This window comes from Triturus cristatus, chromosome 3_2, assembly GCF_964204655.1.
Source record: "Triturus cristatus chromosome 3_2, aTriCri1.1, whole genome shotgun sequence".
NCBI lineage: Eukaryota > Metazoa > Chordata > Amphibia > Caudata > Salamandridae > Triturus > Triturus cristatus.
The window spans coordinates 27862341-27934429 of NC_140584.1; positions in this window are offsets into that span (position 1 = coordinate 27862341).

Sequence of the window (72089 nt, forward strand, 5' to 3'; positions counted from 1 at the left end):
TCTCTGGGTCTAAACTAACAAAGTGTGTCTAGAATAACAAACTGTAAGGGAATATATTGACTATCAATGAAGGAGAGAAATTCCTTTAGGACGATTACCCTCACTCACCAAAGGTGACATGCTTCATCATTTGGGAATCTCCTCTCAGTGGAAAAACCTAGTTCCACCGAGGGCTACAACCCCCTCACTGTGAGGGAGGAGCTCAGGGATGGTTTTAGAGATGAAGCTTCTAGTTTAAGGGATCCTAAAGTCCCATAATAAGTGAGATAAAACAACAAAAATACGCAGCGCAAATGATAATGAAAGTGATTTAAAACTACCTAGTGAGCTAAAATAGAACTAGCTTTATTAGTTTGTTCCCACTGGCAGAAATAAAAAGCAGTGCAACAGCAGTATGGAAATTTGACTGCTGGTTGTACACAAACGGTCAACATGTTTCAGCCCTTCCGATCAAAAGAGTATCTGGGCTTTCGTCAGGACCATAAGGAAATACAAAGCTGCTGCTGGATTGAAAAAAGCATAAAAGTGCAATGTAACACACAATTATTGTGAGACTGAACCATCCTCACTTGTATCCATCAGTGATACTGGAAATACCTAAAAAACAAAAATTAGGCATTTTGTAAAATCAATATCCCATAGTAAGCAAACAAGACTCACAAAAGTAAATTACATTACAAGGGCATCATTACTAGTCCCTTACTTCAACCAAATCAAACAGGTGGAAATGAACTCACCCAATCTGTTGTATATTAAGAGCCTCACCTCAACCTGGCAACAGCTCAGGGAAAGAGGCCCGCTCTACAAAAAAGAAGTATAAAACTGTGTGTCATATAACCATTTCAACACACAGATTACTGCAACAAAACAAAGGAAAACACTAACTGCTCAAAAGTGCAAAATAAAACAATAATGTAAACCAGAAAATTAAAAATGCTAATATATACTAGTAATGCGTGTGACTTGTTAAAAGATAAATGCTTTACATCATGTATGAACATACAAAAAAAAAAAAATTCCAGTCTCGTCATATCCTTATACTACTAAAGTATCTTAGCATGTAATATTCATAGTCACCCATCCAATATTAGCCCCCATCAGATATTGGGTATTGACACACTTGAGATTGAGTGCTACTAGACAGAGTGTAGCCAGATTCAAAGAATATCTCTCTCAATCCTGCGTATAAGCCGTAAAAAATTAATTAACAGGCGCCGATAAACATACCGGAGACACATGATCTCAAATGCCCCCTCAAAATCGCTATCTCAGCATGTATATTAAAAACATCCAAAGCCCTTCAAAAACTAAGACTAAGAAGGCACACAAAGACGGGGGTAACATGTACTCACCTATCCGTCGGTACCCCGTCGCTGACCGAGGCTGTGACCAGAGGCACCGAACAGAAGGCGCCACTGAAATTTAAGACCCTCCGCTCATCGTCCACAGACCCGGCGAAAAGACCCATAGTGGACTAAGGCTCGCCTGATCAGCGGGGGAACGGAGTTAGCGCGCCTGCGCAGCTCCCTCCCACTGATCCGCGCGATACCAATGCTGGCAATGCTAATGTTAGAGGTCCAATTATGAATTCCTCAGTGAAAGAAGGACTGAGAATAAAAGGATAGGGAAACAAATGTTCGAAAATTTGAAATTAGAGCGAGGTATCACACAGTACACAAAGTGCAAACAGAAAGAGGAAATTTCTCTATAGTGAAAGTGTAGTGCAAACTATGGCGAACAGTATTTGTACCAACAGGTAACCTATCCTTATATCACCCATATCTGTTTAAACAGACCAAAGACAATATGAAATAGAGAAGTCACTTAATCAGCTAGGGGACATTTCAAAAAATTTATATTGATATATGACATGCAGTCAGATCGACATGAATGAAGATGTCACCTGTCCTCAGACTTATTAGATTCATGATGGTTACCCCTAAGTGATATGAAATACTGTATAACCAAGCCACAATGTTAATATACAGTTAAAGTATACTTGTACATGTAGACTAGTCTAGAAAAATTATTATTGAAGTGTCAGTGTGATACAGGCAAGCATGGACCTTTGTTTGTAGTGGCAAAACTGAATGAAAGGACCACATCGATAAACCACTGTTGACCCAGAGAAAGATTCTTTATTTATTTTTACATAAAAGTTACTGAGTCCTTGAAGAATGATAATTTTAAATCTTTGCATTAGTCCAATCACAGTGATAACCAGGGGATATCATCATTCAGTCCCCTGGTATCTGTGTGGAGCTTGAACACCCACCGTTGTTCACGATTAAGTAAAAACTTAGAGAAATCAGTAATGTGCGGTGGAATAAACGGTTGCTCTAAAACCACCCATTCCAAATCAGTTTCTCCATGATTCGAATCTATAAAATGATTGGTCATTTTAGTTGACCTTCTGTTACAGCGTATAGTGCTTTTATGCTCAAGAATCCTTATCTTCACTTTCCGCGTTGTCATACCCACGTAGCGCAAACCACATGGGCATGTGATCATATAAATCAGTTTCTCACTGTTACAATTAGTGTGTTTAGATAGTTTCCATGGTCGATCCGTACCAATATCTATCTCTGTGGTGTGTCTAGTTTGTGGGCAAACCGCGCAGGAACCACAAGGGAAATGTCCCTGTACAGGAGGTAATCCCCATAGAAGAGTTTGAAGACCTGTTTTCTTCAACTTGGGCCTTGTATGCACAACCTGGTCTTTAATGTTAGATCTTCTTTTGAAAGCAAAACGGGGCGATGGTATAGGAGAAGCTCCGACATTCCGAATATTCCAATGTTTAAGAATACTTTTCTTAATTTCATTGGAATATCCACTGAAGGTATTAACACATGTGAGTTTCTTTTCCTCTACTTTAGGAGCAGTAAGCTCAATCAATGCCTGCCTGTTGTTATTGGCTTTTTTCGAATTGCAAATCACTTTGGTTGGATAATTCCTTTCCTTCAACTGAAGAGCTAGTTATTTAGAGTGCTCCTCAAATTTCAAAAGAGACGTACAATTACGGCGAATGCGTAAAAATTTCCCAAAAGGCAAGTTTTTGCGTTGACGCCTTCATGCAGTTTTAGGGCTCCCAGCAGGGCAGGGGGCTACGGCAGGGAGCAGCTTTAGGGCTCAGTGCCTGGAAAAGGGGCAGTTTCAGGGCTCAGGGCCAGGACCCTGTGTGCACCGACTGAACGGCTGCAGTGTTCAGGGGATAGTGAAGGACTAGCAAGGGGCCAATCAATGAATCAATCAATCAGGGGAATTGTAAGCACGCTACTCACCCGTGAGGGTCTCAAGGCGCTGGGGCGGGGTAAAGCCAGGTCTTGAGCGTCTTCCTGAAGATGTTCAGGGAGGGGGTGGGTCTCATGTTGAGCGGGAGCTCGTTCCAGATCTTGGCTGCGATGTTGGAGAGGGTTCTTCCACCTGTTTTGGCTCTGCGGCTGCATGGGGTTTCGACGAGGGCAAGGTCGGCGGATCGGAGGTTTCTCTTGGGTACGTGGAGGAGATTCTCTCGTTGAGGTATTGAGGTCCGGTGTTGTGCAGGTGCTTGTAGGCATGGGTGAGTATCTTGAAAGTGACTCTCTTCTCAAGGATGAGCCAGTGGAGGTTCCATAGGTGTTGGGTGGTGTGTTCATGTCGAGGACGAGTCTGGCTGTGGTGTTCTGTATGGTCTGGAGCTTGCGGAGCAGAGACTTGTTGAACCCCGGCTTAGAGGGTGTTTAAGTAGTCCAGTCTGCTGGTTATGAGCGTGTGGATGATTGCCTTCCTTGATTCGGGGGATCCACTTGAAGGTCTTTCAGAGGATTCGGAGGGGGTTGAAACAGCTGGAGGCGACGGCATTCACCTGTTGGGTCATGGAGAGGGAGGAGTTGAGTACGATGCAGAGGTGTCGGGCGTTGTTCATGGGTGTGGGGGGCTGCTGAGGGCAGTAGGCCACCAGGTGTTGTCCCATGCCGAGGGGGAAGGTCTGAGGACGAGGACTTCTGTCTTCTCCGAGTTGAGCTTCAGGCAGTTTCTGCTCATTTAGGATACGACTTCCTTCATTCCTTCCTGGAAGTTGAGTCTGGTGGTGATTGGGTCCTTGGTGAGGGAGAGGATGAGCTGGGTGTCGTCGGCGTAGGATACTATGCTGAGTCCGTGCTGTCTGCCGATGGCGGCGAGAGTGGTCATATAGATGTTGAAGAGCATGGGGCTGAGCGATGATCCTTGGGGCCCTCCGCAGTTGATTTCCATGGGATTGGAGAGGAAAGGTGGTAGTCTGATTCTTTGGGTTCTGCCAGATCCAGTCGAGGGTGGTTCCTTGTATGCCGGTGTTGTGGAGTCTGACGGTGTCGAACGCTGCAGAGAGGTAGAGTAGGATCAGGGTCACGGTGTGTCCTTCGTCTAGGAAGGTGCGGATGTCATCTGTGGCAGCGAGTAGAGCGGTTTCAGTGCTGTGGTTGCTGCGGAATCCGGATTGGGAGGAGTCGAGGATAGAGTTTTCTTCGATGAATTTGGTTAGTTGTGCATTGACGGTCTTCTTGGTGACTTTGGCGGCAAAAGGGAGCAAGGAGATGGGTCGTTAGTTCTTGAATTCGGTGGGGTCTGCTGAGGGCTTCTTCAGCAGGGGTCTGACTTCTGCACATTTCCAGTTGTCGGAAAAGATGCCGGACTTGAAAGTGGTGTTGATGGTGTCTCGTAGTTCGGGAGCGATGGCGGTTGTGGCTCTGTGAAAATTATGCGGGAGTTGGGATCCGTGGGGGCCCCTGAGTGGATGCCTTTCATGGTTGAAGTGGTGTCTTCGGTGGTGACTGGGGTCCAGGAAGAGATGGTAGGCTGGATGGCTTTGCTGGAGCAGGAAATGGTTTCGGAGTTGTGTGTCTGGTCGTTGAAGTTGCAGTAGAGTGCCTTGATTTTTAGATGGAAGTAGGATCTGAGCTTGTTGCAGAGGTCCTGGGAAGGGGTGATGTCTGTGGTGTCGCTGGAGGGCTTAGTGAATTCCTAGATGACGCTAAAGAGTTGCTTGGAGTTGTCGGCATTGGCGAGGAACTTTTTTTGGATGAAGGTCCTTTTGGTGGAACTGATGAGTTGGTGGTATTCCATCATAGTGTTTTTGTAGGTGGTGTGATCTTCTGGCATTTTGCGGTTTCTCCAGTTCTTTTCAAGACGTCTGCAGGTGCATCTGGATTCTTGGAGATCGGCGGTGAACAAAGTGGCTTTCCAGGGGCGTTGTCTGTCTGGGTTGCATAGTGGTGCAAGTTTGTGTGCGCACCTGAAGATCCATCTGTGGAGTCGTTTGGCCTTGAGGTTGGCGTCGGTCGACGTGGTGGGGTTTGTTGCGGTTGACAGTGGAGTTAAGTTGTTTCTCAGTGACTTTGCTCCAGTTCCTTCGTGGGGGTGCGGTGCAGGTTTGGGCGGCGTGGGTTTGTTGATGTGGAAGTGTACGTAGTGGTGGTCTGTCCATGAGGGTTGCGTGGTGTGGCTGAATTGGATGTTGTTACCTCCTGTGAAAATGGGGTCGAGGGTGTGTCCTGCTTTATGGGTGGGCGTGGTGACAAGCTGTTTCAGTCCGATGTTGGTGAGGTTGTTCAGGAGGAGGGCAGAGTTGGGGTTTTCGAGGTGGAAGTTCAGGTCTCCGATGAGTATGTAATCCATGGAGGCGATGGCGTGGGGTGTAATGAGGTCCACAACGGTAGTGGTGAACAATGCGCGGGATCCACGGGTCTGTGGGCAAGGGTGCCACGGAGGGTGGTTCTGGGGCTGGTCTGGATCTGGAAGTGAAGGTGTTCGGTGGTGGGGAAGGAGTCCTTCGTGGTGGAGGTGGAGAGTCAGAGGGAGCTCTTGTGTACGGTGGGGAGTCCTCCTCCTGGTTGGTTGGGGTGGTTCTCCCTCTGGATCTTGTATCCGTCGGGGATGGCGGTGGCGATTTCAGGGGCAGAGAAGGCATTGGTCCAGGTTTCTGTAAAGAAGGTGACGTCTGGCGAGAGGGTGTCGAGGAGGTCCCAGATCTTTACGGCGTGTCAGTGCAGGGAGCGCACATTGAGGAGGATGCACTTCAGGGCTTCGGTGTTGTTGACGTTCGGTGCGGGGCAGTGGGGGTGGGGTCGGAGGGGAAGGATTGACGGCAGTGACGGCAGGAGAACTGGCCGAGGGTGGTGTTCGGTGTCGACCGCTGGCAGTTGTTGTTCCTTCCGGGGTTGAGTGTGAGAAGGGCAGCGAAGTTGTAGTGAGGGGAGGTCGCAGATCCAGGGTTCCTAGCGCTGGCCGCGGTCGGGTCACGGACAGGCACAGACTGGCACAGACAGGCACAGATGGGCTTGCCAGTGGCTGCCATTAAGTGGGGGGGAGGGAAGCGCAGCTGGGAGGTGGGAGTGGGAACCGGCAGGGGGATGGGCACAGAGAGCAACGGGCACAGAAGGCAGAAAGCTGCAAAATTAACACACAGGCACAGGTACAATAACAAGACAGGCACAAAAACAAGACAGTGAAGAGGCTAGAAGGAAGACAGAAAACGGGCACAGAAATACAGGAAAATGGCTCAAACACAGAGACAGACTGCAGCGGCCAGCGAAGACCAAGGCTCTCCCACTGGGCCACCAGGGATGAGGAGCAGGCAGAAGCCTGGGAGTGGAGGAGGGCCTTGAACACTACCTGCACTGGGGCAGCGGCAGCAGCACAACCGTGGAACTGCTGGGGGAGAGAACAGGTCTCTGACCAGGAGGTCAGAGGTCTAGCTCCTAGAGGTGGACATTAGTACCCTTCCCGAGGCCCAACTGGAAACACCATAGCGGCTTGCGACCGGCCTATGGAGAGTTCTGTCCCCCACTTTTAGATTGTGACCCAACGTAAAAGCTACGAAATGGACACCCCTACATTCCAACTGGGGCAGATGGGTAAATCCAGCTGGGGCCTATCACTTTCGATTGTGTGTGTTTGTTAACTGTTTACCATGCATATGTTTTTACCAACCATGCCTTTACAACAACATTTTCATAGTAAAGGCATGCATGGCATGCATGGTAAAGCCATATGCGTGGTAAAAATGTTAGCTGTACATGCATGTGCAGTAATTGTAGGAAAGTAGCATCTGCTTGTTATGGTTACCACCACTTTTTGCTTGATGTTACACTGTTTTTGACTAGTCTGACTGGGATCCTGCTAATCAGGACCCCAGTCTATCTGCTTTCTCATTAAAATGTTATGCCATATACATAGGTACATTCCAGATTGGAATCTGGGGTACCCTTGTCAGTCCCTAGTATATGGGACACATGTACCCACGGCATAGGTACCCCAGAGGCTTCCCATGGGCTGACGCATGTATTGTGCCACCCATGAGAGGCCATGCAAAATGGAACTACAGGCCTGCCATTGCAGCCTGCGTAAAATCGTGAATGCACCACTTACTTTACATATAGGTTTAATATATATATAGGTCACTGCACTTAATACCTATAAGTCACTCCTATAGCAGGCCTTGACAATCCTGAAGGCAGGGTGCTGGGTTTTATGTGAGAGGGTGCTCCTGCATGAGCAGAGCACCCCTGCAGCCTTTGGGGACCATTCTCCTGGGTTGTTGGTGATGCAGCCCGACATATAGGTAGAGGTGCATCATATGCTCACGTAAAATGCTACCGCTAAAACGGCTGCAATAAACCAAGTTGTGTATGGTATCAAAAACCTTGGAATCATACCTCCACACCAGTAACCGGTGTGGGAGGTATGATTCCAACCTTCTGAAGTGAGCTTTATGGGGTCTCTGCTCTTCCCGGTACCAGCCGTCTCAACCCGGACAGCACAAAATGGTTGCTGCCGACCAAAGACACCTTTCTGCCCTCCTGCTGCTGAGCGAAGGTCTAGGAGAGGAAGGCAGCACACTAGGCATCCTGTCACAGGGATGTGTGACCACATTCCAGACACGATTTAGTGTATTGGGGCTTGTGGGTGCACTTCCAAACTGCCTGAAAGTCTGCACAAGGGGCACACTTGGTGTCCCTGTGCATAGTCCAGTTCACACCAGTCCTGGGAGACGTTGGCTCCTGCTCTGGTGTGAAATTGTACAAAGGACAGGGGAGTATCCTCTTCACTGTCCTGACCCTCCCCTGGGAGGGTCCCCTGAATCTGTCTAACCCTCTCCCATGGGTACAAAAGGGCTTACCTGGCTGTAAGACCCTAGATTCGATGTGGACAAGATTCTGATCAAGAAACCACTGACCTTTGACCGTCTGGACACTCTGGACTTCGCTGGACTTCGACTGGGACTGACTTCAGCTCCCTCTCCAGCCAAAGCATCATCTGTGCCTGTGTACCATACAGGCTCTGTGGAGGACCTGTGGAGCATAAAGGAAAACTGAAGTATATCCCTTGGGGTGAAGGAGTCACTCCCCTGCATTTGCAGGCACCTTAACGCAACTGACCAGTCATCTGATCCTGACCTCCTGCTGACTCCAAATGCTCCAGCAACACAGGAGGTGGGTTCCTATGTTCTTTGAGGTTGAGCTGTCCTCTTACAAAGTTTGAGGCCAGTATCCCTCGTGGGGACTGCATAACTCAAACCCCTGTGCACTGCCTACATTTGCAAGTGCATATGCTTGTTGGTGTTCCCCAACTAAGTGCATTGGGCTATTGATAGCTCCAATCTCTGCACACATTTTGTACAAAGGACTTTGGCCTCCTCACACTCTTTGCCCTGCAAGCTGTGACTTTGTGAAACAGCTAGAGGTCCCCTTGCGACTCCTGTGCCTTTGGCCTGTGAGTCCACTTGAGGGACAATACTACTTTTCTTGGGCTCCCTTGGTTGCCCCAGACCTGCCCTGACTCCCCTTGCTATGGTGAGTCCCCTGGTCTTTGCTGGGACAGACCGTAACCTTCTTTGACTTTCTTTGTGGGTTGCTGCTGCCAAGGCTTATTGGTGCTCCCGCCGGACACCGACCCCTCAGCACTCGACATCCTTTGTGGGACAGCTCGTATCCAGCTCCTGGTCATCCTCAACATCTCCTGGTCCCTGCAGCTGTAGAGTCAAGGTCTCCTTCTTCTCTCATGAAGCAACCGACATCGGTTGGTGTGCATTCGTCTACCAATCCCCTGGTCACTCCTGAGTGACCCAGACTCTGTCCCCTCTGCTTTCACAATCCTTCCATCAAGAATCCACCTGTGGGTTCCACCTGACACTTTCCTTCTTTCCAGCTGTGGCATTTCTTTGAAGACTCCATTGAGAACAACAGCGGTTTTCGATGCCACTTCAGCCCTATGCACCAGGCTTCCCTGGGATTGATAACTCTGGTACTACGGCATCCATGGGTGGGGTGGCTCTCCAACCTTCTATATTCCGAAGGGTTTCCTCATAATCCACTGGGAAGGTTCCATAAACTGTAAAACTGCAACCGTGACTCTCCCATTGAATTGTACGTAGCACGCGGTTGTGTTCTCACACTTCACCCGTCCTCCCTGGGGTCTCTACTTACTCACTTTGGGTGGTTCTTTGGGGTCCCAGTGATTCTACATCCTCTAGACACAGTCTTGACTCAATTCGTTGTCCTTATACCACTATTTTAGTATATGGTTTGGTCTCCCCCTCGAGCCCCACTGTGTATTAGTGCTACTTACGATTGTTTCTGTGCTACAGTATTGTGTGTTTGTATTTATCTGCGTGTCACAATTTATCTGCGTGTCACAGATACTGTGAGGTATTTAAGGTGTGTTATAATAATAAATACATATTTTTATAACTACTGGGTGGTTCTCCTTTTTCCAATACAATAAGATTGCATTCTGGTAAAACAAGCTGCCTAACATTCCTTCAAGATTAAGCCTGAAGGCTGCTCTCCACATCTGCCACTTGGATAGCTTTCTAAGTTTATCTTTGACCTCTTAAATCACCATAAGGGTTGTTTGGACTGATGCAAGGTTCCCACTTTAATTAGTGGACATCATATACCAGGCCAACTTCTTACAGTAATGATGCATGCGTTTTACTGACGGTGAAGTAAAGGAATGCATGGCAGTTGCATGAGTTGTTCCACCATACAACCCCTATGTGTCAATCTTAGATCACCATAAGACCTTAACCTCCAAAAAGCATCATCAGTTGGTTGACCACAAAATGTATAATGATCCATGTCACATGTTGGAAATTCACTACACATACTAGGCAAATAGCCAATCTAAATTAAGTGAATTAATCAAAGGCGTCCTAATATCCTGTAGGCAAGCCACGTTATCAAAGATGTCAAAAGACCAAATGTACATAATGATGTAAAAAATGTTGGCACTGTCACAACCTACCTAGGGAGGAATATATTCCAGAGAATCTGATCATGTTTGTCACTTTACACATTTAGTAGGTGCAAATAACATAGAGTGATCAAAAACATTTAAAAATATCTATCATATTAATTTACTGCCTAAACATGAAAGTCAGCATGTAGAAGTGTCAAAAGAATCAGGACATGGTCAACATTTGCAATGACAAATCGAACTTGAAGATACATGTGTAAACCAATGGTTAATAGTATCTAACACATATTGATCAAAACTGTGCCTGAGATTATCAGCACACATAACACACATTGACAGTTATGTGTCTGTAACAATGTGCATAATCATTTACTGTTGTTTTTGTACTTTCAGGTGACCAAGGATATGGGTTAGAGTCATGGGCCATGACCCCATTCACTCATCCACAGATGGAGGCTGAAAAGCGGTATAACACAGAACACATCAAGACGAGGAATGTTGTGGAGAGGACTTTTGGAGTCCTAAAGTCCAGGTTCAAATAGCTGTATATATCAGGGGGAAGGCTGCTGTCTCCCCCCCTTCCCCCAAGGTCTGCAAAATAATCCTCATTTGTCCCATATTACACAACATCTGTGTGAAAACAAACCTCTCGTGGACTATGAGCCACTATATATGGAGGAAATGGAAGAGGATGAAGACAACGAAGGAGACATCTGGCGAATATTGGCTGGTGGGTCAGAGACATGACAAGATTGTGGCTAATTTCTTTCGCTAAACTATATCACCTGATGGTAAAACAGACAGAAATATGTCAACTTATCATAATAAAAATAAATAATTTTTTTAACTCATTCATTGTGTTGTCTCAGTGTGAAAGTCAATGTAAAAATCAAGTTACTCACATGGTCTCAACTAGATATGGGCCTCAAAAAGTAACAATTTATGTTGGCTGAGCGTTTGAGCACCATGGGGCCAAAACTCAATCAATAAATCAATCAAAACAGCAAGCCAATGTGATGCAGTGTACTGTATGAAAGGGACAGGACAGGATTGCCACATATCCACATCTTAGTTTTCCACTCCTATCCTCACACACTTAAGTAGTGCAATGCAGCACAACTAGCAGTCTTGCTTACTGTGTTCTACAGCAGTAAGGTGTGTTTAATATGCTATTTATTGATTGATAGAGCACAAATCTCCCAAAATGTCACTACCCTTGGCAAACCCCTTAGTGCCATGTGTCTCACCTATGGACAAGCATGGGAATGGCAGCACTTTGCAGGAGCAAATGTTGCAGATAATATCAAAGATCATGAGTGACACTAAACACTACACATGTCAAACCTTTCTGGGGCAGATTGATGTAAATATCAAGTTTGGCCGCAGTTGACCAATACACATTTTCCATGCTTTGCACAACAATACTATGAGGCTCAAAGGCCTGTATCAAAACACTAGAAACAGGTGAACTTGTAATGTGTGCATTAATCAGAGAAGTAAGACAGTAGAGATGTTTTGGAACCATAACATCACCTCAAGAATACAGAGATGGCAAAAGTGTGAAGCGTTCATGTCAAAAGTTAAACACAAATGTGTGTGTGCATACACATTTGCATTGAATATGAGGCAACAGAGATGTTGGGTATGAAATTACCCCTGCATGGTAAGAGTATCGTACCACTTCCCTGAGTGTACAAGTGCATAGTTGTGTGGTTCACCAACTCTGGTATATACCCAAAAGAGAACAGGGAGTATGCATGAGTGCCATGACGTATGCCTGTGTCAAGGATTGCAGTCTGCTTGGACCAGGAGTGCCACACAAACACCTGCCCCCATAATAATGTACACTACAACCTTTGCCAGGATTGAGACAGAGCTAAAGAGGGAGTGGGAGCATGTTGTGTAGTGAACAGTAGTAGTGTAAATTACCTCTATCCTCTATCGGGGGAGCTATTCCGATTGGCAAGCAAATTGTTAGTATTCTCTGTTTTTCCTGCAGACCCGGATGGTGAAATACTGCTTCAAGCTGAGCTATTTTCTGTGATATCCAGAAGGGCATTTTCTCACGTTCAGTGGGCATTCTTCCCATAATTACCACAGTCTTCAAAAACCTTACTATCCATATCAACCCAGACTAGAATTGGTTTGAAGATGTTGTAGACACTCTGGGGAAATATGGGGTCTAAGAAATGACCTTCTTTGGCCTTCCTTTTACTTTTGTTAATTGCATGTCGACCTGCCCAGTCTACCAAACAACAGCTTTTTTACAGAAGCCCTCACAGGAGTAAAGAGCACACATTGACGGGACACCATGTCAATGAAAAATAAAACTATTTTGATGCAATCATGAAAGAACTGACAAACATCAGCCATAATAAAACTAGACACCAGGGTTTCAGAACTTTGCATTGAAATAAGGTCAATCTGATCAGTCCTGTCTACCTCAATGCCGGGATTGATACAGTGGAAAAATGAATATCTGAGATGGAAGAGCCAGTCGACACTACAGACAACTGGGGCCATGAAGTCTGGTTTCTAGGAGGAAAGTCACTATTCAGGAGGATAGAGTGAAAAGAAATAATATCAGATTCTATAGTATTCCAGAGAAACTAAAGAAAAATGATGGCATAGAATTTATGATAACTCTCATTCCACATCTTACCAGACTGACCCTCCATGAACCATTACAAATTCAGGGGCCCACCAATTCCAGAGACAGGAATAGAGAGAAAATATTAAGCCAAATTCAATTATTGTCTGTCTCCATCATAAACATGTCAGGAATATTTTGGAGGCTGCTAATCAGAAATCGGAGCCTTCGACATGAGTGGTCACACGATACATCTCAGTCGACTATTCAAAGGAGACCGATGTGAAAAGACATGAATTCTTGTGTTATTCCATTGCCCCAGAAAAATTGATATTCTTTGGATTATTGGCACCTGTGTCAGTGAGGATCACTGCACTGGACAAAACATCAGAATACACAGAACCTTAGTACTTGGAATCCGTCTTAGAGTATTTGGAATCAGAAGACATAGAGACAACTCCCAACACCTCCTGTCACTAGGTAGTATGGTAAAGAAAACACACCACAAGGCCATCATAAGGCAGATAAATTAACGTGTCACAAAACATCTGGACATCTGCACAGCCAATCATATTGGAAAAGCTTGAATAAATACATGTAGAAATTATGTGGAGAGTGCGACAAATCGAGATCCCCCCTGAAAGATAACAACAATGGGAAACAGACCAGAACTCTTAACTATGGTCACATCACAAATTGGCCCTGGTGCATGCTGAGCGAAGGAACCATGTATGTGTTGCCTTTTACCGCACTGTTAATTGTGAGAAAGTCATATAAAAGGTCTTAATTTATGATATTCCATGCAACTTGTTTTCCTAATTTCCACTGAGCAATTGCTCACCCATGGTACATAGGAACCAGACTTTTCTCCACCCATTGTACCAAACCTACAATAAGTTAATTCATCCAGCAAACAACATTCAGAGTTTCCGCAACACTTATTTATCTACTTTTCTACCTAGCGGACAAAACCAACATTGCTAGACATTGACATGCTCTCTTCTACATAAAGGCTGTGGACACCTCTCAGGTTGTATGTTGTGCTGTGTCATGAGTAAAGTCATCACCCCTGCCCTGCCATAGGGATGAGAGACTGGTCCTCTACGTCCTCCCGTAGTACCGGAGAGGCCACAGAAGGCGGTGTCCTAAGCAAACCTCCCACACCTGTATCCCATGAGAAGACCCCGGATGATGTGCATAATTCTGTGATATACCGCACAGGAAAAACCCCGGGGCATTGGAGAGTAGCTCCTAGACTTCAGTTTTAGTTAAGTGGACAAGCTCATTACATTGAAAAAGGAACATATATCTTGTTCTGAGCCATTTCTAAGCATTGTTACTTTTCACCTCTCCTCTTCTTCCCTTTTGATTGTTGTAGGAAACCCTCACGACCTCTCGTATTATTGTTTCTGTGTAGTTTTAGGAGTCATGACCTGACATATCTGTTTTCGAGGCTGTCTACACTGACTAGCTTAAACCCTTAGAATAAACCAGCCATAACTCTAGACATGTGTTATATCCTAGACTATTATATGGGCAGCCCAACCCCACCTTACCAACTACACTAATTAAGCAAACATACGATTAGCAAGACCACACTTTAGGATTAAGCACATCTGCACTTATCTGCTCCACTTAAACTTCTATCTGTGAATGTAAATGGCTCTCGCATTTCAGTTAAAAAGGAAAAAATATTGCACTGCTTATGGTCTAAAAGGGTGGAGATTACATTGATACAGCAAACACCCCTGTTGACCACTGAGTCTTCTAATCCGAAGCGTGATTGGGCGGGATCGATAATTAGTAGCAGTCAGCAAATATACTCCCTAGGGGCTCATGTGAATACATCTGCATGCTCCCAGAAATGGGGTATTGTAATTCTCATCAAACGAATGCTGCCTCAAGAGGTATTCGAACTCTGGGCCGGTGATGAAGGCAAAGACACGTAAATGATGTAAATGTATTGATGAAGTTAAACACATCAAAGAAAATAGTCGTTGTGGGATCGATCTATTCACCCAATCATTACAGGAAATAACTTACAGTGCAGATATCGAAGCTTGTACGCGAATATGGGTGCGCTGGAATAATACTGGGCGGAGAATGGAATCTGGGGCAAGATCCCCTACTTGGTAAAACAGGCCCACTGGATAAAACAGATGAAGATAACTGAGCAGTGCACCACGACATTATGTCAGATGACAATCTGATTGATGTATGGCACATAACACACATATCTGATAACCGAACGGATAAGCGTCTTTCTACCAAACGTCTATAACACACCCTCCAGAATGGCCTATTTCTTGGTAGAGAGTTCAGTGTTAGTTGACATTGATGGAGCAAGGACTCGTAGAAAAGAGACTTGCTCTGAAGCAATACCCTCATATAACTTATAACCCTGTATTAACTGTGTATTATGTATACTAATAGTACGCACCACACTCGATATAATAGAAAGAAGAATCTTGCCTATGTGTCTTACTAACAAGTAACTCGAGTGAGATCTAAAATGGCTGCTAACACGGGAAACTTTTTTGCGCATGCGTCAACTGCATCTACGCAGTATGACGAGCTGTAGCTTGGAGGTAATTCCTTGCACCTGCGCAGACGCTCTTAAAATGGCCGCTTAAAAACTCACATGCAAGGCATCTGCTTTGCTGTAACTAAAACCAGCTGATTTACTAATGCTAACGTGGGGAGAGCATTTATAATTAAATGAGATTAGAGTCGAGATAGGTGGTATACAGTGAAACTATTTTATTTTGAAATTAATATATGTTCTTTGGACTTTCTTATTAGTACGCATTTGGGCCTTTCGTAAGATTCCGGAGTCCATAACCCACGTGGCCTCTGCACATGTGTGATATGAGCGAGCCGGAAGAAATGATGTGACTCTTGAACACAGTCCAAGGACAAAAACGATACATACCCTGGGAACCAGCCCCGAAGTCCTGAGAAATGGATGGGAACCCATAAAGTTTATACTATTGTTTCTAATAAGATGTGAACACGGATGAGAATAAAGAACTATTAATAAAAATCAAGGGGTGGGATCATTGAACAATAAAGTGAAAGACAAGTTTGGGAAATAAGCATGGTGTGATGACCATCCCCCCTTGCTTGTCCAAGCAGAGTTAGAAATTACATGATATTGAAACATTAATGGGTGGTACATGAGCATAGAAAGGTATAATTGAGGTAGCCTTAGTTAGTTAGTTGGTGCTAGAGATGCTGAATGCTGCAGAGCTTGGGATGCTGTCGGAGTAACGAGCGATTGCTGATGAAGAATCGATTTGCAGAACTATCAACTTAAACGTAATTAAATTAGAAGAAGATCGCGGAAGAATCTCGAGGAGGAATAGAGTGTCATAGAGGGGTGCGACGCCAGGGTCGGTATTAGAGAGGTCATCTATCCTGTCCTGAATCCTGTCCTGAAGCCTTTGTCGCCTGATCTTTCCTAGGGGATCCTTCCCAGCTCCTTGGCCTGGGGATTGGTTTTCACACCATCCTAGGTAATTATATTTTCGTGAATGTGCAAATGTACTTTTCTCTCTCTCCTCTCCTCTCTATGCAACGTCATTGCAAAGTATGATAAATTTGATTGTTTTAATTGACTAATCGAATCTTCCTTCCTTTGAGTAACGGAGACTGTACTGTACTTTGAAATGTTTCACATGCATTTAATTTAGATAAAGTCTTAAAACTTTCCAGAGTCTGTGGTTATTTCTTTTTTTTTTTTTATTGAGTTTACAGATGTTATACAAAGAAAATCCACAAAACAGTAAGACTTATTTGTCCCTCGCATGCCTTAAAGGACTTTTTACAAACGAGATACAAAAAAAATAATAATAATAATTCAATATATAACTGCTAAAGATCTCTCCAGCTGGTTACTGGAGCCCAAATGGCTCTCCCCTTATCCCTTACTGTGATATTTTTTAATTCAAATAAACATGATTCTATATTGTGTATCCCGAGCAACCGCGCCAACCACATTTGAAATGTGGGAGGAGATGGCTCCTTCCAGCCCGCAGATATGATAATACGAAGCACAGCTGTACAAATAAAAACCAAAGCTTCCGCAGTGCTACTTAATTTCATGCTCCTATCAACTCCCATTAACATCAATGTAGAAGAAATATCAATTCTGCATTTTAACAGCCCCTCCAAAAAGACTGAAATTTCTTTCAAAATAATAGACAGCTTTTCACACTGATAAAACATGTGTATTAGATCCGCTGGGCTTTTATCGCATCTAGGGCAGTTATCCTTCGGCACCAGACCCCAAGCCGCAAGCTTTGCCGGGGTAAAATATAAATTAAAAAGTGTTTTATAATGCTGGGCCCTCAGATTAGATGAGCGGAGTAATTTCTTATTTAGCATTAAAGCAAGATCTAGGTCCACATCAGGATCACCTGTTTTGACTGCTAGTGAAGACTCTACTTTCTCCAAATCGTCCTGTATTCCCTCCAACAGATGACTATATATAATTTTTATTTTATTACCCCCATTCTATATATAGTCCATCACAGGAAGCCTTGTGGAAATCAGAATTCTTGGTCTAAATGCCTTCAATGTCTTTACTACCTGTCCATACAAAAACCAATGATTAGTAGAGATCCTGAATTTAGACTGAAATGCTCCAAAACTTAAAAATTCCTCCCCCTCGAGAAGATCGCCTACAGATCTAATACCATTGTCACTCCAGAGAGGATTAATCATATTCTTGCCTAGAAACGGGAATAGGTTAGAATTTCAAAGAAGAAGGTACGAGTTATACTTGGGAATTTCCAATAGCTTTTGGACTGCTTTCCAAGTCCCCCATATCCCATTCACTATCTTCAATCTAGGCTTCTTGTAAAATCTCCGATCAACCTCCCTCAGGAGCAGCCCTGTAGCGTTTTTCCCAAAAAAGAGCTAAAAAATGGAAGGGGGGGCCTGCCTACTTCCCTGGGTCGCTACCAAGCTGGAATCACGATGGAAGAGGATTGACATATGTGCTAATAAACAAGAGAGATGATATAACCGAAGGTTTGGAAGAGCCATACCACCCCTGTCAAACGGGAGTGACATAAGGTTCAACGAGCGTCTGGTTTTCCCGTATTGCCAAATGAACCTGTTAAAAAGGCCTTCCAGATTTTTTAGAATTTTTTCCTCCAGTAATAAAGGGATGGCTCGAAACAAATAAAGAATCTTAGGAAAAAATGTCATCTTAAGTACGTTTATCCTTCCGACCAGGGAAAGGTGTAATACATCCAGCCTTTTTAACTCTGCTTCCATCGCAGCCATAAGAGGACTGTAATTTTCGGTAATGATCTTATCAACATCCAAGTTAACTCTGACCCCTAGATAAACTGCTGAATCCAAATATCTGCTGTCTAACCTAATAATATTCTTAGTGCAGATGATCTGGGTCTTCTCTTCATTGAGCAGATACCCCGAGCTACTACCAAATTCCTTGGCCAGATCCACTAATACGGGCATTGCCTGATGTGGATTGCTGGTAAAAATCGCCAGATCATCTGCATAAGCTAGTAGTTTAGTTGAGTACCCATTAAAGATAACGGGGCTAATCCTATGGCAGCCCATTATTCTAAGGATCAGGGGGTCGATATAGAGTGAGAACAATATCGGGGAGCAGGGACAACCCTGCCGTGTTCCTCTTTTAATCAATATCTTCTCCGACTTCTCCCCCATTACCGACACCCTGGCCACGGGGTCTGAGTACATAGCTCGCAGAGCTTTGATGATCTTAGGGCCAAAGCCCTTTACAGCTAGAATACGCCATAAAAAGTTCCAAACTACGCGGTCAAAAGCTTTCTCCGCATCGAGAAGGATCATGGCCATCTCCCTCCCCCCAGCAGCATGGGCATCAAAAAGAGCTATAGCCCGGCGAGTATGGTCCGTGGTGCCCCGTCCGGGCACAAACCCATGCTGCCAAGGGGAGACAAGGCTACCGATGACCCTCCCCAGCCTTTTAGCCCAAATTTTTGAGTATACCTTTGTGTCTGCATTAATAAGTGAGATTGGCCGATAAGATCCTGGCTTCTCTTTGGGCTTGCCCTTTTTATGAAATATGATAATGTTGGTCTCCTTCCAGGAATCTGGTATAGTGCCTGAGCATAAAATGCCATTAAAAAGATCTAGCAAAATAGGGAGTAACTCGTTTTCCAGACTTTTATATACCTCCAAAGGAATTCCGTCGGGACCCACAGCTTTCCCATCAGCCAATTCTCGCAAAGCATCTTTAATCTCGGTGATCGTTACATCCCTTTCCAGCTCCTCTTTTACGGCTACATCAAGTAAGGGGCCTATATTGCCAATCTCTAAATTATACACCTCTTGCTGTTGACTCTGATGACTCTCATCATCATACAAATTTTGATAAAACTTTTCAAAGACTTTTAGTATATCCTTAATCTCAGAGTATGTCTTCCCCTCATCCTGTATACTCGTAATAACATTCCTTGTTCTTTCCTGTCTAATGCGTAAAGCCAAAATCCTACCCGCCTGTTCCCCGGTCTCATACCGCTTCGCCTTTGATGCCTGATACTCCCCCACCGCCTTCTGCGTGACCAGTTTTTGCAAATTAGCTTTAATAACCGCCATACTTCTAAAACTCTCCAACCCATCCAAACTCCTCCCTATTTCTTCACTATGCACCTTCTCCGCTGTTGCTAGATCCTCCATAAGCTTATCCACCTTCGCCATGTCCTCCTTCCTTAATCTAGCCGAACAGCTTATAGTTTCCCCCCTAAAGGCTGATTTAAAGGCTTCCCAAACCCCATTCCTAGAGGCACTGTATCTATTTGCATCAAAGAACTCCCCAGACCAATTTTTAATATGTTCAAGAAACCTCCAGTCTGATAATAATTTTCTTTCAAAAGTCCAATTAGTATTTTTTTTCTCTGAACAATTGACCCTATACGATAAAATAAGAGGATTGTGGTCAGAGATTAATCTGGGGAGTTTCTTAATAGTAGCCTTAGTAAGTTCGGATTGTGAAATAAAAAAGTAATCTAATCTGGAAAATTTTTGATACGGATTCGAGAAATATGTGAACCCCGGGTCCTGTGGTTCCTTTTCACCCCAGACATCTTTAAGTCCATGCGATCTTATAAGGGAGGACAGAGCACAGTACACTCTGGGTTTCCTTCCTAGATATTTAGACATATTCTGCCAACCTGCAGATATATTTAGATCCCCGCAGACTATCAACGGAGTTGGCCATCCTGCCAACTCTGCTTCCAAATAGTCAAAAATATCTGGATCATCGCAATTTGACTCATAAATGGAGCAGATTGTAGCTCCTAACCTTAATTCTGCAATGACCCAGCGACCTAACCTGTCACTTTCAACCCTCTTCGCTCCCCCTAAAGAAGTTCTGGCCAACAATGCAACTCCCCTATTCATAGATGTCTGTGAAGAACATACGATCAGCTCATAACCTCTTATATTCAGCAAATTACGTTTGGCCCAGGGAAGATGGGTCTCTTGTAGGCAAATTAGATCCAGCCTATTATGTCTAACTAGGAAGTCCAACCTTTTGCGCTTCTTCCAGTCATTTAATCCTGAAACATTAATAGTGCCTATTTTAATACTCACACTGATATGGTTTTTCTGAACAGCCCTGCCATACCAATGCCCAGCAGAAAGCAAAATTGCCAGAGCATGCTATTAGTGTGTCAGCAGTAGAACACAGTTCAAAACTATAAGTCCTTCTACAACATCTGATCAACTCCTTTTTATTTTTACACCCCCAAACCTGTGCCACCCCCCATAAACCCCCCCCACCCCATTCCTCCAAACCACCCACCACCATCCCCTTCCCCCTTAAATGAGGCGCCCAGACCTAGTCTGTGCATATGATGAGAGCAGTGGTCGCGATAAAGGAATAAAGACATAGAATACCACCTAAGGATCATAGAGATCTTTGAAAGCCATGTGGATTGATCCTAAAGAAAGAGAACCTAGAACCATGCCGACAAATAATTCCCCTAACTTTCCAGAGAATCTAGAAACTCCTTCGCCTTTATCTCCGAGGCGAAATAGAAAGCTTTCCCTTCCCTAATAACTTTTAATTGAGCAGGGTTTATCAGAAACACTTGTAGTTTCTTCTCCTGGAAGGGTTTAATAAGCTGTCGAAGTCTCCATCTCCTCTCCACAGTGGTATGGCAAAAGTCCGGGCGGACAAAGAAAGATATTCCTTCAACAGTCCTCTTTGCATCAGGTCTCGCCTTCTCCGCAACTAGCTGTCTTAATGTGAAGTTGCCAAAAAAGATCAGAATTGCCCTCGGTTTGTCCCCCTCTCTCGCATTTGTACGAACTCTAAAAGGAGTACGGTGAACCCTCTGAATCTCGGACTGCCAGTTCCAGGTGGAGAGCTCCGGGAACGCTTGAGCGAACAATTTAAGGATAAAGGCTTTAATATCTGACCCTTCAGCCCCTTCCGGGACCCCTGGGACCCTTAAATTATTCCGTCTTTGCCTATTTTCTAAATCCTCCAATTTCCATTGGATATCAGACACCTGCGAACACTGAGCGTCAACCTTGTTTACTGCCTCAGCAGCCTGAGACTCTGATGACACAATCCTCTCCTCCAAATTTGATACTCTGTCACCCAATGAGGCACTCGCTTTTGACAGCCTCCACACAGCCCCCTGCATTTTCCTCATTGCAGCTTGCGTCTTCTTACTGTCTTGGCGTGTCTCCTCTCGGTGGGAAATGATTTCCTGGTGTATAGATTCCAGTAAAGCCAGCTGAGAAGGGCTCCCTTGCGATGACGTGGCCAATGGATGAGCCCAGTTGCTTTCAAAATCAGCCTGACTCTTTGAAGTTACCACTGACCTAACCGCAGTGACAGGAGGCTCCTGCTCTATATCGCTATCCGTGCCATGAGTACTGCCATCCGTGGAAGAGCGATGTTCATCATCATCATCTGACCACTCCGAAATCGAAAAAAAGCACTCACTAGGAACTTTTTCCGTCACACTCGGCTGTGAATCCCCTGAGGCAGTTCCAACAGTCTCGATAGTTACAGAGGGGGGGTTGCCAATCTCTCGAGAGATATCCTTCTGAAGCTGTACCCCCCCCTTGCCTCCTCTACTAAGCTGTTGACCCGTCTTGGAACTAACGTCTTCAAGAAACCTCCCAGTCGGGGTAGCAATGGTCACCGTTGAGCTAGCAGCCAGTACATTCCCTCCGTCAGAAGCAGAAGTGATTGAATCCTCCCCCATCAGATCAGAGCCTTCGCTATGATCTTTAGTAGAAAGATGTTCCAGTTCCTCACCAGATTCCAAAGGGAGATTTCTCTTAGCTCCTTTCTCCTTCCCAGATTTCAGAAACATGCTGGCAATAGAGGGGATTGTGGTAGGGGCAGGAGAAGGGGCGGTGGCATTCTGGCGATTCTTACCGGCTAGCTGCTGTTTCTTGTCGGCAAGGGATCGAGGCTCAGCCAATGTATTTGCCGATGTATTTGCCTGCTCCATTACGCCTTCCGCTACTCCTTTCTTTTTGAGCACAGCCACTTTAACGTTACTTGCTTTTGGGGGCATGGCAGCTGTATTCAACAATCGAGCACCTCGTCTCGTCATAGCGGGAATCCGACTGCAAGAGCTTTCCTCCCGAGCACAGCTCCTTGCACCGAACTCCCACAACACCTCTCGACAGCAGCCTGCTCCGCTCCGCTGCCTCCGCAGCCACCCCTGCCTCCGCCCACAGCCTGCCGAGACTCTCCGGTGATGGAAGAAACAATCAACGGCAGCAACCAGTGCACGAAGCGTGTCGCCCCCAAGGCCACCGGAACAGCGAAGCCAGAGTATCATCACAGGGGGCAATACTCCTTCAATCCACAGGTAGGACAGCCAGTTTTCTCCACAATAATCTCGCAATTCCTACTTCATCCTCCTCGCGACCTGCTGCTTGCGACCGCAACTACACGGCCGCCATCTTGCCTCCACCCGAGTCTGTGGTTATTTCATTGCAAAGAGAATTACATTTATGTCATTTCACCATCAACTAGTTCAACTAATGTTCCATTGACCAGAGGAAAGAACTTTTTGATCAGTGAGAGCTTAGTTAGGAATGGCAGGTAACTAATCTTGCAATAAGAAACAACATAAACTTTGACTCCAGCGGTTTAACTGGTCAGTGTGTGTGTAATTTGTGAGTTTATGGGCACAGGTGAGTATATGGTATTGGAATATCTGTGGCTGGTTCACCGCTGGATCAGTTTTCTGATATCAGAGCTATGGTTATTATTGACAAGTTTGGTGGTGAGTATTGATTATTGAGTGTAGGAGAGTGGCATCGACTGCATAGTTGCCCCCAACTTTTTGCTGATGTTATGACTGTTTTATGACTCTAGCCAGGCTGTGGCCCTGCTATCCAGGACCCCAGCCTATCTGCTTCCTCTCTTAAACGATGTGAGTACCTTAGGTACAACTCAATTGGATACTGAGGATACCCTGGCAGTCCCTTGTAGATGGTACCCTAGGTACCCAGGGCATGGGTCCCTCAGTAGGCCTACCAGGGCTGCAGCACTTATTGTGCCACCCTGGGACAGCCATACAAACTGACACCACCAGACCACTACTGTAGTCTGGGTAAGGTGGTGCTAGCACCCCTTACAGGGATATAGGAACCCTATATCCCACCCCATTACAACACATATACTCTCATAGGCCACCCCTATAGCAGGCCTTGCTAATCCTACAAGGCAGGGTGCTGAGGTACGTGTGAGGGGGGACCCCTACCTGAGTAGGGACTCTCTGCAACCTTCGTAAAATCATTGCTGGGTTGTTTGTAGTGTAGCCATACCATATACTCTTAACCGCATAATAAGTCTATCGCGATAGCGTGATAACTTGAGAATGGCTACACAGAACCATATCGTGTTTGGTGTCAAACATGTAGGAATCCTACCCCCAGTCCAGCCATGGGCATGAGGGCACGATTCCCCCCTGCTAGAGGGGCGATATGGGAAAAGCGGCAGAATTTGGACACCAATTTAAAAGTGCACAAGTAGTACAAAATGGCTACTATCAGCCACCCACACGACTATGGCTGGCTGTTGCTGGGGAAAATGCCAGCCTCGCCAGCTGGACAATAGGGCTCCTGTGGCAGGGAGGTGCTAGCACCTCCCCAGACAGGGTATGTGGATTGGAACAGGGTGGGTGCACCATATGTTGCCTTTCAGAGTTGCACGTAGGCTGCTACAGCGCCTACATTCTGCATACACCGCCTGGAACCGGTTCAGGGGCATCCTGCCCATCGCCCAGGTGGGAAACACACAAAGGGGAGTGGGTGTAGCCACCCTTTCCCGCCTCAACTCTCATTGGTAGGCTCTGATCTGGACCCCCCCCTAATCTTGGGGATAAAGGTGAATACTGTGTCCCCAGAGACTCAGATTAATCTTGGACTTCACAGACTTGACCTTCAATGAGCTGCTGCCCAGCTGACTGAAGAAATCTCCCTTGGGGTAAAGGAGTTACCCCCCTGCTTGGCAGGCACCTGAAACACTGCAAGTGACCCGGTTGGAACTTCGCTGCTCCTACAGACTTCGTCGACTCCCAGCAACCTTGAGGTGGGTTTCCTAAGCATCCCAGAGGCCAGTGAGTGTGCACAGCAAGTCTGAGCACCATGGACCACGTGGGTGCCGAGATTCTCAATACCCCAGGACACTGGCCTCCTCTTGCATAGCACATGACCCTGACCAGTGGGGAAGTTGTGCTTTGGCCCATTTTTGAGCCAACCACCAAGCAACAATTGTGCCAAAGATCAGCACCCTAGCCCCCTCCGGTGGCCCGTGGACTCCCTTTTACGCACTCCATTTTGCTGCCTTCCGCGGTCCCTTGTCTCTCGACTTGTGGGCCCTAGCAGAGAACAATCTCAACTTCCAAGAGTTCCCCTGGTTGCTCCAGGCCTGCTCTACAGTCTCTCCAAAGGAGACCTCTCACAGACTTCGTGGGTTTGCACCAGTAGCTGATTTCTTCATCTTGAGTGGGTTGCAGTTGCCAAGGCTTAGTGGATTCAATCCGGACACTAACACAGCAGCGACCCTCATCCAACATAAGACAGTCACCCTCCAGAAGCTGGCCTTCCTTGAAGCCTCCCGGAGCCCGTGGCTGCAGATCCAAGCTACACCTCTTTCCACTTGAAGCACCCGACATTGAAGGACTCTTTCCTTTGAGCTCCCTGGTCACTGTGCCGTGACCCACACTCTGTCCCCTCTGCTTTCAGGTTCTTCTCTACAAGATCTACAACTTCAATCTTCACGGCATCATCAACGCTTTTGGCTAGCAGCAGTTTTGTATATTTTCCCATTGAAAATCAGCCCGCGACCCGACCTCGAAAACGACCTATGCACCCAGCTTCCCTGGGGCAGGTAACAGTGGTACCTCGGTACTCCCGTGGTAGTGGGCTCCTCCAAAGCTTAACTCTAAGTTTTTTACTTTGAACTCCTGCTAGAAGTGTCTTTAATCTGTTTAAATCAAACCGCGACATTCTCCATAGGCTTTAATAGGGATCCCGATAGTGAAGTACTGGGTATTTTAGTCCCAGCGGTGCATGGGCACACACCCTATGACTTCTGGGTTCACCCTGTTCCAGACCTACAGAAACACAGAGTCTTCTGGGTGAAGTCAAAGATCGTTTATTGGCTGGAGACCAATTACAGGTATCCTAGAAGTACAACAGCGTGTATGTTCTCAGGAGACTGCTGAAAATCATAGAAACGGACTTCATCTTAAATACACTTTTCCCTGCCTCAAGCATACATTCCTAGGTTTTATGATACGGCAATATACAAGTGTACATTACAAAGAAAAGGCAGAGTCATGATGACCATCCCACATTCCAGTTCGGCCAGCCCACAATGATTTACACAGTAAGGTTCAGATCCCACATCGGATATCAATAGACCCCCCAATAAACATGAGCATCTCCTGTTTTGGGAAACAAGTCATAAAGCAGGAACAGTCAGGTGTGAAAGAGATTAGCCGGAGGCTCGTGTAGAATGAAAGGGTTTTATGATGGGTCAAGCCCTGATGCTAATCACAGGTGGACGGAGGAAGGGGAGCTCGTGAGACCAGTTTGACCTGGGGCAGCAGAGCCAGCTGCCCAGGTCACAGAGAAGTCATGGGAAAGCACATGTACTGTAAGGCCCGTATCTGCTCCATTATAGCCTATCTGAGGGCAATGATAAGATGGCCACCACTCTCAAAATGGAACCCGCGTAGTGAAGCAGAATAACGTGCACACAGTGCATTCATAGCTAGAACGATATATAAAGCACTCGTACATACTGCATTAATCATTTGCGGTTCGCCAATACCAGGATAGACAGGGGTAGGGCCCTGTCCCCTACGCGGTCACAGAGATTAAAGTACGACAGACCCTCCTTTTGCCCTTACATAGGCAATCACTATACTCATCTTAATCCGAGTCCAGGTCAATGTTCACAAAGTCATGGAGATGTTGCTGTAGCATCATCCTATTACTTAGTTCATCCCTCGATACAGGTTTCCTTACACATAAGGTAGCACAGAGGCCACATATCGCAGGAGCACACTGTATGCACAGACAGAACAGAAAAAGAATGGCTAAGATCATTCCAATGACCATCAGAACTTTCCAACCCCAGGCAGATATCAATTCCCAGAACCACCCCACCAGTGACCAGTCTCCCTTATCCACGTGTATGGATTCAGATATTTTATGGAGTTTGGAGATGGCTTGATAGACTGTTGGAGCGTTATCTGGTATGAAAATGCAGCAACTAGATTGGATAACCTTACGTACCCCACCGCGGTCTGCAAGAATAACGTCTAGAACCATGCGGTTCTGCAAAGTCAGAAGGCGATCCGCTTGGAGCTCAGCGGTCAGATTACCAAGGGCACCAGCCGTTACATTTACAGTGGATTCAACCACACGTGTCAGTTGTCTCAGGTTCCTACTATTCACCATAGGTCCCCAAAACGGCAGGAAACCCAAAAAGAAGTCTCCCGCTTCTTGACCGGCAGTATCCTCCTTACTAATCACACCTCTCACAACTCTGGTCTTGTGATAATCAGAGGCAGCAGTAAATGTAGGCGGTAGCAAGTTCGCAATATAACATGTGCCTGAGAAATCAGGGGGCAACCATGTATATGCTCGGTCATTGCAGATGAAATATGTGCCCTTGGCAGCCAAAAATGCAGGGGAAAACTGTGACGGGAAGGTGTACGTTTCAGTACAGTCACTTCTTCCCAGTTGAGCTCTAGGATTCTGACCATTACCCTGTAAGCAGAACCGACCTATGTGGGGTACGACCCAGATTGGAGATGAGATTTTTCGCTGTCTTTCACCCAGACTAATACTATACCCCGTCGCGTTCCATCCTACATAAGGTCTCAATTCTTCTTTGGGAATGGATGAGTATGCATCAATATCTCTACTCATATCGGCAACTCCTTTCATCAAAGCCTTATTATTGGTGATAGGTCTGATGGAACGCGGTTGGCGAGGGGAGTACGTATCTAGAGCATAGAGAAACATGGCCTGGAATGCCCATGACGATCCATTGTAACTAAAGGGCAGCACCAAATAGGGAATACCCTTGTTAATGGTATGTGGCATTAACCCACACACCCAGCAATTGGTCGTGTTCATTACTAGTTGGTGCTGGTGCAGAAGCTGGATAAACGAGTTATTTACGAACTCGGATCGTCTGGTCTGTTCGTGCTCAGGCAGAGGGTGAAAAGAGTGAGAGGAGGCAGTAGAAAGAGGTATAGGCTGTACAGTGGGCGCAATGGTCTTTTGAGAAGAGAAAAACACAAATCCTACGATGAACATTATTATACTACACAGCGTAAATAGGCACAGAAATACAAAACATTTACTTTTTACAATTCTACACATCCTTGCTTTAGAGTTTATGTCCTCAACGGGTCTCTCCATCTTAAAAAACTCCATCCTCTAAACGGGCCGCTCGCGGCGGATGAGTTTCTTGTGCTAAGGAGTACGCCTGTCAGTCCAGGGAAACGCCCTGGACCAACCAGAACCGTTGACCTAACGTCTTCGGCCTGTACCCCAAAGTCTTGGCACCGCGACCCTGCGGCTGAACCCGGATGGTGGTTCGAAAAACAAAAATCAAGAAAGTCCTTCAGATGGGAGAGCCAAAAATGTCAAAAAGGGAATAGTAAAGAAATCTTTATTTGTCCATGAGCCTTGGTCTCAAATTATAGCGGAGACGGCCAGATGCTGTTTGGTCTTGGAACAAAAGTTCAGGTTCAGTGGTGTCCAGTCGATTTGATGGTGGCACAGTTTCTTGCAGAATATTGTCACTCTCTTGGTCTGAAACTGTGCCTCTTATGCGTGTGTTACTGAATGGTACAAAACGAGGTACAATGTCTGTCTCAGAGTCGGCAATACCCTCCTGGACCCACCGGTCATATGGTAAAGGCAAGGGGACTACTTTGCAGTGGGTGCCATGGATCCAGTGCTTCTTCCCTTTTACTCGCACCGCTGATCTCGTTGATAAAAGCACAAGGTGAGGGCCGATCCAGCGAGGCTCGTCGTTGCTCTTGCGCTGGAAGTTTCGGACCAGGACCCACGAGCCAGGGTTGATAGGGTGTCCAGGAGGTTCAGAAGCTTGGGGAAGAGTATCATGTACCTGTTGGTGCAAAACACGCAGTTTAACAGTCAAATCATACAGGTAATCGAGTAGTACTGGATGCTCAATCTCACTAAATTTCGTAGGCCTCGGTACACCCCATACGTTGGCCGGGCGGCCAAAAACCACTTCGTAAGGACTAAGTCCCACTCGTGAGTGTATGGTCATTCTGGTGGACAGGAGTGCTAAAGGCAGAGCGTCAGGCCATTTAAGACCGGTGCTCGCCTGAATTTTGGCCAGCTTGAGCTTTAAGGCTCCATTGTAGCGCTCTACTAGTCCAGCTGATTGGGGGTGATTTGCAGCGTGGAACTTTTGCTTTATGCCTAAACCTTCACATACATTCTTCATCACTTTACCCACGAACTCACTTCCATTATCACACCACACCATTCTTGGCATTCCAAACCTGGGGAAAAATTCTTTCACAAGGGCTTTAGCTGTGGATAGGGCAGTGTTATCTTTCAGAGGATAAGCCTCTATCCATTTTGAGAAAGCACAAACAACCACCAACACATATTTCAGGTTGTTGCACCTTTCCATGTGAATAAAGTCCAGCTGCAAAACTACGAATGGACATGATGGGGGTGCAAAGTGACCAGCTGGAGTTGGGGTTCCCCTACCAGGGTTGTATTTCAAGCATACCATGCAATTCTTGACCACATTCTCTGCACACTTGGGAATTCCAGCATTCTGCCATACTGGAGCCAACAACTTACAAATTCCTTTCGTACTGATATGTGCCATTCCATGTGCCATAGTAACCACTGGGAGCACATATGCGTCAGGTAACAACCATCGCCTATGTTCTGTCAGATCAATCCAACAACCATTCTCATCCAACTTACCCATACTTTCTCTCCACTTGCTTAGCTCTTTCTCTGTGGCCTCAGCTTGAAGCGACTTCACACTCTCTATTGGAGTGGTATAAGCTTTATTCGATATAAAAAATATCATAAAAGCAATACATTTCCAAGTATACACATTATTTACATAAATAAAATAGGTTAAAAGGTCATTAAATCATCCTCTGGAAAGCTTATATAATACAAATTCCACAATTAGTTAAAAATTCATGGTTCGATTGTTAAAAGAAAAAAGACTGAATCTAAAGTATGTAGACTAAAATCCAATATATGAGAGGGACAGGTGTTCGCCATCAGCGTCTACAGGCTTCCTGGCTAATAACTTGCTTCTAATTAGCCAGGCGGATCCCAAGAATTTAGCTACCCCACATATCAGGGTGAGGGAGGAGGTATCAGTGCAGAGGATGCGGAGAGCGTTACGATGGCACATTGGGCCCAATAGTTTGCAGACCGGTTTTAGCCACCTCATCCTGGGGAGCCTATACGCCGGACAGGCAAACAAGAGGTGAGCCGGCGTCTCGTTATGGTAGGCACAACCCGGACAGGGTAAAGATGGCATAGTTGGCCCTTTCCAACGCGAAACAAAGCTGTTGGTCGGCAAGGTCCCGAACCTTAGCTTCATATATAGTACCCTGTGGCTGGGGGTCTGAATAAAATCCAGATAAGTTTCTAGTGAGCGAGTGTGTTTGTGTTGGAAGAATCCCTCCGTCAGTTTCCCCAATCTGGGATTTTGGATAACCAGCTTCTGGACCCATTCCCAGTACAATTTTTTGATAACCTGTTTTGTGGGTGGTGATTGGGTGCGCCAGGCCTCCTTTAGACCAATAGAAATTAGAAGTTTTCGAAGGTCAGTTAGCCATATTATCTTGCTCCCAGAGTCCGCTGCAACTAGTTCGTCAAAAGCTGCAGCGTAATGGGAGAGTTCTGGAGTCCTTTTTATGCGGGCCCAGAACAAAAGAGGGCGCAAGCGTACTATATCCTGGAGTGAGTGTCTCCCTAGATCAAAAAATAGGGGCTTCAAGGGCGTCGAGGAAGGTAGGGAAAGCATGTCTCTCATAAACTTATTTTCCGTCAAGACAAGATCACTCACATTCTGAAAGCCCCAGAGCTCGGAGCCATACAAGGCTGAGGACAATGCTTTGCCGGCGTAGACCACAAGGACAGGGGCCACAGGCCTACACCCAGTAAGACGCTGCTCTCTCAAAATAACACCAGACGTCCTCTTGTGATTTAAGAGCATCTTAGCAAGGTGTGGGCCCCATTTCATGTCTTTTGCAAGAGAGATTCCCAAGTATTCAAAACCCTCCACGTTGTCCAACGTTACCCCATCTAGGGTGAAGTGGTTTTTAAAACGATTGGACGGGTTGATGCACATGGTCTTAGTTTTGGTGGTATTAACTATCAGACCATGTGAATCACAGAAAGAGGCAAAGTTGTTCAAAAGTTTCTGGAGCCCCCCCGGGGATTTTGAAATCAAGAGAGTATCGTCCGCGAACAGGAGAGTCGGGATCTTCTCCCCGGCCAGTGATGGAGCATCGGCCGGGTCCTGGCTTAAAAAGTCAACCACCCCGTTGATGTAAAGAGAAAACAGGGTGGGTGCCAGCACACATCCCTGTCGAACTCCCCTGTTCACGGCGATTCTCTCAGTCAATTGCCCCTGGGACCCCCATCTAACCTTGGCGTAATTGCCTTGGTGTAGACGCTGGATCATGTCTAGGACCAAAGGGGGAGCACCAAGTTGTTGTAGGGTAAGCCAAAGTTTCCCCCGGGGAACTAAATCGAAAGCGGTCTTCAGATCTATGAAGGCAAGGTACAAACTGCCCCTGCCCAGAAGTACTATCTTCCAATAAATCATGAAAAGTCTGAAGACTTGGTCGATTGTTCCCATCTTGGTCCTAAAACCTGCTTGAAAGTGGGAAAGAATGTTGTTGTCTTCCATCCAATTGCCTAACCTAGCTAGTAAGACCCTGCCAACAACTTTCTGAATAACGTCAATTAGACTGATTGGCCGGTAGTTGGCAGGGTCTTCCCTATTCCCCTTTTTAAAAATGGGGACCACCTCGGCGCCCTTCCAAGAATCAGGTACTGGTGCACCTCTGGCTATCAAATTCAGAATCAGAAGGATAAGGGCTGCCCAAGGCTCAGCGAAGTGTAAAAGCAAGTCTCCAGGGAGGCCATCAGGACCTGCCGCCTTGCCAGGGGCTATGCTTTTGATTGCTGTCGTTACCTCGCTTAAGGCAAAGAGATCCCGGTGGTGACTGGGGGCTCTGGTAGGGGATGAATGAGCCATATCGAGGGAAGGGGGAGCATTAACGTCCTCTGTGTATAGTTTAGAAAAATGGAGCAGCCATTGATTGGCGGTGATATGATTGGCCAGTGGGGGATTAATGGTGCTAGCCCTCTTGTTGATTAAATCCCAGAAGCCTTTCGAGTCTTTCTCAGATGAAGCATGTTTTAGTTTAGCCCAGTGATCCTCCTCCCAGCTTTTCTTTGCCTCCCTCTGTGCCTTGGCATACTCCTTCCTAGCTCTAATGACTGCGGCGGAGTCTTTTTTCTTAACTTCCAGAATGAGTGCCGCCCTTTTTTCCTTACAAGTAACAGAATACCAGGGGTTCGAAGCCTTGGCCTGTAGGCCTCCAGTGATGACCTTGCCTCTAGTTGTAAAGAAGGCGCTCAGATTCAAAATAAAATCTTGATAGATTTTATGGAAATTAGATAGGGACAAAGCGGAATTGGCATAAGATGTAAAATTGCTAATCTCTACTTCTAGATTGCCCTTTATGCTTGCCAATTTGTGTTCCTTAATCACAACTTTCTGCCATTTGAGGCGTCTACAACAATTACTAGGGACCACTTCTCTAGTAGGCAGGAACGCTCGGCTAGTTGCGTCGGCACCAGGTACTTGCCAGACATTATTTAATTTTAAGCATAAGGGGTTGTGATCACTATCTGTGGAGGGTTTAACTTCCATGTCTAGCAGATCACACCATAGCCTGACATCTAAGAGAATATAATCTATCCTAGATGGAGAACAAATCCTATTAAAGGTGAATGCCCCATGGAGGTCTGAAACGGATCTTCCATTTACGGCTCTAAGGTTGAACTCTTGGACGAGGGCGTTTAATTGGATAACCCTCTGGGACCACTTTATGATCGGAGGGAGATTGAGGGTCGGGATACTCCATTTAGCATCTAGTTCAGCGGTACCCAAAAAATCCTCCGCACCAAGCGGTTCGAAAGTGCAATTTAAATCACCCCCTATAAGAATGTACGAAGACGGGGAGATGCCGGAAAGAATGCTTTCCAGCGTTGATATAGTAGCGGATCCCAGGGTGCCCTTGGTTCCCCTAGCATAGATATTAAAAAGATCCAATGAGGGTTTATTGTGTGCTCCACCTACTGTTAAGTGCAAGATGTCATGAGAGATGCAATTGTGAGAGGAAATTGACCAATTCAGTGAAGCACTAACCCATATATGGAGGCCTCCAGAGGGACGTCCCTTTCTTGATCTGACTGCCGGGCAGAAATAGGTGGTATAACCTGACTTGTGTAGGGGTTTCAAGCTCCAAGTTTCCTGGAATAGGCAAATTTCGTATTTTTCAACCTGGGCATTCCATTCGGGGATGGCTAGTTTCTTTTCCAGGCCCGCTATATTCCAAGACATAATATGGAGTGTGGAAGTATTGGGAGCATGGGGTGTCGAATTAGAAAGAGTGTCCACAGTCTCAAATTCGTCTTGGGGAATGAGGATATTTGAGATTCTAGGACCGGGGCTGGGTAATGTTGGCAGTCAGTCCACCTTGTTCAAGCCAGATTCCCCCCCTATTTCCCCCGATGGCATATGGGGTATGACTCCTATTGGGGGCCATAATGGTGATCGTCTAATTTGAATGGACGAAAAATCGGGAGAAGAAGAGCGAAATTCAAGAGCCACTAAATTCTCCGCCAGATTTTCGTCCACAAGTTCCAACTCTAAGCAGTCAAACGGGGAATTATGGGTCGATAGCCTTTTTACCCTGATTATATCCTCCCTAATGATAGATCTGCAGCCCCGGACCTGGCGCAACCAGTGTATAGCCTTATTACAAAGTGATACACTCCCTTCCAGACCCCGATTGGGGGGAAGTTTGGGAACTTTGACCAAGAAAACTGACTTCTTATGATTTAGGCCCAAATGATATGCGCCAGGTGCCTTATGAGTAGATACCGGGGCGTCCTGCTTAGCGGCGGGGTGGGTTTCAAAGTCCCTGGGAGTGCCCCCTCTACAGGTTCCAATAGGACGAGTGGAACTAATTACACTAGCTTTCTTCGCATAGCTAGACGTAGAGATAGAGCTGGATGGCAAGGGGGAAGACGTGCTTGGAGGGTGGGGCAAAACACCAGGTCGTCTAGGCGGGACCAATTGGGAAGAAACGGTCTGCAAGCTAGCAGTGTATGCAACTACAGGGGGAATAGTTGGGGAGGGTTGGGCGATATCAAGAGGCAGGGAAAGATTTAACTTTACATTGAGAGCCTCAATGATCTTGCTGAGAGTGGTCACTGTACCCTGGAGTGAGTCAACTTTCTCCATAAGGCTCTCAAGAAGTTCTTTGCAGCTACATGGGGGCGACAGAAGAGCCTTTTGCTCGGTGTGTCCACATCTACTGGGAAGGAGGCAAGCTACAGTCTCAGCTATATCTAATGCAGGTTCTAGCACTGAGAAGCGGTTGGAGCAGGGGATAGATTGAAAGGAATCATCTAAAGCTTTCTTGGAATCGTGATCACCTTTAACTGGAGACTTAGGGTGGGAGACCGAGGTATCCAAAACTAAGGTAAGTCTAGTGTCCTCCATTAGTGAGCTGTGGGGAATTGGATTCAGGTGTGAAGCAGTTGTGTTAGGAGTTTTTTTCTTTTTTAAGAACATAGAAGGTATACCCTTTTGGGGAGTTTTATCCAACCTCTCCACATTATCCCCAACAGGCCCAGTAGAGTTCCCACTCAGAATGTCCTCACAATCCAAAACTATGTTCTCGATTCTGGCCATAACACAGTTGCTAGCAGCATGCTTTAAAACCTTAGATTTTTTCCCCTTCTTGCTTCCTGTGGGGCCCCCGCTCTCCATTGCCTTTCTCTTGCCCATTTCCCAGCAACTGCAGGAATCGCTGTGTTTTCTCTAGACACTGCAACAGTGATACAGCACTGTGACCAATCGGCTATAGCAACAGCGGAAGGTGTATTAAAGGTGTATTAAGGCAATAAAACAGTTACATAACCAAACCCTCAAAATAATCCAGTCTCAGGAGTTGGCTGATGCGCAAGACACAGTACCTTGTGGCTCGTGGCCTCTGAAGTTAGAGGGGATGCCCTGTCCTGTCTCTTCCTGGCTCCGACGGGCAAGGACGGGCCCGCCCTTGGCCCGGGCTTCGCCCGGGCGCAGCCCGCGCGCGTCCCGCGCTGCGGGAGGCGTCCCGGCCAGATGAGGTCCACCAGCTATGTCACGTGATGCGTGACGGCGACGGATGCACTAAGGCTGCTGGGGAGTGTAGTTGGAGCCTCACACTGCCGTTCCCCTCACGGCGCCTCTGTGCAGAGTCCCAGGCAGGCAGGGCGACCAGGGCGCGTTCAGCGTGACAGCCGCTTCCCTCACGGCGGATGCGAATCTCAAAAGATGTGTCCCGCGCTGCGGGAGGCGTCCCGGCCAGATGAGGCCCACCAGCTATGTCACGTGATGCGTGACGGCGACGGATGCACTAAGGCTGCTGGGGAGTGTAGTTGGAGCCTCACACTGCCGTTCCCCTCACGGCGCCTCTGTGCAGAGTCCCAGGCAGGCAGGGCGACCAGGGCACGTTCAGCGCGACAGCCGCTTCCCTCACGGCGGATGCGAATCTCAAAAGATGTGTCCCCTGTTACAGGAGTGACCTTCCCACAGAAAGAGCAAGTCCAGTTTCCTCTTCATATGAAGCTCAGCCTCCTCCGGGAACTGATAAGCGCAGATGGGCCCGACCTTGGCCCAGGCTTTGCCTGGGTATTTCCCATGCTTTTTAGCACGTCCTTGAAGTTCCCTCCCTCTGTAGGCTTTTGCTTGTGAAATGAAGCTTTCTGGGACCGTAATTCAGCAAGACAGCTGCAGAATCCAACATTGTGTTCTGACACATTCCAACATCATCAATCCATCTTGCGGGGCCTGCAACATACATTCTAGTCTTCACATTCTGTGCTGTCTCTTTCGCGGTCTCATCAGCAAACGCATTCCCACGTCCAACATCATCTGTGATTTTCCTGTGCGCACTGCATTTCATGATCGCAACTTGCAACGGTAGGGTCAGTGACTCAAGAAGATCATTCACCAACTTGCCATTCTGAATTTTAGCTCCATGCGACGTCAGAAACCCACGCTCTTTCCACAGTCGCCCAAAATTATGAGCCACGCTAAAGGCGTACTGGCTATCTGTGTAAATATTCACTCTCATTCCTTCAGACAATACGCATGCTCTTGTGAGGGCGATTAATTCTGCTGCTTGGGCCGAATTATGTGGCACTCGTGCAGTTTCCACGACCGTGTGTAAAGTTGTGATAGCATATGCAGCAGTCGTATCACCATTAGGGAGCTTGAAACACGAACCATCCACCCATAAAGTGCCATCACACTCAGTCAAGGGAGTATCTTTTAGATCTACTCTCCCTTTCGTCTCTTCTTCTGTTCTGAACAGACAGTCATGTTGCTCAATCTCATCTGAGTCTGCTGGAATTGGCAATAACGTAGCTGGATTCAGCGTACTGCATCTCTTTATGTGTATGTGATTTGCTAACAGTGTAAGCTCATAGCCTGATAATCGCGCACTAGTCAAGTGTTGTGTCTTGGTCCTATTTAATAATGTGTCTACAGCATGTGGAACCATAACGATCAATGTGTTGTCCATTACCAAACCAGCAGATTGTCGGATAGACATCGCTGCAGCAGCTTTCGCTCTCAGACAGCTTGGCAATGCCCTTGCTACAGGGTCCAAGGTGGATGAAAAATATGCGCATGGGCGCGGTCTGTCGCCAAAGGGCTGTGTTAACACTGACAACGCACATCCATCTTTCTCGTGAACATACAACGTAAAAGGTTTGCTGTAGTCAGGAGTACCCAACACAGGAGCTGAGCACAATGCATTGCGCAATTCCACAAAACTTTTCTGGCACTCTTCAGACCATGGGATAGGATCCGGTGTGTCTTTGCATGTTAAGGCTAACAAAGGTTTTGCCAACAAGGAAAAATTAGGAATCCAATGCCTACAGTATGAGGTAATGCCCAAGAAAGCACGTACTTCTCTCTGTGTTCTTGGCACACTCAACTGTGCAATGGCTTGAATTCTTTCTGGGGTCAGTTTCCTTCCCTCCTTCGACAAGAGATGACCTAAGTAGGTCACTTCTTGTCGACAATATTGCAGCTTAGAGAGAGAAACTTTGTGATGGAAAGCAGATAAATGGCGCAACAATGACAATGTGGCTTCTTTACAGATGTTTTCAGTATCCGCGGCGATTAGTAAATCGTCCACGTATTGAATCAGAATAGCGCAACTAGGTAAAACAAGTGCATCAAGCTGCGCTTTCAAAGCCTGACTGTATATGGATGGACTCTCACAGTAGCCCTGGGGAGCGCGTTTGAAGTGGAAGCTTCGGCCTCCCAGACTAAAACCAAAAATATCTCTGCTCTCCTTTGCAATTGGGATGCTAAAGAAAGCATTCTTTAAATCGATCACTGAAAACCATGCAGCAGAGGCTGGAATCATCGTTAACAAGGCAGTTATATCAGGGACAACCGGAAACTGTGGCACAACAATCTTATTAACCTCTCTAAGATCAATCACAAATCTGTAAACAGGTGGCTGTGAAGGGTCCGTTCGTTTTAAGACAGGTAAAATCGGACTATTGCAAACGTTGCCTCTTGTCTCTTCAATTACACCCTTATTAATCAAGTCGCTGACAATGTCTAACAATGCTTTCTGGCCTTCATTAGAGATCTTGTACTGGGGAATAAGTGGCAGTCTGACATTAGCCTTTAAAGTCACCACGTATGGCGGTATCTCCAAGAGGCCCACATCATTGGGACCAGTAGCCCAAAGGGCATCCGGAAGGGATGACAATTCAGGTGGCATTGTACTTTTAGACAAGTACATTGGGGAAATCACTTTCTTGCCTAATGTAAGTTGTACTCCTGAGGGAGAACAATACAGTGTAGCGTGCAATCTCTTCAACAAATCTAATCCTAGCAAATTCTCACCACAACCTGTCGTCAGAATCAGGGGTGCTTTCAGCTCGCAAGGCCCAATAGAAAGTGACATGGGACTAGAAATCGGGTTCCTAACAGGGGCGCCAGAAAAACCTACTGAAATATTTATATCGCCAGACAAAGGTGCGCCAGGGAGTTTTGAATGCATGATTGAACTCTTTGCAGCACCAGTGTCTAGCAGAAAGGGCTCCGTTACATTTGCTGTAGTTACCTTAACATACTGTCCACTCTGATCCACTGGCACTGAAACAACTCCCTCTCTCTGTCTACGACTATCCTAGTAGTCATTACTTTCTGCATCACCGTCCTCTGCATAATAATCATTATTATAATACTGAGCCGTATTACTAGTCGCGTTAGCTTGCTGGTCAAAACTATTGATGGTATTTTGAGGCGGCAGAGGACGCGCGTTCTGGGGAGCATTTCCACGCCCTCTGCCTCTAGGAGCTTGCTGACCACCCCTACCTCTTGCGCCATACGCATTACCGTTCCGCTGCATTAATTTAGGGCAACTATATTTAAAATGACCTTCCTCTTTGCAGTATGAACATTGGTTGGGACCTACAGGGACACGTGGTTGATAATACCCATTCATTTGCTGATTGTTCTGAAATTGTTGGGGTTGGTGATAGACACCTTGGGGTTGCCTATAATTATTCTGACCTCCACGTGGCGGATAGGCCTGCTGCAAAAGGACCTTCGTCTTTAGTTCCTTCGTTTTCTTTTCTGTTCTATCCTTTTCATCTTTATCTCTGTTCTCAGAATACTGTGCAGTAGCCAGTATTTGCGCTGAAGAGGAAACAGCCCAAGAACTTTCTGAATCTTTTAACTTTTTACACAGGTCAGGAAGTAGATTTTGCACAAACTTATCCACAAATAACCGTTGGCCACCCTCAGTACTCATATCTTGCCCACTGTGGTCAACAAACGTTTCTTCAAACCTAGTAAAGAAGTCTGACACTGTCTCATCTTTCTTCTGCTTGCATGCAGATAACTTGTCCCAATTTACGCGCATCGCGGGCATTATTGTCTTCATATACGTGATGATTCTACCAGGCAGTTCTGCTACTAAAGGCTCAGGTTTCGCACCACCAGTTTGTCTAGCATCAGCAGCGATGATGTTAGCCCATGTGTCTCCTAGTTCTGCAGCATGATCCGTATTACGTATGGATCCCCACAAGGGCTGTGGAACCACATTCCCAAACAGCATATCTACATCAGCCAGATTCATTACACAAGATTCTGCAGTCTGTGACAACTCCTTATAATAACCAGTAGGGTTTTTACGGGGATCAGGCAATGACTGCTTAAGTGCTAACACCTCAGATCTTTTCCATGGAACATGTACCCAAATACGCTGGAAATGTGCTACGACAGGTGGATTAGCATTTGCATCAGCGGGTCTCCAAACTGGGGGAACCTCACGCATCGGATATTGGCGTGCTTTTACCCTCTTTCCCACAGAAACATCAGGTTCAAACAACGACTGTTGACAATCATCATTCCTGAAGGACAATACAACCGCAACTGCTTTATCTACCTCGCGATCCACAATTATACCAGTTCCAAAGTCAAACCTCACTCTACACAACTCCTGCGGGCTCGGGTCTTTACCACTATCCTCCAATTCTTCACAGAGAATTTCGCACATTTTCTCAAACACATATCTCTGTTTTGGGGCATCCCACTGATGGAAAACGTTGACAACTGATTCCACATCATACAGTGAAGGGAAAACAATCCATCTACGCGCCATGCTATCTATTACCTTTTTCTCCTCAGGGTTAGGCAATTGACTACGCAGTTGCTTACGCTGTAAACCAGGAGTCGCACCAGATGACTCAAAAAGAGGCGACATTAATGTAGTAACCACATTAGCTAAGCGCTGTCGCGCTGAAGGAGAAGCTGAAGCGAGAACAGGGGGAAAAACAGAGGGGAGAAAAGAGGATGCAGAAACAGGTACTGGAGTGGTGGAAGGAAGAGTGTCAGGGGAGGCAGCTGCTGAATTAGGCAAAGTCGCAGGAAGCGCGGGGGCAGTCGGGAACACAACTGGCGGCCCTTGAGAGGGCTGCGCTATATGGACAAGAGCCGGCTGCGCAGCAGCTGGCGGTAGTGGCAAGGCTTGCTGTATATTAACTGGAGGTGGCATATTCACAAGCTGGGGAGGTGCCGTGGCATTTTGAGCATACGGGGGTGGTGAACTCAACAAATGCGACATCAGGGGATCTTTCTCCTTTTCTTCTAACTCATTCTGCTTAGAGTGTGGTAAGGCTGGGTAACATTTGTCGATCCCTAACTTACGCTGCCTGTGCAATTGCTCATTCATCTGCTCCTCCTCATTGTCTTTAAATTGTACAGCTGCTTGCATTACTGTCATACCTCTCTCCCTTTTATTCTTTTTCGCTAGCTTAATTTCCTTCTGTTTGGCTTCCTTTCGCCATAAGCGGAAAGAGTCAAACATCGCCGGCCGGGCTTTCTTTTTGAACAATTTAATTTCTAAATTATCTAAAATATCGGTATCGAAACTACCATTTTGGGGCCATTTTAAAACACCGTCTTTCCTGGTGTAGTGGATCCATACTTCGTTATATGCAATGGGGCCTACGCCATGTTTTACATAGAGCTCATAAGTTGGAGTTCCAACCGGAGGGACCGGGCATGATTCCTCCAGCTGGAAATCTTTTCCACAACCCAAACAAAATATTCTACCAAATATTCTAGAACCAGGCATCTTTGCTCACTAGTCTAGATCCAAACGTCAAAGGATTATCAATTACGATAGTCTCGTGAATACACAAGTCCTCTGGCTTTGGCGTTTGCAAACTCCAAATTACCAAATCAAACGATCCCGAGGGATACCAAAACAAATGGGAGACGCTCCACTTATACTTAACTGAATATTGCTGATCGATGGCGTCACCAGAAGACTCTCTCAATTGTTTCGCTCTCTCAAAACTCGTCAAGGGTCCAAAACAGGTCGATTAATCAGGGCAGCAGTCCTTCGTAGCCGTCGGGACGCGGAGAACCTCGCAGAAAAGACTTTCGGACCACGTCGACATGCAGGGGTCGATGAAGTGGCGGCCTTCCTCCGGAATTTCCACACGAAGCTCCTCACGAACTTCTGGCTTGGACTGGTACCGCTGAAATCGTCCCGAGTTGGGCGCCAAACTGAAGTACTGGGTATTTTAGTCCCAGCGGTGCAGGGGCACACACCCTATGACTTCTGGGTTCACCCTGTTCCAGACCTACAGAAACACAGAGTCTTCTGGGTGAAGTCAAAGATCGTTTATTGGCTGCAGACCAATTACAGGTATCCTAGAAGTACAACAGCGTGTATGTTCTCAGGAGACTGCTGAAAATCATAGAAACGGACTTCATCTTAAATACACTTTTCCCTGCCTCAAGCATACATTCCTAGGTTTTATGATACGGCAATATACAAGTGTACATTACAAAGAAAAGGCAGAGTCATGATGACCATCCCACATTCCAGTTCGGCCAGCCCACAATGATTTACACAGTAAGGTTCAGATCCCACATCGGATATCAATAGACCCCCCAATAAACATGAGCATCTCCTGTTTTGGGAAACAAGTCATAAAGCAGGAACAGTCAGGTGTGAAAGAGATTAGCCGGAGGCTCGTGTAGAATGAAAGGGTTTTATGATGGGTCAAGCCCTGATGCTAATCACAGGTGGACGGAGGAAGGGGAGCTCGTGAGACCAGTTTGACCTGGGGCAGCAGAGCCAGCTGCCCAGGTCACAGAGAAGTCACGGGAAAGCACATGTACTGTAAGGCCCGTATCTGCTCCATTATAGCCTATGTGAGGGCAATGATAAGATGGCCACCGCTCTCAAAATGGAACCCGCGTAGTGAAGCAGAATAACGTGCACACAGTGCATTCATAGCTAGAACGATATATAAAGCACTCGTACATACCGCATTAATCATTTGCGGTTCGCCAATACCAGGATAGACAGGGGTAGGGCCCTGTCCCCTACGCGGTCACAGAGATTAAAGTACGACAATAGCAGCTATTTCCACTGCACGCGCCTCCCGTGGGTCTCCTTCCTCATAACCTGGGGTGGATTCTTAAGGGGCCAGCGATCCTAAATGCCCTAGGCATTGTCTGTAGAATTGTCGTGGTTCTTAAACCACTTTTTTAATATATGGTTTGGTCCCCCCCTGGGGCCCTATGATTCCAGGGCTATTTATTGTATCTATCAATGCTTGTTTGAATTGCAACTTTGCCTCAGCCTCATAAAGAGACTTGTGGGATTCTGTCTAGAATAAATACATATATTTTATATATATACCTGTCTGGACTACTCTTTCATTTGGTCATTCAAGAGGTTATCTATGGTAAAACAATAAGCTTAACACTCCCTCAAGACTTAGCCTGAAGGCTGCTCTCCACAGCTATCACTAGGATAGCTTTCTTTAAAGGTTGTCTTAAACCTATCATCAATAAGAGTCGAATTGGACTGGTGCAAGGTGTCCCCTATAACTAGGAGACAGCATATGCCAGGCCAACTTCTCACATTGGTGTGCAGCGGTTGGATTCAAGCTTGCCATTGTTTTACCAGATAACAAATTGAATTTCTAAAGTGAAAGCCACTTGGTACCAAAGGTACATATAAATTCAAGCTTAGAATATAATAAGTTCTACTGAACTTAGGAGTTGTGTGTAGAGGGTTTAGCACAGCTTGACTACAACTCAAGAAAGGGTTCAGTAGGCCACACCTAGTGTAGGTAGATATACCAGTACCACTACACTAGAAAATGTCTTTAAATGGAGGTGCCCATAAGGCTTTGGAAGGATCCCCAAGGATCCCAGTCAACAAATATGATGATCTCTCCTTTGCTGAGCTTAGGGAGATGTGCACCACTAGGAAACTAAAGACAACCAAAGGTGCCAACACCCAACGCCTCAGGGAAATCCTGCTCATAGCAGACTTTAAGCAGACTCTAGTGTCTGATGGGGTAGGCAGGTCGGATGGGCATCCCTCAGAAGAGGACACTCCCAGAGTGGACTCTGATGAGGACCAGGAAGAGGAAAATGATCCTGACCTGGAAGAAACAGACCACTCACAACATGGAGGTGATGGCCCAAGAGGCCCTCTCTCCATCCCTAATGGGAGGGTGGTGGATCCAAATAGAAGGAACAGATCCCCATCAGAGGGGTCCAACCATTCTGGGAGATCCAAAAGGACCTCTGCCTCTCCTCAGAGGAGAGAATCCTCCCAAGAGAGGAAATGCAGATTGCTCCAGTTTGAGCAGGAAAAGCTTCAGCTCAGGAGAGAACAGTTAGCATTAGACAGGGAGTCCCTGGAGCTTCAGAAAGCTTCAAGAAAGTGGGGTCTAGAGACCCCTGGTGGCAGTAATGAAACCCCTAGAGTTAGAGAGAAAGTCCCTGACAATAGGAACCTCCACAAGATTGTGCCCCCCTATCATGCAGGGGATGATATCCACAAATGGATCTCTGCTCTTGAGAGGGCCTGTAAAGTACAAAGGGTCCCAGTAGAGCAGTGGGCAGCAATCCTGTGGCTCTCCTTTGCAGACAGAGGAAGAGACAAGCTCCTCTCTGTAAGAGAAGAGGAGGCAGATGATTACTATATCTTGAGAGATGCTTTAATAGATGGGTTTGGCTTAACCACTGATCAGTACAGACTTAAGTTCAGAGACACCCAGAAAGCACAGAATCAAGATTGGGTAGACTTTGTTGATTGTGCTACCAAGGCACTGGAAGGTAGGTTAACTGGCAGTAAAGTAAATGATTACCAAGGATTGTATAATCTCATAATGAGGGAGCAGATCCTTAATAATTGTCAGAATCAGCTCTTACATCAGCACCTGGTAGACTCAGATCTGACCTCTCCCCAATAATTGGGAAAGAAGGCAGACAAATGGGTCAGAACCAGGATTAAGCAGAAGGTCCAGCCCTTGGGGGGTGCAACTAAAAAGGAAGATGCCAAGAACTCTGAGAAGGGTGGGGAAAAGGGAAAAGACCAGCAGTCTTTAACAGGCCCCCAAAAAGCAGCATCTGAGAATACCCAGTCCAACAAGGCTAAGCAGCCAAGGAAGCCATGGTGTAAATTCTGGAAACAGAAAACCCATTGGACTTCAGATTGTAATAAGGCCAAAGACTCCATCAGTACCACACCTGCCCCTAAGGCACCTGTTCCCCCTAGTCCAGCTATAGGTGGTGGTACACAGAACAAGGGCATAGTAGGGTTGACCCTGGGATCTGGAGAGGACTCTGGCCTAGTCAGAACTCCTACTCAGGCTGTACTAGTTTGTGATGGGGACCTGTCCCTGTTTGTGAGCCCCAGTGGTCTGGACAAATACAAACAACAGCCTAAAATAAATGGAAGGGATTCATTAGCTTACAGGGACACAGGAGCCAGTGTCACAATGGTGACTAAGGACCTTGTGGACCCTAACCAGATCATACTTGGGGAAACTTACCAAGTGACCATTGCAAGCAACGTTAGTACTAACCATGCTCTAGCAGTTGTGAACTTCTCCTGGAGAGGGTTAACTGGCCTCAAGAAAGTTGTGGTGAGTGCAGACCTACCTGTTGAATGTTTACTAGGGAATGATTTGGAGACCTCAGCATGGGCTGAGGTGGAGCTAAGTACCCATGCAGCAATGTTGGGTATACCAGCAGAAGTGTTTGCCCTGACAAGGTCAAAAGCAAAGCTAACAGGAACTGAACAGGCCTTGGATCCTGGAAAATGGACCAAGGACCTTCCAAGAGGAGGAGTAGCAGGGGTAAGGCAGAGCCTTCCCCCCAGGATCAGTCTGTAGAGACTCTTTTAGCAGACGAGGATCTACCTCCTGAAGAAGGAACTGCCCCAGATGAACTGGAACCTGATCAGGTTGAGTTCCTGGGGGCAGGGGGACCTTCTAGGGCAGACTTGAGCCTGGAGCAGCAGAGCTGCCCCACTCTTGAACCCCTCAGACAGCAAGCTGCTGCTGAGGCTGCAGGGAATGCCAGTGGGACCCATAAGATATATTGGGATGATGGGCTCCTTTACTCTGAGGGTCGAAACCCCAAGCCTGGTGCAGCCAGGAGGTTGGTCATACCTCAAACGTTTAGGGGCTTCCTGCTCACACTGGCCCATGATATTCCCTTAGCAGGACACCTGGGCCAAAACAAGACTTGGGACAGAATTGTCCCTCACTTTCATTGGCCCCAAATGAGTGAGGACTGTAAGAGATTTTGCAGCTCTTGCACTACCTGTCAAGGCAGTGGCAAGGCAGGTAAATCCACAAAGGCCCCCCTGATACCATTGTCTGTGGTGGGGGTGCCCTTTGAACGGGTGGGGATTGACATTGTTGGTCCCCTAGACCCACCAACAGCATCTGGGCACAGGTTCATTCTAGTGGTAGTGGATCATGCCACTAGATACCCAGAGGCTATTCCACTTAGGACCATCAGAGCACCTGTGGTGGCAAGGGCCCTCCTGGGAGTCTTTTCCAGGGTGGGTTTTCCTAAGGAGGTATTGTCTGACAGAGGTACAAACTTTATGAGTAGCTACCTCAAGGCAATGTGGAAAGAGTGTGGGGTTAACTATAAGTTCACCACCCCTTACCATCCTCAATGCAATGGCCTTGTTGAGAGATTCAACAAGACCTTAAAGGGTATGATCAAAGGGCTCCCAGAAAAGCTTAGGCAAAAAAGGGATGTTCTTCTTCCCTGCCTTCTCTTTGCATACAGGGAGGTGCCACAGAAGGGGGTTGGCTACAGCCCTTCTGAACTTTTGTTTGGCCATCCTGTTAGAGGGCCACTCTGTCTAGTGAAGGAGGGATGGGAGTTACCTCTCAAACCTCCTAAACAGGATATTGTGGACTATGTTCTTGGTCTCCGCTCCCGGATGGCTGAGTATATGAAGAAGGCAACTAAAAACCTGGAGGCAAGTCAGGAATTACAGAAAGCCTGGCATGACCAAAAGGCTGTACTGGTGGTGTACCAGCCAGGACAGAAGGTGTGGGTGTTGGAGCCAGTGGCCCCAGCAGCTCTCCAAGATAAGTGGAGTGGACCCCATACCATTTTAGAGAAAAAGGGAGAGGTCACCTATTTGGTGGACCTTGGCACTCCCAGAAGTCCCCACAGGGTACTTCATGTTAATAGACTGAAAGCATATGTGGACAGGGCTGACATGGGCTTGCTCATGGCAACAGATGAAGGACAGGAGGAAGAGAGTGACCCTCTCCCAGACCTGCTCTCTCACAACCCTGACGATGGGTCAGTTGACGGAGTAGCCTTGGCAGGCAGCCTCACTGACAAGCAGCAAGCAGACTGTAGACAAGTTCTTCAGTCTTACAGACATATGTTTTCTCTGACTCCAAGTCAGACCCCCTGGTGCACTCATGAAGTGGACACTGGGGACAGTCTGCCTGTCAAGAATAAAATCTACAGCCAACCTGACCATGTCAGGGACTGCATAAGGACAGAAGTCCAAAAGATGTTGGAATTAGGAGTGATTGAGCCCTCAGAGAGCCCTTGGGCTAGCCCAGTAGTCCTTGTACCAAAACCTCACACCCAGGATGGTAAGAGAGAGATGAGGTTCTGTGTTGACTACAGGGGACTCAATGCAGTCACTAAGACTGATGCTCCCCCAATTCCCAGAGCAGATGAGCTCATAGATAGATTGGCCTCAGCCAAGTATCTGAGCACATTTGATCTGACAGCTGGCTACTGGCAGATAAGGTTACCTGAGTCTGCAAAAGCCAAAACTGCATTTTCTACCCCTGGTGGGCATTATCAATTTATTGTGATGCCCTTTGGTTTGAAAAATGCACCTGCCACTTTTCAAAGGTTGGTGAACCAAGTCCTCTCAGGCCTGGAAGACTTTAGTGCAGCATATCTAGATGATATTGCCGTCTTCAGCTCCACCTGGGAGGATCACCTGATCCACCTGAGGAAAGTTTTGGAAGCCCTGCAAAAGGCTGGGCTCACTATCAAGGCTACTAAGTGCCAGATAGGGCAGAGTCAGGTTGTGTACCTGGGTCACCTTGTAGGTGGAGGCCAGGTTCAACCACTTCAGAGCAAAATCCAGACCATCATGGACTGGGTTGCTCCAACCACCCAGACTCAAGTCCGAGCTTTCTTGGGCCTGACTGGTTATTATAGGAGGTTTGTAAAGGGATATGGATCCATTGTGACCCCCTTGAATGACCTCACCTCTAAGAGGATGCTCAAAAAGGTTCAGTGGACTGTCAGCTGTCAGAAAGCTTTTGATGACCTGAAACAGGCAATGTGCTCTGCTCCAGTGCTCCAAAGCCCCAACTACTCCAAAGAATTCATAGTTCAAACTGATGCTTCAGAGGTGGGGGTAGGTGCTGTGTTATCACAACTGAATGAGGAGGTCCAGGATCAACCAGTAGCTTTTATTAGCAGATGCTTGACCCCCAGAGAGAAACGTTGGTCAGCTATAGAGAGGGAGGCCTTTGCTGTGGTCTGGGCCTTGAAGAAGCTGAGGCCATACTTGTTTGGCACTCACTTCCTTGTTCAAACAGACCATAAGCCCCTCCTATGGCTACAACAGATGAAGGGTGAAAACCCCAAACTACTCAGGTGGTCCATTTCCCTACAGGGGATAGACTATACAGTGGAACATAGACCTGGGAGCAACCATGCCAATGCAGATGGCCTCTCCAGATATTTCCACTTAGAACATGAAGACTCAACTGGTCAAGGTTAGTTTAATGTCCCTGCGTTTGGGGGGGGGGGTTATGTAGGAGAGTGGCATCGACCGCATAGTTGCCCCCAACTTTTTGCTGATGTTTTGACTGTTTTATGACTCTAGCCAGGCTGTGGCCCTGCTATCCAGGACCCCAGCCTATCTGCTTCCTCTCTTAAACGATGTGAGTACGCTAGGTACAACTCAATTGGATACTGAGGATACCCTGACAGTCCCTTGTAGATGGTACCCTAGGTACCCAGGGCATGGGTCCCTCAGTAGGCCTACCAGGGCTGCAGCACTTATTGTGCCACCCTGGGACAGCCATACGAACTGACACCACCAGACCACTACTGTAGTCTGGGTAAGGTGGTGCTAGCACCCCTTACAGGGATATAGGTACCCTATATCCCACCCCATTACAACACATATACTATCATAGGTCACCCCTATAGCAGGCCTTGCTAATCCTACAAGGCAGGGTGCTGAGGTATGTGTGTGGGGGGACCCCTACCTGAGTAGAGCCTCTCTGCAACCTTCGTAAAATCATTGCTGGGTTGTTTGTAGTGTAGCCATACCATATACTCTTAACCGCATAATAAGTCTATCGCGATAGCGTGATAACTTGAGAATGGCTACACAGAACCATATCGTGTTTGGTGTCAAACATGTAGGAATCCTACCCCCAGTCCAGCCATGGGCATGAGGGCACGATTCCCCCCTGCTAGAGGGGCGATATGGGAAAAGCGGCAGAATTTAGACACCAATTTAAAAGTGCACACGTAGTACAAAATGGCTACTACCCACCACCCACACGACTCTGGCTGGCTGTTGCTGGGGAAAATCCCAGCCTCGCCAGCTGGAAAATAGGGCTCCTGTGGCAGGGAGGTGCTAGCCCCTCCCCAGACAGGGTATGTGGATTGGAACAGGGTGGGTGCACCATATGTTGCCTTTCAGTGTTGCACGTAGGCTGCTACAGCGCCTACATTCTGCATGCACCACCTGGAACCGGTTCAGGGGCATCCTGCCCATCGCCCAGGCGGGAAACACACAAAGGGGAGTGGGTGTAGCCACCCTTTCCCGCCTCAACTCTCATTGGTAGACTATGATCTGGACCCTCCCCTAATCTTGGGGATAAAGGTGAATACTGTGTCCCCAGAGCCTCAGATTAATCTTGGACTTCACAGACTTGACCTTCGACGAGCTGCTGCCCAGCTGACTGAAGAAATCTCCCTTGGGGTAAAGGAGTTACCCCTCTGCTTGGCAGGCACCTGAAACACTGCAAGTGACCTGGTTGGAACTTCGCTGCTCCTATGGACTTTGTCGACTCCCAGCAACCTTGAGGTGGGTTTCTTAAACATCCCAGAGGCCAGTGAGTGTGTACAGCAAGTCTGAGCACCGTGGACTGCGTGGGTGCCGAGATTCCCAATACCCCAGGACTCCAGCCACCTCTTGCATAGCACACGATCCTGACCAGTGGTGAAGTTGTGCTTTGGCTCATTTTTGAGCCAACCACCAAGCAGCAATTGTGCCAAAGATCAGCACCCTAGCCCTCTCCGGTGGCTCGTGGGCTCCCTTTTACGCACTCCTTTTTGCTGCCTTCCGCAGTCCCTTGTCTCTCAACTTGTGGGCCCTAGCGGAAGACAATCTCAACTTCCAAGAGTTCTCCTGGTTGCTCCAGGTCTGTTCTACAGTCTCTTCAAAGGAGACCTCTCACAGACCTCGTGGGTCTGAACCAGTAGTTGATTTGTTTATTTTGCGGGGGTTGCGGTTGCCAAGGCTTAGTGGATCCAATCCGGACACTAGCACTGCAGCAACCCACATCCGACATGGGACAGTTGCCCTTCAGAAGCTGGCTTTCCTTGAAGCCTTCCAGAGCCTGTGGCTGCAGATCCAAGCTACACCTCTTTCCACTTGGAGCACCCGACATTGAAGAGCTCTTTCCTTTAAGCTCCCTGGTCACTGTGCCGTGACCCAGACTCTGTCCCCTCTGCTTTCAGGTTCTTCTCTACAAGATCTACAACTTCAATCTTCACGGCATCATCGACGCTTTTGGCTAGCAGCAGTTTTGTACATTTTCCCATTGAAAATCAGCCCGCGACCCGACATCGAAAACGACCTATGCACCCGGCTTCCCTGGGGCAGGTAACAGTGGTACCTCGGTACTCCCGTGGTAGTGGGCTCCTCAAAAGCTTAACTCTAAGTTTTTAACTTTGAACTCCTGCTAGAAGTCAGACCCTCCAGCTTTTCGCGATTTCGCGATTCACGAAAAAATCGCGAAATCGGCAAACTAGCGCGATTGCCGCGATATTTGCAATATTGGCCGCGATATATACAATAAAGTGTCACCAAAACAAACAATGCCCTTTTATTGGCTGTGCGCGCGCAGGCCATTACGTGCTGCCGTCCAATACCTGCTTCCTCCTGGCCAAGCTGTGAGAGGCAGGCAAGAAGAAACGTTTCTGCACAGCTTTGCGCTTCGCAAAAGGCGTGATTTTGTTGCCCACACCTGTCAAGTATCGGTTATAAACCCGGCATCACCATGACCCTGCAGCGCGTCTTTCAGTAATGTCTGTTCATTGGAGCTGTTTTAGTCTTCCTGTGGCCGGAACATCTGGCGGGTGAGTGGACCCTGCTCCCAGGCTTGCCTCCTGATAGTGACTCACAGCAGCAGGTGTGAGAAAGTCAGGAAGAAAGTCTAGATTACAGTGTCATACCGGCATGGTATTTCTCTGCTGTAATTTTAGCCACGTTTGATGATTTTCGTCACCTACCCTGTTCGGCAAGGGTGCTTCGAGAAGTTTTTACAGAACTTGTGGCATTCCTCTGGTTAATCTTTCCAAGTTGGACGTGTCTTTATTATGTACTGCCGGATATAATCGTAATTCATGGGTTCTGACACAGTGGAATAATCATCTGTTCCCTCAAGGGCAGATTGTTGATTACTCTATTATTTCTGTCCAGTGTTTGTTTTATGTATTTTTTTTATTTATTTTATGCAGTGAAAGCAACCTGCCCTAAGGCAGCGTGCATCTTCCCAGCCATCCATCTGCTAAACCTTGGAGTCGTTTCTCTGTACTTGCCGTGGAATTATCAACTCGGTCTACAATAAAAACACACTATTCCAGGGATGGCATTGATTTACTGTTTGGTGCTTGTGACTTCGCAGTTTTCAGAATATATAAACTCTATGAACATGGCCTCCTTGTATGGTGTGCTTCTTAGTTTAAATTTGTAACCAAGCATTGCGAAAGCTAGTTGGTCTGACCTTGGCCTGTGTCCAAATCAAGAACAGCCATGGGGCCAAGTCAATGTGAGGGTATCCTGGTGCCGGCGAAGAACTGTAAGTGCTTCAGAGGATGTGCACGAGTCCACAGGAAATGCATGCGATGTAAACCCCCTACACCACAGGACATTGTGGTCATCTGACAAGTTGCTGGGAATGGGGCAGAGTTTCCTACAACCAGAGAGCAGAGGTATGTGGAGGGTCTGAAGCAGCACATCTGGTGTGAGCCACAAAAGGTCTGGGTTTTCAGGGGAGAAGCATTGGACAAGGAAAACTGCCACTTTGAGGCCTAGAGTCAGATGCTGGAATGCAGAGGAGCATTGCGGGAAGACATGAAAAAGACAGTCTTGACCGAGGGTAAAGCTGTAAATTAATGAAAATATTCACTGCCTTCCCTAGCGCCTGTTGACAAATCATACCCCCCAGCATTTTGCAATTTCAGGGCTTTAAGTGGGCCGGGTCTGGCCGGTGCTCAGCACCAGTAGTTCTTAAAAGCAGGTGCAGAGACGGTTCCCTATCAGGCTCTCCATTTTTACCTTCAGGGTGAAGAAAAACAAAAAACATGCAGCTGTCACTGCCTTAGATGTAATTTTAAAGAAACTCGTTTTTCAGTTTTATACAGTGCAACCTTGGAGCGCTTTACATGAGCATGTTTTGAATCATACATAGGATATTGAGCTGACATGAGGCGCGAACCACGCTGCAACCTCGCGAACAAGAACTGAAACATTTTCAAACTGATATACAACAAAGTCATAGTTGTTGCTTATTTCTCTTATACCTATTTCACAGTGGAGTACTCTGCTAAATCAGTTTAAGACTGAAAAGGAAAGATTCCGAGTACAATAAAGTGCCGCAATAATGCCGCTAAATTTCCACTTTTGTGCCGCTAAATTTCCATTTTTGTGCCGCTAAATTTGCAAATCTATGCCGCTATATCCTGGGGGGTCTGAGAAGTGTCTTTAATCTGTTTAAATCAAACCGCGACATTCTCCATAGGCTTTTATAGGGATCCCGATAGCAGCTATTTCCACTGCACGCGCCTCCCGTGGGTCCCCTTCCTCATAACCTGGGGTGGATTCTTAAGGGGCCAGCGATCCTAAATGCCCTAGGCATTGTCTGTAGAATTGTCGTGGTTCTTATACCACTTTTTTAATATATGGTTTGGTCCCCCCCTGGGGCCCTATGATTCCAGTGCTATTTATTGTATCTATCAATGCTTGTTTGAATTGTAACTTTGTCTCAGCCTCATAAAGAGACTTGTGGGACTCTGTCTAGAATAAATACATATATTTTATATATATACCTGTGTGGACTACTCTTTCATTTGGTCATTCAAGAGGTTATCTATGGTAAAACAATAAGCTTAACACTCCTTAAAGACTTAACCTGAAGGCTGCTCTCCACAGCTACCACTAGGATAGCTTTCTTTAAAGGTTGTCTTAAACCTATCATCAATAAGAGTCGAATTGGACTGGTGCAAGGTGTCCCCTATAACTAGGAGACAGCATATGCCAGGCCAACTTCTCACATTGAGTTATTGATTTATGTTTTAACAATCCCGTTTGTATCTTGTTTTATGTGGTCTGGAAATTCCTGGGGAAATGAATAGCGGGTGGAAAATGGAAGCCATACTGCAGTGAGGTTACTCGTCTGTTAGAATAGCGCTGAGGAAGCTGTGTAGGGCTAGCAGTGCTGAATTAGGGACTATTTTCGTATAAAAGTGAGAGTACTTGACAGCAAAAGAGTTTGCTGGTAAAACTTTGGTCTTATATCACCTAGTAAGGGTAACACCAAAGGAGTAGCAGGTTTTTCTGAGCTTGAATGAATAGTAAGCGGAAGGTTTTACTCGCAGTGTATGAAGAGTAAGCAGAAGGTTTTACTCCCAGCAAAATAAATATTCTATCCTTTGGTTCTAGTGGAACAGACAAAGTAGCTGTAAGAAAATAAGTTTGCGTATTACCTTGTGAAGGGAGGGTCAGTTGCCTGAGTTGCACTGACGTCACAGTGAGCCGCGCTGGGATAGGTTGGTAGGCGTGTGACTGACGTGAAATTGTAAAGGAGGGGTTAGTAGTAAGGAGCAGAACTGACGTTATTGAGAAGGCCGCGCTGGTAGTGGTCAGCTCAGGAGTGTGAGCCACAATCGGATCGGGTGATTGAATGAAAGTTGTTTTCGGATAGGTTGACGAAAAGTTGCATGTTTGTGTCTCATTTGCCATTTGGTGTAAGTCGCCCTGACAGAAAAGCTCGAGGTTTTGCGGATTATTGTTTTATGTATTCAAAGCATAGAATGTATGGTGAAAAGAGAAAAATGTCAATAGTAAAGAGAATCAAGAATTTATTTAAGAAAGATAAACCTGTATTGACTAGGGAGGGAATTCCTATACCTCCACCAAAAACGCCTGCTTCATTTATGATGATGGAGAGAGGATATCATACGTGTGTATGGATGGAGAATTGGATAGAATAAATGAAGGGTGAGGGTGTTTTGGCTTTTCCAGAACATGGTACATTTAATGGAAGAATTTTGTAGAATTTGAGAATGCGGATGAATGATTTAGATCCAAGACCCAGGAAGACGCAATATGAGGCATTAGAAGAATGGGAGACTGAATCATATGAATGAGTGAAAAACAGGAGTGGGAGATACATGGGTCATTTCCCCTAGATATTTGAGAGAATCACGTGAAGGTCAGATGAAACTATGAAGAAAAGCGATGGTGTCAGATGGATTATATCCAGTATTGATGGCAGAAGAACAGTTTTGGGTGAATCAGAAGATGAATATACGGAGGACATTTTATCTAAAAACCCTCCACCGTATCAGGAAGGACCCAGTAGAGTCACTCTAAGTGCGCCCGTTCTAGGAACATCTTTGATTCCACAGATTATACATGATCCAACAGTGAATAGGGTACTTCAGGATAAAATAAATATAAATCCTCAAGCATTGACAATACCCGTAACTATAGGTCCCGTTGTTCCATTCTATGGAGACAAGGTAAATTGTCCAAAACCACCAGTTGTGGCAACTCCTTTGAATAATCCTAGAAAAGAAATTGTGATAATTGATGATCAAGCCAGTGAGTGTGATTTAGTAATTCCATAAATGGATCTGCCAATAAGGGGACAGGTAAATGAAACCCCAAGAAAAAGTAACACCAAGCTGTTCAAAAGAAGGAAGGTCAGTGACATCCTCAGGAGTCAGAAGTGAAACAGTGGTATCTCCAGAAGATTTGGAGAGATGGGCACAGGGAATAGAAAAATAAAGCTTACCTCCAAAGATTTTAGACATTTACAAATTCAAAGTGGAATTGAAAGAAATGATAGCTGGAAATGTGGGAATAGATAGATTAAATACCTACAGCGAAGAAGAGTTGTTATTTATATGTAGGAGCATAACTAGAAATGCAAGATTATTTCATGAGAAATTGATAGTACTAGCCTCTGAAATGGGGATAGACATAGGGAGATCAAAAGTACTATAGAAACCATACCAAGTGGAATTTACTGACAAAGATTTAGAAAATATGAATGTGTCTGGGAAGAAGTTACAAATAAAAGAGTTGATGAACAGTTTGCAAAAATGGGGAGACATTGATAAGTGGAGAATTAGGTGGACAAAGAGAAAGGAAGAAACACAGGTAAAAGAGGCATCTAATGCATAGATGTTGAAAGAGGCAGGGAAAGTAGAAAGATTGTGTCCCATGAAAGAAGTACCTGGTGGTGGATATGTTCATGTTGCATGGAGTCGACAAGATATGATATCATTTACAAATGATTTTCCCAAATTGAGAGAGAAACCAGTTGAATGGTACAAACAGGTTGAGAGGTTTGTGAAAGTTTTGAAGGTTTTGTTGAAAGCTCTGGATGGTCTGTTTGACATAGTGGTACCTGCTGATTTATGGACAGAATGTAAAATCACAGTGGATTGGCTTAGTGATGAGTATCCAAGGGACCTGAAAACAGGTACACCCTCAGATGATGTAATGAAGAAATATCACCAAGTAATTACTTTCTTAAAAGGAAAAATTCCTCCAAAAGAAATAGATTGGTTAAACATAGATAGAACAACCCAGGAGCCGAATGAGTCTGTTCATCCATATTATGAACGACTGTTGCAGGTGTTTAAACAGTATAGTAGTTTGGAAAACATTGGAGATATAGATATGGGACATTTTGTATATCGATTTGTCAATGGTCTGAAACCAGAAATTAGTCAGATGATTCAACAACACATGTTGTGTTGGCAGGGAAAGCCCATCGACGATATTTTAAAATATGCGAAATACTGTGGGGATGATATTGAAGCAAGGTATAACAAGTTAAAGGAGAAAATGATGTGGGCACAAGTGAAATTGGCAGAACAGCAGGAACTTAAATTAAACAGTCAGAATGATGGTCAAATGAAAGAACAGGGTCAGAGCGATAATGCCGTGAGTGGTGGTAAATCAAAAGGACGAATGAGCAGAGAGGAAGCGAAGAAGAAATTTCCTTGAAAAATATTCAGAATAATCATGGCCCAAACCAAAATTTAAATGCTTATGAATCAACCGCAGCAGGTTGTAAATCAGCAGTGTCAGGTGCCACCTGCCCCTATGCCAAATTTTGTGAACAAGCCAAACTACAGTGCGGATGCTCCAGCACTGAATACCAAAATCCCCTTTCTACGTCACAGACCACAGATCTCTTCAACCACATTCATTCACTCATTCACTGGTGGGGCCCATAACACCAATCATTCATTCTACTTTAGATCAATGGTCCTCGAGAGAGGGGAATCCTTTCTCTATTCCATGCGCTGGAAATGGGAGGAAAATGCACAAATCCCTGATGAGTAATGAGTTCACCTATTCCTCCCTACCTCACCAGGGTCTACACCTTTAACCTAGCAATTCCTGCCATGGATAGGCCATGGATCAGCTGAGTTGCTGGGAAAAGCGACACTTAATTCTTCTAAACAATATACATCAATATACTTCCAAATAATAACCCGACACAGTTCTTATAATGAATTGAAATATTTATCTAAAATAAAGCATAAGAAAATCATAAAGCATTCAATATTTTGATTCACATATTTACCTAATCTGGCTAAGTGGCGTCCTCTATGTCAAATTCAGATCTTTTGTCTCTATGCCCATAAATCGATCAATCAGTTTGTAAATTAATTGGGCATCTGATCAGTCCGTCAGAGTCTCTGGCAAGCAGCTGTCCAGCAGTCTCACTGTCCTCTCCGTCAGCATAACGTCAGGAAAACAAGCTTATTGACCCTCTCTAGTCTACTTCTTTTATAGTAAAATCAACAACAAAATGTTACAATACATGTTTTAAAATAAATTTGATTGGTTGAACCAGGATCATTCTTCCTGATTCTCATGCGCTCGATGTTACTTCAGATGTAATTCTCATTGTATTAATAATTTGCAACAGTTACTTGTCCATTCAGGGCATTTTGGTTCCCATACGGGTTTGTGTCCATGGTGTCATCAATTATAACAGTTCTTAGTTTAAGGAAATCCATAGTCTGAGGATTGGCACTCCTCCCGGTGCGACCTTCACGAGTACAGTCTGCCTGGGGTCAGGATGAGGTTATTGTTGCTCATCTTTTAGCGCAGGCGCACTTCACTCAGTGACTTCTGTATCTCGTCTGTCTGTCAAAATAGGGATGGCAGCCATTTTGTGGCCACTCCAGAAAGGTCAACTTAAGCAAAGAAACACAAAACGTAATCAATACATGGAAATTATTATTAAAATATTTTTCCCTCACTAAACCCTTTATGTGTGTGTATTTATCTAGCAAAAGCAACACGCATTGCAGTTTATACTCACATTTTAAAGCACAATTCACAAATCACATCACAAAAGCAACGTATAACATGCAAATTCTAAATATCTGACATTAGTATGCGTACGAAATTAGTTTACATATCAATCAGGCCATGCAAATGCGTTTCCCCCGTGTATTTTCTAATTAGTAATGTTGATTATTCAAACACAGCAAACCATTAATACTATTGATATTAAACAGTTATTCGTTTCAATTCAAAATTATAAAATGGAGGAGGTATACGAATCTTAGGGAAAACCTCACTCCAGCAATCCCCCCTTTGGTGATTTTATCACCACAAAACACCCAAATTTAGTACGCTTTTACGGAAATTTGAAATTACTTCTTACTCATAGCTCATAATTCAGTTTCTCCATATTCATCTCTTTTTGCTTTTTTATATATACTTTCTTTCCACTCATCCACTCATCTAAGGCTATCTCTTCAAAATCCTTTTCCGGATCTTTTCCTTTTCTCTTGAGTTTATCTCTTTTATTTTATTATTTGTTTTCTTATTTCTACAACACATACACCCTAATCTTATCACTAATAATGCAACTATCACACATGTTAATGGAAACAAAATTTTACCTATAACAGTACTACCTATTTTAGCTAGGAAATTTTTAATAGCAGCTATTTTCTTTCCCATTCTTGTCCATACATCTTCAACCTCCAGTAGTACAAGTTCATCATGCAATTCAGTAATATTTTTAATGTAAACCTTTAGATCTTTACTTTCGTCTGGAATGTAAGTGCAACAATGTTGAACTTTCAGCATTCCACAGACTCCACCCTCTTTTGCCAATAAAATGTCAAGGGCAAGTCGATTTTGCATTACCATAGCACGCATGGCAACCATTTCAGTATTAACCAATAAGAATCCATTAGCAGTGCTTGTTGACAAGCGATCCACTACTGTAGATAGTCTTCTAATTTTATTTGCATTCAGAGTTATTCCCACTGCTGGTATCAATGCACAAAAGATGTCACCTACGATTTCTGCCCAAGATTCTCTCTTACTACGCACTAAATGACTATTTAAACTATTTACACCCTCTTCTCTGTTCATGTGAAAGATTTTTGGAAATACCAGGCCTACATAACATGTGCCATACCAATGGTCTGGCAAACGATAATATGCCCTGCTCCCACAGATAAAATATATTCCAGGAAATACTGGATCTCTTCCACCTTTGAATCCCCATCCACCTATGATTCGGTATGTATCATGGCACTCAGTATTACCTACAAAAAGGTTATCATATTCTGATACAAAATTTTCCTTTCTGAGGCCTATCCAAAGCTATTGTTGGTGTAGACTCTCCTTTTGTGAGATGTTTCTCCATTTCTATGTCCCAAGCCGTTTTCTCAACCTTCCCTTCTGATGCCTTTTTGTGCATCTTATGCCTTCTTTCCTCAACCATATTCACAAATGTCTTTTCTTCTTTCTGCAAACTGCATGTCAAATTATATTTAAACACAACTTCTAATGTTAGTTCACTAGTCTCTAGGAAAAATTCACCTAAAACTTTAGCAGGTCTTACCTTATTTAGCTTATTATTAACAGGCACTAATGCAAAAATGTTATCTACATCTGAAAAATAATACTCTAATTTCCCTATCTCATAAAATAAGCTAGCTATTACACTACATGTTATTCCATAAGTAGCTGGAAGGTGATGATAAGTCACTCCCTCTGCCACAGAAGCAGGTAACTGCATGCAGACGTAGCAGTCCCTTACATCCATAGTTTTTACATATTCATACAATAATTTTGAAAATACATTATTAGAGAAATCGTTAATAGACCTATCTTTATGCAAATGAATGTTTGTTTCTACAGTCTGTACTACCTTTGAAACTTTACCTATGTTAGTTTTGTTTTGACCATGTCCTTCTATTGTATCTATTGTGACTTTAAATGATATTACAGGACCTAGGATGCTCCATAAAAGCATTAATAATCCTGTACAACAGCAACATGTTTTACACCATCTTTTCATGAATGTACATCTACTTTTACTACCATCTATGTTAGCCATCTTTACTAAAATAGACCGTGTCTTTTGACTTAGCCTCTTCTATTGTATGACCAGTTTCTAACCCAAAGCTTCTAAGCTTCTACTGAGTTCCACTAGTTTTCTACTTCTTCTCTTTAATTATCGTTTTCCACATCAACAGCTTCTTTGTTTATTCAGTTTGGCATCTCATCGTCCTTTGCCTCCTTCTCCCAATCAGGATACAGAATTTCCTGAATCTCCGCTTCTTCTTCTCTTCTTCTCCAATGTCGGACAAGAGAACTCTCAGGATTTCTGATTCTTCTTCTTCTTTAACCACTTTCAGTAAAGCCTCCTCTGGATTTCCTTGACTGTCTGCCTCTTGGGATTCTTCAGGCAGGGCCACATACGTCCATTCCGGCGACTTATACTTCTGGTTAGGTTTTCTTGTCCTTCCGGACCCTTTTGTTACAAATGTGTCTTCCTCCTTTGATTTTTCCTGACTCGTGACTTCATTCACCTGTTCAGCTCTTGGTGATTTCACTCGAGACAATCAATATCTTAGTCTCTTTATTTTGTTTGGCCAAACTTCTGGTTTTACAGTTCTTTTCAATTTACTTGCTTTGACATTCTTTTCATTATTTTCTTCTCTCCAAGCTCTCTCAGAACTCGACCTTCAGGTATTTCGTTCTCACTCTCTTCTGATTCTGTCCCAACTTGCTTTTCCTTTTCACCAGTCTCTTTATCCACCACTTGTTCTGGTTTCCCTACTTCTTTCCCTCCTCGGGTCTCCGACACACAATCTTCCTGCTGACTACTTGTCCCTTCACCTAGCTGGATGTTGCAGTTCCCTACACCTCCTCGGGGGTCTTCCGCAATCTGTCCCTCTCTCTCTGTATCGGTCCCTTCTTCATTCAAATCTATTATTTCAGGTGGAATTTCTCTCAGTTTTTCATCTGGGATTTGTTTTCTTTGACTTTCTTTTACTGCTTCTTCTTTGTCTTTTCCTTCCTTCTTTTTAGGTTCTTTTCTAGGACCTTTCTTTCTTTGCTCGTCTTCAGAATCTGAGCTGTCTGAAATCTTCTTCTCGGAGAGACACTTCTGGGAACGATAATCTGTTTTGGTTCATTTTCCCCCCTTTCAGGATTCTCTCGTGTTTTTGGCTCTTCGTTGTCTGATTCAGTACTTGACTCTGATTCATCATAGTACTCTTTCTCCTTGCAATCCACTGGATTTGGTATTTTCAGGGTATGGCTGGCATGGATCCAGTTTTGCAATCCAGCACACTTCACAGCTGTTGTCGTGGTCAGAATGACTTGTCTTGGTTTTCCCCACCTGGGAACCAAACAGTTTCTTCTTCTGTGGACCTTTATCCTCACCCAATCTCCTGGGCTGGCTTCTTTTCAAGGGTGGTGGCATCCGCTCCAACCTGATGAAACACAGAATGAACTGCGTCAGCCAGGCCTTTACAGTACTCCAACACCATGTCATCAGAAATCGTCATCAGTTTGTTGACTGGTATGTAAGCATGCCTCATTGCACGTCCCATGATTATTTCATGAGGACTTAACCCTGTAGTTCTATCTGGGGTTGCACGTATGGTCATCAAAACTAGAGGCAAGACATCAGGCCATTTCATTCCTGTAGCTAAACACATTTTTCCAATTCTGTTTTTGATTGTACCATTCATTTGTTCAACCACACCAGAAGCCTCTGGTCGGTAGGCACAATGCAGTTTCTGTTGTACATTCAATGCTTCACTGACCAATTTTACAATCTCATTATAGAAATGCCCTCCTCTCTCTGATTCAAGGGTCACTGGGAACCCGAACCTGGGGATGAATTCTCTCAAAAGCAGTTTTGCTACTGTCAATCCATCATTTCTCCTTGTCGGGTATGCTTCTACCCACCTGGAGAATAGGCAGACTATGACCAGAACGTACCTTAATCTGTTACATGTTGGCATCTCAATGAAATCTATCTGCATTCTGGTAAAAGGCCCTCCTTCTCGGCCTATAGTTCCTAGGCTCACCACTGTCTTTCTCCCAGGATTGTATTGCTGACAAATTAGACATCTCTGACATAGACTCTCTGATATAATTCTGAATTTGGGGTTGTACCAGGTCTGTTTAAACGACCTGATCATAGCATCTCTCCCTATGTGTCCCTGGCCATGATACATCCGTGCCATGGTAGACAACATGCTATCTAGTAGGACTGGTCTTCCATCTCGATAGACCCACACCTGATCCTTTTCCCTTGGTGCACATCCTGCTTTTACCCACTGCCTTGTTTCCTCATCTCCTGCTTCCTCCTGCAATTGTCTCACTTCTTCCCATGTCCCTACAACGTTAGTAAACATTAAAGAATAGGAAGTCATTTCTTTTTCCTTTGCCCGATTGACTGAATATTGATTCCTGGCACAGTACTGTGCCATGTCATTCGCATATCTGTTGCCGACAGTAACGTAATCCTCACCTTGGTTATGGGCAGCACATTTCACCACAGCCAATTGTTTAGGCAGCTGTATCGCCTCAATCAACTTTCCAACCACTTCAGCATTCTTTATAGGAGTTCCACTTGAGGTTAGGAAACCTCTTTGTAGCCACAACTGGCCACAATCGAGGACAACTCCGCAGCCATACTGGCTGTCAGTTATCACAGTCACTCTCACACCTTTCCCAATTTTGCATGCTCGAGTCAGAGCCACTAATTCTGCTACTTGAGCAGATTTTACTCCTTTTAGATAAGATGCTTCCATCACTGCTGCAACCGTGCACACTGCATACGCTGCACTCAACACCCCTTCTTCTGTTGTCAAACATGACCCATCAACAAACATTACATAATCATTTTCTGTCAAAGGTACATCTTTTATGTCTGGTCGCGGTTTCGTACAATACTCAAGCACATCCAAACAATCATGATCTGCTTCATCTCTCACTTCCACATTCTCACCATCTGGTAACAACGTTGCTGGATTCACATTCACACATCTTGCAAGGCTCACATTCGTTGCACCTAATATGACTTTCTCATACTTAGTCAGCCGACTATGTGTCATATACTGAGTATGACTCCTTGTTAAAAGAATCGCCACATCATGAGGTACAAACACTTTCAAAGGATATCCCATCACGATTCCTTCACTCTGCTCCAAACTTCGACATGTTGCAGCTACTGCTTTCAGACATCCAGGTAAGCCTACGGCTACTGGATCAAGCTTCGATGAATAATATGCAATTGGTCTCCTCAATCTTCCATGCTTCTGGATTAACACAGAAAGTGCACATCCATTTCTTTCACTGCAATATAACTCAAATTCTTTTTCATAATCAGGCATACCCAATGCTAGGGCTTCACACAATCAATCTTTCAGTCGTTTGAATGCTGCTAATTCTTCCTTATTCAATTCAAGGGGATCTTTTACATCACTCCTTGTTAGCCGTACCAGAGGTTTTGCAATCAGCGAAAAGTTGCTGATCCACTGGCGGCAGTACCCTACCATTCCTAGAAACATTCTCACTTCTCTTTGGGTCATGGGGGCTCTCATTCCTTTTATGATTCTGATTCTGTCTATTGTTATTTTCCTCAATCCTTTTTCACTGTTATGTCCCAAATACTGTACTTCCTTCTTACAATACTGTAGTTTGGCTGGGGACACTTTTAGTCCTCCATCTGTCAGGTGATTTAGTAAGGCTATAGTGTCTACTTCACAAGCTTCACGAATTTTCAACGCCACAAGGAGGTCGTCGATATACTGTACTAATACTGAACTCTCTGGCATTTTCAGACTTTCCAATGACTTTTTCAACAATTGATTAAATATTGAGGGGATTTATGTATACCCCTGTGGGATTCGGCACCATGCCAAAATACAGTCTCCAAACCGAAATGCAAAAATTTACTGACTGTCGTGATGCAATGGGATGGAAAAGAACGCATGGCACAAATCAATCACTGTATACCATTCTGCATCATGGGGAATCTGATACAAAATCACTGATGGATTTGGTTCCATGGGACAGCATAGTACAACGATTTTGTTTACCTTTTTCAGGTCTTGCACTATTCTGAATTTCCCATTTGGCTTTTTCAGGCCCATTATGGGTGAGTTACATGGACTGCTCATTATTTCTCTCAGAATTCCTTGCTTGATCATCTTCTCAATTATTGGAGTTACTCCTTCAATTATTTCAGGTGTCAATCTATACTGAGGAATGTTAGGATAACTTACTCCTTCCTTTACAGTAATTTTTACTGGGTCTACATTTCTCATTAGCCCTACATCTTCTCCGGTGAAATCCCAAACCTCTGCTTTTACAGACAGTTTCAATTCTTTAGGCAGTTCATCTGGATTAAATACTGCATATGTTCCAATATTCTCACATTCTCTGTTAGCTATGGTCATTTTATTAAATACATACTCATCTGGTGTTTCAAAAGCTATTCCATCTGGAGTACAAAATATAGTGCAATTCATCTTGCACAACAGGTCCCTACCTAGCAAGTTCACAGGACTGGTGTCACACACCACAAATCGGTGCATTTCAGAAAATTTCCCTATACTAACCATTACGGGTTCTGTAAGGTATGTTTTTAACTGTTGGTTAGATACACCAACTACTTGGATCGCTTCATCCGAAAGAGGAAGATTCTTAACATCAGCTGATATTACAGTAGATCGAGTAGCGCCAGTGTCCACTAGAAAAGTAATGTTATCATCATTAATCTTCCCATCTACAAATGGTCCTGTCTGGTCTACTTCTAGAGTTGCGCCAAGTACGCACTCTTCTTCCTCCCTTCGGCACCGTCAATAACCCATTTCTGAATCACTCTCATCATGTTGCAGCCAATACTGCGAAACAGTGCGAGCGCGTGATGGTTTATTTACCTGTTCTTCATTGTAGAATCCCGATTCCTTACTATACTTCTGTGAGTTTCTGTTCTGTGGAAAAGGTGGTTTTGGCACCGGATTCTGGGAGGTAACCACCTGCTGCTGTTGCTGCAGTTGACCACCCACCTCTTTCTGCACCTGTGGATTCAACGATCGATTTTCATTATTAGTATTTGGAGGGTTCTTACACTCGGATTTCCAATGCCCTAACTCACCGCAATTGTGACATGGGAATTTCTTTTTAGCTTCTTCTATATTACCTTTCCCTTTCCCTGAACCAAATCTTGGTCTTACTCCTGGATTGTTCACTTGTTCTACCAACTGAGCTTCCTGTCGTTCGGCTACCTTTACCTGTGCCCACATTGCCTTTTCTTTCAGTTTTCGCTGTTTTGCCTCAATCTCATCGCTGAAATATATTGAATGTGTCAAAACTTCATCTATTTTCTTATTTGCTAATCAACTGTATGCTGCTTTATCATATCACCAATTTCTGGGCGTAAACCATATACAAATCTGTATACAAAATGACTCAAATCTTTATCACTCAGGTTCTCATCTCCACTGAACTGTTTAAAAGCCTGAATTAGCCTCTCATAATATGCATGTACTGACTCCTTGCTTTCCTGTTGGGTTCTGTTAATTTTTACCCAATCGGTCTCTTTAGGGGATACCTTATTTTTCAGAAATGCCATAACCTGCTCATATTTCTTCATTACTTCTGGGTCGGGAGCTCCCGTCTTAGGGTCCCTAGGATACTCCTGAGTGGGCCAATTTATCATCAGCTTGCATTCTGTCCACAAATCTGCTGGTACTATTATATCGAATAGACTATTCAAATCTATCCATATTAGCTTTGACAATTTTACAAATCTGTCTACCTGCCGGTACCACTCAACAGGCTTTTCTCGTAGTCGAGGGAAATCATTTGTGAAAGACAAAATGTCCTGTCTTGTCCATGGAACATGTACATACCCTCCTCCTGGAATCTCTCTCATGGGGTATTCTGTTGTTACCTTTTCTTTCTCTCTAACGGGAAATGCTGAAACTGTCTTTTCTGTAATATTATCGCGTCTTTTACACCACTTACTTCTCCATCTGTCCACATCTCCCCATTTTCTCAACAAACCGATTATGTCCTTAATTTGACCTATCCTTCCTGTAGTATTCATGTTCTCTATATCCTTCTCAGTGAAATCAACTCGATAAGATTTTTGCAGTGCTTTTACTTTGTCAAAATCTATTCCCATTTCGTTTGCAATTTCCTCTAATCTTTCATGCAAGTTTTTCGCTCTCCACGTTGCACTCTTGCAGAGAAACAACAATTCCTCATCCGGATAGTTTTTCAATTTTTCAGTAGGGATAGTTCCTACTATTAATTCTTCTAATACCATTCGTAATTTGGCTACATCTATTGACTGGGATTCTTGATCCTTTTTCTGTAGCTCTCTGAGCCATTGGCTTAATTCTTCTACAGAAGGCCCTACTGGGTTGTCTACATTATTTTGTTCTGGGGCCTTTTGTGGTTCTAATAATGTTTCCACTGTCATTCTGCTCTTTTCAGCATAAATTTGATTTACAAATGGATTATTTGAAACGCTTGGTTCAAACATATTTATTGTCGGTCCCCACGGATTCTCAATTTTACTCCGTTCAGCATTTTCAATTAGATTTTGGCTTCTGTACGGCACTGTCAAACAATGTTCAGTATCTTTTTGTTTCTCAAATATGGGCATTACTGGACCTATCATTACTGGAACTGTTACAGCTTCTAGATTTTTGGTCAATTCTCTTATTTTCTCGGTTAATTCTAGGGTAGTTTTGGCCAATTCTACTGAATTTTCACCATTTACCCTACTTTCTGTCTGTTTTTCTATCTCTCTTGCAGAGTTACTTTTCCCTAATTCTGGTAACATAGTCTCTGTTTTAATTATTCGTAATGTTTCTCTCATTGGGGCACTTGGTGACAATGCTTCTGGTTCTGGTCGGTACGGTGGTGGGTTTTTATAAAACACATCATCAAGAACATCATCTTCCGATTCATTCGCTTCATACCCACTCAAAGCCTTTTCTCAGTGCATTTTCTCCTTTCATTCTCTCCTACCATTCTCACAGGAAACATACCCTCAGTCATACTTGCATTCCGCCACCTTTTCATCCGGTCATCATGTGGCTCATGTCCGTATGATCTACCGAACATTATCGGTAACCCCTACCACTTCTCTGCTTTTCTCGTTCATGCATTTCGTCTTCCCATTCCGTCAATGCCTCAAACTGCGTTGGTCTAGGTCTTGGTTCTAGGTCCATCATTTTGTCTTGGAGATTTCTTAAAACAGCCAAATTAAAGGAACCATGTTCTGGAAACGCCAGGACTCCATCGTCCTTGGTGTATTTTACCCAATTATCTAACCAAATACAAGTATGATACCCATATTTCGCAATCATTATAGATGTAGGTGTTTTCGGTGGAGGAAGTAACTGTCCTTCCCTAGTCTCAACTACTTTATCTTTCTTGAACCACCTTTTAATTTTCCCAAACCACGATTTCTTTTTTTCTGGTGGTTGGTAATACATTTTCTCGATTTCCGTGTACTGTTTAGTCTTCTTACAATGGTACCGCTATCCTGTCCACTCACAGCGCGACTCTTACTCACGCACCAATCAGGAGCGATTACGTCACTATCACAATCCTCCAATCTCAGCGCGACTCACACTAACGCTCCAATCAGGGAGCGTTTACGTCACTCTGTATTCCTCCACTCTTAGCGCGGCTTTACACTAACGCACCAATCCGGAGCGTTTTACGCCTCCAATCTACTGTCCAATCCCAGCGCAGTCGTTCTGACGTCAGCAGCCGCTGCGGCAGCTCTGCTCTGCTCTCGTCTACCCCTCCTTTACAAGACCGCTCCGTGAACTCTTACTGCAACTTTTACGATTCTGTTAGTAACAACACTAAAACATCTCCATTGTCTGATTCGCTAACCAAAGAACAGCAAAAGACCTTTCTCACAAGAATTCCGTCTTTCTCGAGAACAGCGCTTACCTCTGTCCTACTATGGAATCGTTACTTTCGTTGATAAAGTAGCACATCCCTCTACTTCACCCTTCTATCAAGCATCAACTAACCGCTTCTCTAGAATTAAATAACACTAGAGTTTTGCCATTAATTAGAAAGCCTTTTTCATACACACACTGTCATACAGGGAAAATGTAGATCATTTACACAGACTTCTGTCTTTCTCAAGAGCAGCGCTTACCTCTGCCCTAACACAGAATATACCATTCGTTAACAAAGCAGCGCTTCCCTCTACTTTGTCCTTCTAGCAAGCTCAGAATATACCTGCTACCTTTTCAGTAGTAAGCGTTATCGGTATGCCATTTGGTTTCCTGGTACCTAAGACCAAAATTTCACAGGTAACCCTTTGCAATCATTCATACTTCTCTCACACAGAGAATATCACTAATGACAACACACGACAATGCTGCCGAATCGAACCCAGACAATGCGCCGTGTAACTTCGTTTGCTACACGTTTCCTTCCCATGTACCTACGGGCAACCACAATCCCGTCTTTCCCGAGAGCAGCGCTTACCTCTACTCTACTACGGAACTGTTACAAACTTCCGACTTCCTACATCCCAGAAGCCGTGCAAACAACATATAACTCGACGCGACTCAACATAGAGGGTTAGTACATAAACCAATACTAATCAGTAATCAATAAGCTATTTACAAGCAATCGTCACTAAACCCAAAACAATAGCTAACCATCATTCTGCTACCAGAAAAACTGCTCCAGCGCTGAATACCAAAATCCCCTTTCTACGTCACAGACCACAGATCTCTTCAACCACATTCATTCACTCATTCACTGGTGGGGCCCATAACACCAATCATTCATTCTACTTTAGATCAATGGTCCTCGAGAGAGAGGAATCCTTTCTCTATTCCATGCGCTGGAAATGGGAGGAAAATGCACAAATCCCTGATGAGTAATGAGTTCACCTATTCCTCCCTACCTCACCAGGGTCTACACCTTTAACCTAGCAATTCCTCCCATGGATAGGCCATGCATCAGCTGAGTTGCTGGGAAAAGCAACACTTAATTCTTCTAAACAATATACATCAATATACTTCCAAATAATAACCCGACACAGTTCTTATAATGAATTGAAATATTTATCTAAAATAAAGCATATGAAAATCATAAAGCATTCAATATTTTGATTCGCATATTTACCTAATCTGGCTAAATGGCGTCCTCTATGTCAAATTCAGATCTTTCGTCTCTATGCCCGTAAATCGATCAATCAGTTCGTAAATTAATTGGGCATCTGATCAGTCCGTCAGAGTCTGTGGCAAGCAGCTGTCCAGCAGTGTCACCGTCCTCTCCGTCAGCATAACGTCAGGAAAACAAGCTTATTGACCCTCTCTAGTCTACTTCTTTTATAGTAAAATCAACAACAAAATGTTACAATACATGTTTTAAAACAAATTTGATTGGTTGAACCAGGATCATTCTTCCTGATTCTCATGCGCTCGATGTTAATTCAGATGTAATTCTCATTTTATTAATAATTTGCAACAGTTACTTGTCCATTCGGGGCATTTTGGTTCCCATACGGGTTTGTGTCCATGGTGTCATCAATTATAACAGTTCTTAGTTTAAGGAAATCCATTGTCTGAGGATTGGCACTCCTCCCGGTGCGACCTTCACGAGTACAGTCTGCCTGGGGTCAGGACGAGGTTATTGTTGCTCATCTTTTAGCGCAGGCGCACTTCACTCAGTGACTTCTGTATCTCATCTGTCCGTCAAAATAGGGATGGCAGCCATTTTGTGGCCACTCCAGAAAGGTCAACTTAAGCAAAGAAACACAAAACGTAATCAATACATGGAAATGATTATTAAAATGTTTTTCCCTCACTAAACCCTTTATGTGTGTGTATTTATCTAGCAAAAGCAACACGCATTGCGGTTTATACTCACATTTTAAAGCACAATTCACAAATCACATCACAAAAGCAACGTATAACATGCAAATTCTAAATATCTGACATTAGTATGCGTACGAAATTAGTTTACATATCAATCAAGCCATGCAAATGCGTTTCCCCCGTGTATTTTCTAATTAGTAATGTTGATTATTCAAACACAGCAAACCATTAATACTATTAATATTAATCAGTTATTCGTTTCAATTCAAAATGATGAAATGGAGGAGGTATACGAATCTTAGGGAAAACCTCACTCCAGCACGGACGCTGGATTTCAATGAAGAAGTGGTAAGAAAAATTCTGTGATTTCACAATATCTTTTGCAAAATAATGGTGACAGTGAGACTGAACAATGACGGACCTGAGGGGGAAGGAAGAGGAGGGCATACTTGCCGCATCCTTGCCGGTAGATCAGTCAGGTCCATTTATTGATGGGAAGGTAGAAGGTAATGACATCACTTTTCTGTTGGACACTGCTGCTACCCGTTCTACTGTGAGAATAGCAGACATCCCAAACCTACCCCTCTCGGGAGAAGCCATCCAAGTAGTAGGCATATCTAATAAGCAGATTAGAACCCCAATTACAGAGTCCATGGAGGTGCGCATCGGCAACTTTAAAGATATGCACAAATTTGTGGTGTGCGACTCCAGTTCAGTAAATTTACTAGGAAGAGACTTATTGTGCAAAACAAATTGCACAATTTATTGCACACCGGATGGTGTTGCAATTCAGACCCCTGACGAAGATATTGTCTACAAAATAATGCTTGCAAAGCAAGGCACCAAAGTAGACGAAATGTATTCATTAATGTCAAAGGATGACTTAACAGAAGAGTTGAAAACAACAGTGAATCCAGAATTATGGGATTTTATGGGAAAGGATATAGAACTGATGGCAAATGGAGACCCAGTGAAAGAAGGTGCAGTTTACCCTAACACCAGACAATATGAAATGAGTCCCGAAGTCAAAGCAGGAGTAGCTTCCAAAATTGATCGAATGCTTAAACAAGGCATCTTAAAGGAAATAATGAGCAGTCCTTGTAATTCACCTATAATTGGTCTTAAAAAGCCTAGTGGAAAATACCGGATAGTGCAAGATTTAAGAAAGATTAATAAGATTGTTGTACCATGTTGTCCTGTAGTACCAAATTCAGCAGTGAATCTGTATCAAATACCCTGGAATGCAGGATGGTTTAAAGTAATTGATTTGTGTCAAGCGTTTTTATCTATTCCTTTACACCCAGACAGCCAGTATCTTTTTTCTTTGAAATTTGAAGATCGTATTTTGGCATGGAGCCGAGTTCCTCAAGGGTATACAGAAAGTCCTTCAATTTTCAATCAGATTTTGAAAAAGTGTCAAGAGAAGTTAGTTATACCCAGAAATTCAGTCTTGGTACAATATATCGATGACCTACTTATAGCATCGAAATCTCGAAATGACTGTGTTACTGATTCAATTGTGTTTGAACTGGGGGTCTCCAGTTGGCAGAGGTAGGTACCTTTGACCAAATAGGGACCCTTGCTTCTAAGTCAGGGAAAGGGGATTACACTACTGGATAACCCCTGCTCACTCCCTTGGTAGCTTGGCACGAGCAGACAGGCTTATCTCAGAGGCAGTGTGTTAAGCATTTGTGAACACATACAGTAATACAGGGAAAACACTACAGATGGACACCACACAGGTTTTATAAAAATAAGTATTCTTTATATAGACTTATCACAAGACCATAAACGACAAAAATCCACAATACTGTAATCAATAATAATTCTTCAAGATGGTAGGAATAGTTCAAAAATAGGTTATTCACTTAAAAGCAGTCTTTAGCAACAGATAAGCCTAACTGGAGTTATCACGATGTCGAGGTCAAAGAAATCCCAAAGTACGGCGCCAACCGCGAGGTGCGCGGCGTCGGGCCCGGAGTCAAAACAGACCCACAAAGAACAGTACCTTGGAAAAGCAAAAACAAAGAGAGCTCACGGCGTCGGGGAGATGCGGCATCATTGGCGCGTTGCGGCGTCGGTTCCTTACTTCGGGGGAGATGATGCGTCGGGACCTGGATGCTTGCACAGGCAGGGGAGGAATTGGTTCCTGAACGGAGAGGAGGTGACGTCACGATGGCGCCGAAACCACCGTTCCGTACGATGTCGAGGGATTCTTGACCACCTACGTCGACGATCGGCTTCGCAATTATGCCGGCTTCGGAGTCGATGCGGCACAGCAGCAGGCGTAGGGCCGGCTTCGCACGTCGGAGCAGCAATCACGGCTATGGCAGGCTTACGATGTCGTTCACTGGCGTCGATGTGGCATGGTGGCCAGCGTCGGGTCAACGTTGCAAGTCGGAGCAGCGCTCATGGCTTCGATGCAGAATACGGCGTCGCTCGCCAGCGTCGGAGTTGCAAACTTCCTTCTGTAGCAGCTAGAACAGCAAGTTCCAGATGCAGGCAAGTGGTGAAGTCTGGTATCCCTGAGACTTCGGTCAGGAGGCAAGTTCAAATCAAGCCCTTGGAGTAATATTCTGCAAGAGTATGAAAGTTCTTTAAAAGTTCCTTCTCCTCTCCTTGGCAATGAAGACACCACTTCAGGTCAACCCAGCAACACAGCACACTGACAGGGGGGCAGTCCAACTCCTACAGCTTCCTTGGTTCTTCTCCTTGGCAGAAGTTTGTCTTGTTGTTCTAGAAGTGATCCAAAGTCTTCGGGTATGGGTCCCCATATTTATACTACTAAATCCTTTGTCCTCTGGAGGCAGAGGGGCCTGTACCTAGCCCAAACCAGTTCTGTGCAGTCCTGGAGCACTCTGTTGACAGGACTCCTTATTTCATTTGACAGTGTGGGCCAGGGACATCAGACACACCACAGGAGGTGGAGCCAGCATTGTGAAAGGCAGGCACAGCCCTATTCAGGCCTAGAGGCTATCTCCTCCCACCACTCTACATGCAGATAGGTATATTCAGTCCTGTGCTGAATCACCCTGTCTCCTGGAATCTCCCAGCCCCTGTCACTCACATAACCAGACACACAATACACAAGCTAGCAGAGGCAGGCTGGATGGTTAGGTAAGAAAATACCTACTTTCTAAAAGTGGTATTTTCAAACACAATGTTAAAACCAACATTACTAAAAAAATTTATTTTATCATTCTGAGTTCAGGCATACTAAACTCGAATTTCTACCATATTCCCTGGTTCAGTTAGGATTATAAGGTATTATAATCAAACTGCCATTCTGTACCCCTACAGTTTCTAAATCCATTCTTTGACATTGTAAGTGCAGTGCTGCCATTAAGAGCATATGGTGCTGGTAGCTTGTCACTACAAACTCCACCATAATGGCTACACTGAAAACTGGTATCAAACTTCTCAGCACATTAAACCCACACTGATGCCAGTGTGGGATTTCATGACAAATGCACACATAAGGCATCTTAGAGATGCCCCCTGAAAAATGACCAGCCTCTGGTGGGTTCTCTGGTTTGTACAAACCAGCCTGCCACCACGAGACATGTTTCTGGACCCCTAGGGTGGGAGCCTTTCCTGGGCTCATCTGTTCACACCTCCCTCAGGCCAGGAAGAGCCATTTGTGGCAGGGGAGCTTCAAAGGCCTGGCAGCCTTTGTAATGCGACCCCCAGCCTCTCCTGCTATCAGGAGCAGGCCCTCTTCCTATCTCCCCTCCTTTTTGGCAAGAAGACAGGCGTGAAAAACAAGCCAGCCCAGAAGGTGTGCTCTCCTCTGCCAACTCCACCCCTCAGGTGGGGGAGGCGAGGTGAAGCCCACTCTTCTGTGCTCCCCAATTAGGATTAGGGATTGTGCTCACTCCC